Source organism: Pollicipes pollicipes, unplaced genomic scaffold (assembly GCF_011947565.3).
Source record: "Pollicipes pollicipes isolate AB1234 unplaced genomic scaffold, Ppol_2.1 Scaffold_4740;HRSCAF=5597_pilon_pilon_pilon, whole genome shotgun sequence".
NCBI lineage: Eukaryota > Metazoa > Arthropoda > Thecostraca > Pollicipedomorpha > Pollicipedidae > Pollicipes > Pollicipes pollicipes.
In genome coordinates, this window is record NW_023596545.1 from 28,972,829 (window position 1) to 29,041,476 (window position 68,648).

Consider the following 68,648-nt stretch of genomic DNA (forward strand, 5'->3'; position numbering starts at 1 on the left):
GGATGTACCGTGGAGAGGAGGGTGTTGTTATGTTTAACATGGACGTAAGGGAATGTTCCGCATCGCTCCCTGTTTGGATGTGGTCTTATAGCAATGTAACCACGCTACACCATACCTTTGCATCAGTTGGTTTTGTATTTCTACTGACCACAGGCCTTAGCTGGTTGACTGTTGTCTGGCCGTTAAAACGTAGACTCTGCCTTATCATATAACAAGTCTGCCACTGCCTATTTAGCTGTCGTGCTGGGCCTAGTTTATCTGTGTCTAACCTGTTAGTCTGTTAACCCACCAAGCATTAACCCTCTGCTTTCCTCGTGTTTTTCTCGTGCCTTTCCTAATCTGCTCTTCCTCTGGAACCTGTGCACCCTATGTCTGTTGCGTATATGTTAGACCTCCCATTAACGACGCATTGTACATATGCATATGGAGCGGGATCGGTATCGATTCCTTTCGAATTTCTAGGCGCGCTATATTGATGTCGGTGGTGGTTCGCCAATGGCCTTTGGTGACCGGTTGTTAGGCTTGTATATTCAACGCGATGATGGGGCTCTGTTCCCCAAAGACGCCTGTGACAACAGCATGTTTGGCTTCCGATACAATGTATCATTTGTACGTTGCTTTGACAATGTCAATTTAATGCGCATTGGGCGGAGGACATGCTGAACCCTATTCTGCTATTAGTCTGGCGTAAAAGTGCTACGGGGTTGTCAACGGTATGAACTCGGCGCTCTGCCGCGTGTCGCGTTTTTTCTTTTTTTATCTGCCGTCTGTTAGGCTCGGCACCAGTCGTGGGTGTCTTCACTGCGTTTTCTGCGTTGCGAGCGCCGGTCCGGTCCCCACCTGCCTCCCATCCCCCGCGCGTGCGCGGCTGGTGGTGAGGGCCGCCGCTGACGTCCGTCCGCGCTGACCCGGCAGGACACGCACGTGCCGAGCCACGACCAGATGCGGGTGGTGCGCATGCTGGTCAAGCACATGCACCTGTTCACGAACTCGCCCCACCACCTGGCGGGGCTGGAGGACTTCAAGAGGTGAGGCGCCGCCAGACCGATCGGCTGGGCCGTGTACGGTCGTGCGGTCACGGTCACGGTCACGGTCACGGTCACGTAGCGGTCACGGTCACGTGGCGGCCGCGGTCACGTGGCGGTCACGGTCACGTAGCAGTCACGGTCACGGTCACGGTCACGTGGCGGTCACGTGGCAGTCATCTCACAGGGGGTGGCTAATGTGATGGTTGCGGTGGGTTGGGTCTCTTGCGCCCGCGTTTTGTGAGGGGTGAGGTATGGTTTTTTGAGCCACAGTAACGGGCGAATCTCCTTGCTGTTCTCTCGCGACGCGTGTCTCGAGTACTGCACCTCCAGTCTGTGCACGATAGCCTGCGATATATCGATCTTAATTAACTGCAACATGGCCAAGAAGTTGTGTCAAGATACATCAACCCCTTTCCTTTGCAGTCATAGGAGAATTGGCTAGAACTTGCTGCCCCTTTGAGAGGCCATTTCAGTTACAAAATTTCCATTCTGCGGTCTAGCCTTGGGATTTGTGTCTTCAGGTAGACTCTAGGCGTAGGACTGGTGGCCCGGGGCCTTCAGCGGTGCCGCTCGCGTTATGCACCCGTCGCTCGGTGCATTCCCCCAGACGCCCGTGCGCTCACTCGGTACGCTCCCACGGTCGCCCTTGCACTCACTGGATACGCTCCCCCAGACGCCCGTGCGCTCACTCGGTACGCTCCCACGGTCGCCCGTGTGCTCACTCGGTGCGCTCATTGGCTGCTGGTTAGCTCTGGCCAGATAGGCCTGTTTTGCCTAGCGCGCCCTGCCTGCGCTGTTGTGCTGGACAGTCCCTATCCGCGGCGCCAGCCGTGCTCGCACGGCCGGCCAGGACGGCCCGCCAGACACCCTGTCAGCCACGATGCCTGACGCCGCCGGTCCCGCACCCGCGGCACAGGCAGGCGCAGGCGATGCTGCAGAAGAGGCTGTACGGCTTCCTGCGGCACGCGTTCAAGCACTGGCCGACGGACATGTCGCTGCGGCTGGTGCTGGAGACGTGGCTCAGCTACATCCAGCCGTGGCGCTACACCGACTACACCGTCAAGGGCAGGTGAGCGGCGGCGGCGGCGGCGTCTCGCTGGTGAAGTGACGCTCGCGGCACTCTGGTGCTCCGCGACCTTGTCCGTTCTGCCTGCCTCTTTTGGTCACGACGTCCCCCCGTCCTCCGCTCCGTCTGTCTGTCCGCCGTCCGCACTGTGGATGGGGCCCTCTCGGTCCCGGTCTGGCTGGGCAGCCTTTACCTCGCGCTGCGCAGTGGGGCTTACAGTTCTGGTAATGATGAGCGGGGACTTACGTCTCACGGACTGTCAATGCTATTTCGTGACGGATGTCTTCATCATGTGTCATGTATGATTCGGATGTGGCTTGGCAGGGCTCGAACCGACAGGTCCAGAGCTGAGCGTCCCAGCCGCTGGACGACCAGCGGCCAGTGTTCACAGTTCATTGCTGCTGCTAGCGGTTTTTTGCCGCTGCCGCGTCACATGTAGCACGCTCAGTCGCTGTCCCATGCGTCCTGCAATCGTCAGCATGTTTGCCGACAGGTCACCCGGCCAGAACCAGAAAGAGTCTGACAAGCATGTGGAGCCGGCGTGGGGTCGGTTCGTGGCTGATAACCTGCTCTTCTACTCGGCCATCTTCCGCCAGCTGCTGCCCCGGTTCCACCGAATGGACCTCACCGTGCCGCGATACGCCCACATGGTGCACCGGCTCGCCAGGGTGCGTGCCTTGGATTCGTTGTGGCGGGTGGTGTGGCGTGCGCAGAACATCTGCTGATGCGCTGCACCCGGGCTGCTTAACATCTCACAGCCGTCCGCACGCCAACGTTTCGTTCAGCTGTTACTGAGCGGCTCCTTGCAGCGCGCCGTCGTTGCGTACATGTATTTTTTAACTTCCACCGCGCGAGGCTGGTGGCTCATTCCCCTCCCCCAACGGGTTTTCCGAAACTGGGGAGAAAGTGAAAGCCGCGGCGTCATCGAGGTTGCCGCGACTGTCGACATTCAATGCGCATGTTTTGTACCTGTTGTCATTCACATGCACCCCCTAAAAGTTGCCACGAGTTACATTAGGCCATTGGTGTTAATTGTCATTTGTCAAAGCCAGTGGGCTGCGGCTGTTCGTGTCAAAGCGCGTTTTTCGTAGTTTCGTAGCATGAATGGTAATCTATGGGTGCGAAGTCTGGATAGAAGGATCATTCCAAGGTAAACGACTCACGTCCTTGGGCGTGTTGGTGTTCCTGTGCCGTGACAACCGCGGACTCGGCGGTTGCGCTGACCTCGTCCGACCGTAGGTCGATCTTGGGCCGTTATTTTACACCCATTATGGTCCGAAGGCGGTTTTGAGTTGAACATTTTCTGCTCCAAAAATGGCGTTTTGCTCGGCGAAGCTCCGAATGTTTCGGACTGTTTTGTTCACAGGCACAAAGGCTGATGTCGCATGGACAGTTACTGGTTAACCTCGAGAGGTCAGAGGGTATCGCGTTTTGTTGTGTGATATCAAACCGTCGCTCTCAGCTGTATGCTTGGCTGCACAGTGGACTGACGGCGGGGGGACGATTAACGCCGCTGGCGTGTTTCGGACGATGATCGCTGCCGCCGAGCGGGCGGCTCTGTTTGTCATTGCCGGTTCCGCATCATTGCTTGCTGTTGCGGAACGGACCCTTAATTTGCCCGCTAGATATTACCGTATGCTTGTGGGCCAAAGACAATGTGCAAAAGCAATATCGTTGTCCTTTGCAAATACTTCAAGACTGAGGGCTTTCTGCATTTTGCACAGCCGTATCCTGATGCGCGTGCATGCATCATATTCTCTTATGAGGGCCCCAGACGGGGACGCGCCGGAGCGTGTCACCGAGCCACTGTTCGCCCCGCTGCCCCAGGTGATGTGCCAGCCGGGCTTGAGCAAGCTCATCCACGAGGCCGAGGCCCTGCTCGGCGAGAACCGCTGGGCGTCACGGCACGCCGCCAACAGCGACGCGTCGCTGCTGTACGCCGCCTCGGTCGGTCAGCACATCATCGATCTGGAGGAGGCCGGCTTCGCCTACCAGCCCATGTTTGACGCCGCCTGCCGGCAGCAGGTATCTACCGGTGACGGCGGAGAGGGAGTCAGACGGACTGGCTTTCTATGTCAGGGGCATGGTGCGAAGTGCCCGGTGTAGGGACATTGCAATTTTCGTGAGGCATGGTGCGTTAAGGAATTGCAGCGGAAAAGTTGGGAGATATACTGATGAGATGGGCATGCTGCTTATATGGTGGGAGCTTGGAGATGATTTGTGTTTTTCTTTGATTTATGAGTACAGTATGCTATAGATGGAGCTAAACATGCTTTGGCCGGAGATAGCTGCACTTTGCGTCGTTCTAAAACACAGTAGCTGCTAATCACAGACCCAGTTATGAACCCTATGAACTCAAAGATGTTCGGCAGTGGAATTTCTCACCTACGATGGTTGCCGCTGTCTGTGCGGCGCCAGTCGCAAAGACCCCATGTGTGTTGTATTCTCAGGTGCAGTGCCTGTCACCAGGTGCCGACCCTGACCCCCAGCCGTGCCTTGCCAGGTGTAGACCCTGCTCTCGCTGCTGAGCGAGGCGCGGCGCGTGGAACAGCAGACCCTGATCCCCAGCCGTGCCTTGCCAGGTGTAGACCCTGCTCTCGCTGCTGAGCGAGGCGCGGCGCGTGGTGCAGCAGACCCTGACCCCCAGCCGTGCCTTGCCAGGTGTAGACCCTGCTCTCGCTGCTGAGCGAGGCGCGGCGCGTGGAGCAGCAGACCCTGACCCCCAGCCGTGCTTTGCCAGGTGCAGACCCTGCTCTCGCTGCTGAGCGAGGCCCGGCGCGTGGTGCAGCAGACGCTGACCTCGCTGCCGGCGTCGGCCGGCTCCTCCGGCTCGCTGTGGGCCAGCCTGCTGGGCGCGCTCGGCGCCCGCTCGGCCGAGCTCACGTGCGGCGAGTTCTCGCCGGACGACATGCGGCGCGGCGCCAACCACCTGGACGAGGCCATCCGCCAGCTGGCGGCGCTGTACGAGGTGCGCTGCAGAACCGGTGGCCGCGCTGGGCCGGCGCTGCGGTGCGGTGAATGGCGAGGGAGAGCGAGTGGCGGCAGGCAGTTAACTGTCCCGATTCAGTCACAGCGCGCATGGTTGTTTGTTCGTCGTTTTTTGTGCATCATCGTGTGATGCCGTATAAAGGTGGACACAGCGTGAACTACAGTTCAGCTAATTTCGAAGGAAGTTATGTGTCCTTGTGTATCCAGCGTGGCTATTTCGCCAGTCACTGATTCACCTCTGCTGCAACGCCGCAGTATCTGTGCAAAGTTTTCCCGCCAGCGTGGCCTTTATGGTCCAGTGTCAAGTCGAGTACCGCGTGCTGGTGCTGTCAATTGTGGTGGTGCTTTCGCCGTTATATTGCAACCTTAAACAGGACTGTGAAGGCAGCAATATTTCCTTTACTTTCAATCTGTTGACACTAAATGCCCGATTTACGTGACATTTTAAGCTCTTTGTAAAAAAAGTTTTGAACTACTTTTTCGTAGGTCCAATCCATTCAATTCAGCAACAGTAGAACCTTCGTGCAATAGTCCCCATCGGCGCACACCGAGCGCGCCTGTGCGGCCGCCGCGCGATCCGCCGGCGTCGCCCTCAGTCCGGCCCCCTCCCTCCGCAGCTGCCGGTGCCGGAGCCGGCAGCGGCCGACTCCCCATCGACGCCGGCCGGCCGGACGCCGCCGTACGCGGCCGGCACGCCGCTGGGCGCCGGCGTGCTGACGCCGTCGGCACTGCAGTCGCCGGCGGTGCGGCGCGCGCGCGGCGCCGACTACGAGCCGACGCCGGACGGGCCGCGGCTGACGAAGCTCGGCCGACAGCAGCTGATCAGCGGCCTGTGCCGGGCCGACGTGCAGTACCAGGGCGACCCGGAGCGGCGGCCCGTGCAGAGCACCGAGAGCGCCACCCTGCTGCGCGCGCTGCAGGCTCTGGCGGCGCACGTCAACCAGACGGTGAGCGGACGGGGAGGAAGGCTGGCTGAACGAGGCGAGCATCCGGCCGGAGGCGAGGGGCAGGTGGGCGGTGGCGGGGTGACAGGAGGGGGCGGGGTGGGAGATGGGGTTGTCGGCGTGGCGGGGAGGGGGCTGGCGGGTGAGAAAGCCTCGTGACCGGGTGCTGTGGATATGCGGCCCTTAGTGGGATGTGGAGGCGTATGGGTAGGCGGGACGCGTTAACTAGACGTGGTTACGAGTGGAGCCGGGGTCAAAGTGACCCTAACCTGACCTCTGGGAAAATGCTCGACTTTAGCGGCCTGTCGCGACCGGTGCACTTTTCAGATCCCCCTATCTGCAACCACTCATCGCAGCTTCATATGGTTTTTTTCGGTCAATCGCAATTCTGTTAAAATATGTACGGCACAAATTTGTATGCGATTGCCTGTAATGTGTCCGGTCCGATGATATATTTCGCGTAGCGTTATCATTGGAGCAAAATAGAACTATTCTCATTCGATAAGCATGGGGGCGTTAAGTTTCAAATTACCTAAGCGCGGAAGGATGCGGTCGAGACCTGGCCCAGATCTGGGCGATCCGTTGTGGGAGCGACACAATGCCATCCAATTCGGACAGGACAGAACGGGCAGTCATGCAGGCAAGTAGTGGCAGCTCACGTTGTGTGACCTCCCCGAACCTGCCCGCCATTCCCGTGACGGCCCCAGCTCGTCCTGCCCCCTTCCCCCCCCCCCCTCCCGGCCCCCTCTGACGGGCACCGCTCGCGTGCTGTTTCAGTATGGTCCAACGCTGGCGGCACTGTACGCCCGCGACGACTACGCTGGCTACCTGGCGCGCCAGGTGATCCAGCCGCCCGCCACCTTCTACCACTTCGTGCGCGTGAGCGACCGCTCGAGCGCGCGCCAAGCGGTGCACCGGCCGGCGGCGGTGAGCCTGCGGCGGCTGGCGGACCTGCGCTGCGTGGCGCTACTGGCCGCCGGCCTGCTGCTCGGCCTCGCCGTGGGCCTGAGCCCAGCTGGCGCGCTGCTGGCGCTGGTGCTGGTGCCGGCAGCGCTGGTGGCCGCGGCCGCGGCGCTCCGCATGGCGGCCGACCGATGGCGGGGAGCGACCGGCGGCGACGGCGGCTCGCCGCACCGGGCCGGGCTGAGGCCGCTCGCCGACGACCGGTAGCCGCGGGCGTACGGATGAGAGCCGCGCGCGGACGAATGGTAACGGCTCGCCGACGACCGGTAGCCGCGCGCGGACGAACGGTAGCCGCGCGCAGCCGGCTGCAGGACACCGGGGCAGGTGCCAATGTCCGGCTCGGCGGACGGGACGCTCCGAGCGTGGTGGGATGCGTTTGGAGAGGCGGCGGGTCTCGGCCCGGCTGACTCGTTTCGAGGCGAGGCTAGGTGACGAGAGGTTCCCGTGACGCAGCGGGTCCGCCGCCCCAGCTGGCCCGCTGCAGACACCACGTGAATCTGCCATGCGATTGTGATTGATCAGAGCGTAGTTTGCCGCAGGCGCGTCACGCACGCCGTTTGTGATCAACTGGGCGGCGTTTAGAAGCGTCATGGCGCTTCTCACAAACCTGGGAGAGGTGACATGGCGCTTCTCACAAACCTGGGAGAGGTGACATGGTCTGGGAAAGTGCCGAGTAGCAAGGAATGTGAACCGCTATCGGAGGGAAGCAGCCCCGAATGCGATAGTGGATGGGAGAACGGACGTGAGCCATTCAGTCTGCAATACGTGTGTGTTCGCGCGGACGAGTGCCTAGGTCGGAGAACTCCGTCCTTGTATCTTGTAAGCTCTGTCGTGCGGGGCCACCTCGCCTTAAACCACGTGGCGCCCTGCTTTCCTGGGGCTCTTTTAAATACCGCTAACGCCAATCCTGTGTCGGTAACCATCGGAGTTGTAGTGCTTATATGGTATGGGCCGCGGTTCTTGAAACAATAAACGCTCGGTGCGGTTCGGAACGATGTCGTGTGTGTTTCGCGTACGGGTGGCGCGTTAATTTGTGTTGGGACGGACCTGCTCTCCACGCCTGTCGTGTGCGGACACTGGACACTGTCCGCTGGCCACCGACAAGACGGGTGCGTGGGAACTAAAACGACCCGTGTGTCAGTTGATCACGTGCTAGCCACGAGCGGCCCTCGTACACGTCGCCAGCTTTAGAGCGATAATCGAAATCAATGTCCGACCTTCAAGCACCAGCAAATGGATGCAACATTGGTTTGACCCGTCAAGAGCCCTGAAACAACGTAGATCGCCTAACCTATGCTTACCTTTCTCAATATCCCCACCTGTTCTTACCTTATCCAATTATGCGCCTATCTTTGCTCACCTCATTCAGTTTGCCGGTCTTTCCTTACCTCACTCAGCATGCCTGTCTGCTTTCCTTATTCAGTTTGCCTTCTATGCTTACCTCACACAGCATGCATATTTATGCTTCTCACTCATTTTGTCTATATAAGCTTGACTCACTCGGTACGCCTGTATGTGCCCATGGGCTACCGGCTCACGATGAAAAAAATGCAGCTGTGTGCGGTGGAATCGAAGGTCAGCTCGCTGGTGCAAGGCCAGAAATCTACCGCGTGTTGTTTTCCGCAGCCGTTCACACACTGCTTCGCTGGGGGTTACAAAGCACGTTGAATGTCATGCACTGAAGTGTTTTAAATGACTTGTACTCAATACTCAGTCAATCTATTATGTTTTATTTCGGAGTTGGGGCAAGTCAGCATCAAGTTGTACATCACCAACGCATCAGACCTCAGCCCTGATTCCGAATTTCGGTTTGTGAACGACTGGCACTGAAATCCACCCATCGCAGAAGAGTTCGTGAGCGAACATTCTGCGACCAAACGGACTAGGAATCATGATCGGACGGGCAACTCCTGCCGTAGACGCAAAGTTACCGGAAACAAATGCGCTATTGGGCCCACGGCACAAAGGCCATCTCCTTACCAATACGAAACAGCAACAACAAATACCTGACACACCAAAGGGTGGAGAAAACCGTCGACTGATGATTAGTCGCCGCGTAATCCACGCCCGCTGCGACTGACGCTGTGTAATCCACGCACAAGATGCGGGTGGAGATAAATATATATATATAGTTATGACTGGAGAAGCAATGCAAACTTCACACCATTAAGGCGTGAACATCAGCACAATACACTTCTGACCAAGGTCCGAAGAGCACGAGACCCGCATGGATGCACGAATCAGAGTTGACTGACGGCTACTGAGATCAGCTTTGTCCGCGCACGCCACATGACGACGGGCAATGCTCCTAGCACGATGCGGCAGGAGAAACACTCCCAAAAGGGCATCATCGGCCTTCCTCGTTCCCACAAGAACACATAAGGCTTCCGCGCCGCGCCACTCCGTTCCCGCCCCACATACAGTTTCAGTTGGTCCGGCACGGGCGCTGCCACCTATATCACCGGGTGCGACGCGCGGAGCGCCGACAGGCGGCGGGCCCGCCGTCCGACGGAGACCGCCTCGCAGAGTCGGCAGACGGTGCCGCCGCGTCACCGTCGGCCGCCGCCGCGCCACCGTCGGCCGCCGCCGCGCCACCGCCGGCCCCCGCCGCGCCTGCTGCTGCAATGTCGGCCCCAGCGCGGTGCTCGGGGTCCGGATCGAGAACGCCTTCAGCCCCGACCGCCTCCGGGCGTGGGTTGTCCTCCCTTCGGGCGAGGCGGTCCGCCGGTGGATGACCGTCCTCAACAGGAGCACCATCGCCCACCGCAGCCGCGTTCTCCGCTCGGAGGTGGTCCTCCGCCACCGGTTCTGCATCGCGAAACCCTTCCTGATGAACGGGCTCAGGATCCTCGTTGTTCTGATCCTGATTCATGTGACCTCCGTCTTGATGCTGCGGATTCCCGGCAACCCCGTTCTCCTGCCTCGGAGGGTTCCCGACCGGTCCGTCCTCTTGACCCCGACCAGCTCCATCCTCTTGCCGCCGCTCCTCCTCCTCCGCTCGCCGGCGGCCACCGAACAGATCCACCACGATCACGCCCGGCTGGTTCTCCCAGTCGAGCTCCGGCTCCGGCTCGGGCTCCGGCTCGGACGCCTCCATGCCGTCCGAGTCATCCTCGGACCGGCCGGCGGCGGCGCAGGCCACACACTGGCAGACACGCGGCTGCTTCTGCGGTGGCGCGTCCGCCGGCGAGCCGGAGCGGCGCCGGCGCCGCGCCGTGCCGTGGCAGCCCACCTCGCAGTCGGGCAGCTGCTCGCGCAGCCAGGCCAGCCGGTCGGCCGAGACCGGCGCGCCCGTCACGTCTAGCTGGCGCAGCGCCGGCAGCAGCTCGGGCAGCCGGGCGGCGGCCGTGTCCGAGAGTCGGCAGCCGCGCAGCGCCAGCTGCCGCAACTGCTGGCCGCGGTGCTGGCCCAGCTGCCGGAGCGCGGCGTCGCCGTCCAGCTGGTCGCGCCGGCGCGGCTCCAGCAGCAGCGCACGCAGCCGAGGCAGCTGGCTGAAGCTGCTGACGTCCGAGTCGGCCGCCTGCGTCAGCCGCAGGTCCAGCTGCTCCAGCTGCCGGAAGCCGAGCAGGCAAGCGATGCTGCTGTAGGCCACCTCGCCGCCGAGGCGCACGCATCCGCGCAACCCCAGCCGCCGCAGCCGCTCCAGCTTGCTGAGCGGCAGCAGTGCGTGGCTGTCCACCCAGCCGCAGCCGGCCAGCTGCAACTCGGCCAGGCGCGGGCAGAGCTCGGCCAGCCGGTGGAAGTAGGAACGGCCGGCGGGCCGGTGCGTCACCTCGCAGCCGCGCAGGCTCAGCGACAGCAGCGTCGCCGGCAGCAGGTCCAGCGTCACCTGCGGCAGGGACCAGCACGCATCACAGACACGCTCCGCCCGCCACGAGGAAGCGGACGGGTACGCTAACGGTCGGCGGGGTTGCCATCGACACACGGGACTCGTTTGTCCCTGGTGGTGAGAGCAAGCGCAGCACAGGCATGCCTGCATAGTGACGAACGTCATCAAGTCGACGCGTGAGGTGACCCTACAGCGATGGACACCGCTCACACTGGGCCAGTGCGGCGCATGAGCGGCGTATCGGCTCTGTGGCCGGCTCAGGTGAAGCGGCTCTGCGTCCCACTCGCCACGGCACACGCGTGGGTAGCCTTACGAGCCCCTCCCCGTTACCGCTCACCTGCTCGGCGTTCAGCAGGCACTTCTCGAGCCGGAGCTCCACCAGGGCCTCACACCTGGTCCGAATGTCTGGAGCACGGCAGCGGCCCGTCAGCAGGCGAGTGGCCCCGAGTCCCCGCCCACCCGTCAGTCAACGACCGGCCCAGAACCACAGCCCAAGTCATTTAACTCACAGCTACAGTGTGCTTCATGACGTTAAATAGTTTTGGGGTTTAGTAATACATTCAACAACTAAGGTCACTAGGCGCTCAAATATATCAAACCGGTCTCCGCGGGGACGGGGAAACTCCCGGCCAGGGGCCAGGCTATGCCCCACAACTTCTCGCACACGCTCATGCCGCAAACATCATTCTAACTGAGCAATGCCATCTTCTTCCTCATGGCATTCGCTTTCAGTATGGTCCCGGCCAAAACACCATCTTAGTGACCACACGACGGCACCAAGGTGCACCTCGACCGGAACGAGTCACCCACGCGCCCGTCCTACCAGTGTAGCACACGGGTGAGACGGACGTGTGGGTGACTCGCTCCGTACGGGGCTTCAACACCGCAACGTCACACCCGCCAGCTGCGCGTCAAACTCGTCTCATCGTCGCCACGCGCATCCATCTCCCCGTGGGACACCCTGACAGCTGACCAGACAGCCATCCCTGGTGATGCAGCGGGTCACTCCCACATCGCCTGGCATGACCCCCACCAAGCCCCGAGCGCACACCAACCCGTACCTGTCAGCGCACGGGCGGTGACCAGCGGCGGCCGGTGGCGCAACGGCCGGCCGCGCGTCACGTGCCCGGCCAGACACACGCGGCGCGTGTCGGCGTGCAGGTGGCGCAGCAGACCAGCCAGCTGGCGCGCCCGCAGGCTGGAGCGGCGGAGGTCCACGTCCGTCCAGAGACTGCGGTCCGGCAGGAGGGCCGACAGGCGCCGGCACACTCTGGGGGTAAGGCAGGGTCTGGTCCACATCCTGGGGCAGGACAGGGTCTGGTCCACATCCTGGAGGCAGAGCAGGGTCTGGTCCACACCCTGTGGATGGGACATGAAAGATCCTGTATGATCTGCAAACAGTATATCCCTGGTGATGGGTGGAACAGGGCTGTGACAGGGTGACAGTGCTGATGTACACCTTAGACATCCATGGAGAGCTGGACGTCACTGTGGAGAAAGGGATAGGGGCTGGTGCATGCCCCAGGTACCAGAAAAAAACTGGCACATGTTTGGGGATGGTACTCTTGCTAACTCTACACATCAGGCTCAACCAACACCCAACAGGTGCACAGGGAGCTGATAAACTGGGGATAGCAGAGAAAAATAGTATAAGCAAAGACAAGTAACAAAAAATAGTATAAAATCTCTGGAGGTCTCTATGGCATGCATGAGACCTCATATCTCTAAATCCTAGCTCATTTAGTTGAGGAACAATAAAAAATATCAAAACACAGAACCTTAAACATCCTACCCACAAACCTTATGCCAACTTATACACTGGAAAGTGTTAAATTCTGACCTTGACAAGATGACAACTTCAGATGTTGTGAGGTAGCTCATCACCTGCAGGATGAGTTCATAAGGCAGAGCCAGGAATGCACTGCCCTCTGCCATCCTGAAAATTGTGACACAGGCTGTAACTGATGACAAAGAGCATGCACAATTTTTGGCTTTAGTTCAATGGTGGGAAGGGACCTTTGGCTAGCACATAACACTGATAAATGATGACTCAGCTCATGCTCAACAGATTTTTGGTTGGTGCCCTTGTGGTGGCCATAAATATAAAATGGATGGGACCTCCTCATGAAGACATGCCATGTATTTCATGATATGAGATGATAATGAATAAGTGAACTTGACATGAAAACTAAAACTTGGGGAAGGATAGTCCACTAGGAAAAGGCCAGGCTCAGCATAGCTAACTTAACCAATCAAGGCAAAAATATTTGCTGCCACATGGAACAAAGAGCAGTGTTGTAGGTTCAAAATAAAGTCCTCCATTCTCCAGGTCCTTGGAGAAAGACCAGGAGAATGAAGATATATTTGGGTTGATATTTCAGCAAAATGCCTTTATCAAAACAATAGCAGAAGTCTTCTTGTGCAGAGCTTAACATCCCTGTGTCTCAAACACATACTGGGCCAAAATGAGTTGAATATCCAAACTGTTTGCATTTCACCAATATGTTCAGAACAGTTACACTTCAGACACCATTACAACACCACAATTTATTAAAATTGATTCTACATGCACTGGCATTGGCAAAGAGCACACACCAAACCCAGTGGCCAAATTTTTGGCATACATACACTGAAATCATTGCTGCAGTATTGCCAATACGCAACCTTTTCAGCGTAACATACGTTTTTGCAGTCTGGTTCCCAGATAGCTGTATTGTTCGATGACAACAGGTCCCGATTTTAAAGGTTCAACTTACTCCCAATTTACAAATGTAGTAAATAATCTCAAAACTACACCCACAAGAATCGACAGAAATACCGGAGTGCAGCCAGTGTAGCAAACACAATGGACCTATGTTTAAACTCAAACGACCGACAATGCCATGCCCTGTCGTAGCAGTGATTATCTTCCACGATTTTATTAATAAAAACAATTGTATCCAACAAGACTTTTTGTGCAAGGAATGGCTAATATATGTGGACAGCTAACCACAAACAGGAATCAAGATATGACGTCATAAATATATAAAGTGGCTCTTTCGCTGGTAACGCAGATATTATACTGCTTGAAATACACTGAGTTATTTGTTTATTATAAAAAAATATCCAATAAAAGCGTATTCATGTTTCATAAAACCAGTTGTGATGCTACACGTATCTTGGGATTGCACATAATTGCAACATGTTTCAAAGCTAGTAATTCTGACGCGGCTATGACGTACTTGGTTGATGCGTATTCCGCGATTGATTCCGCGTGTATTTCGGCTGTGAATCTAAATAGCGCTTTGCTGTGTGGCCGTTCAGCTGGTGTCTGTGTAGGACTGTGGCCCATTTGCGTGTGTTTCATTTGACGTGCCCATGATGGGCAGATTACAGTGCGGCTAGGTCCCCGTGCGCAACCAGACATCTTCATCTGGTATTTATGCGGTGTATGCTATTTTACGTTACGATTAATTATCTTTCGCAATTTGATGGAGAATAGGCAGTTGCACAGCTGAGGTGCAGTTAGGTAGTCCTTCAAGTTGTGGGGTGCCAGCTGCTACAGAGATTTCACATCATTTAAGGAGTCACCACCTGCCAGTTTCAGTATGGAAGGTGAGACTTGAAGTGCTAAGTTGTTCTGTTGTTCCATGATCCTGAACATATTTTACAGCAGTCTGCTACAAAATTGCCAGCCCAATTGAGTTGCAGTCAAATATGTTTGATGTTGAAAGGGTGCCACAGGCTGCAATTTACAATGGAAAACAAGGCCTCTGCTTGTGTCATTCCACAATTACTCCTCAGATTGTGTGCAAGGTGTTGTTAAGGTTGGGGGAGGAAACCATCCTGTTAACCTCATTCAACTGTCTGGTAAATAGCAATAAGTTCTGTACTGGAGAAGGGATCCCAGTTAACAGTCTTAAAAGCATCCATGCACCATCACTATTGTTCACAGTTCAGTGTATCTGTCTTTGTAATGTACTTCAAGGATCCTTGTTACCTTGGCCCCATACATTTTTATGGTTCTTGATGCTGCTTGATGCGCAGTAATGTTGTGACCTCATGCAGTAATGGCGCCGGTGTCGCGGGCACTGTGTGTGTGCAGCACTCAGGAGCTCGCCATCGTAATTATAAAAAATTTGAAGGTAGGAGCATGAGTCTACCTGTTTTGTGATTATTTACGATATGTCCTGCCTTAAACACGACAAGTGGTGTACAATGATTTTTTCTAATGTTAGGTAGGAAAGTACATCCTGACCCAACCATGAGACCTAATGATGCCAGCCAGTTTTATATATCCCTTTCCACCAAGAACAAACCTTATCACTACAGCATGCCATTTTCCATCATGATGTAGTGAGTGGTAGTACTTTGAGGAGTAGCATGTCTACCAGGTTGATTAATGCCCATTTATCAGCTGAGCTTTCATTGTGTAAAGATGCCTATTTAGGGCTTCTTCTCTACCTCATGTTGTTGCCTTTTAGCAGGTGCATGGGCTTCTTGCTATCACTTGTTCCTAAAGAAATGCAACAGTCACCTCTTCAGACTCATTTCTCATTCTTGTAGACAATGGTCACTGGCTAGTGATCATATGCACACCATGGTTCAATATGTGGTTGCCATGGAAACTCCCTACCCCAGCTACAGTCATCCCTTCCCTGGCAGGATATCATTGGCTGCCTGAAGGCATAACTGCAGACATTTTAAATGTGTCTAGAGCACTGCATCTCCACAGGCTCACAAATGCCTGTGCCAGACACAAAGCTATCTGATCCAGGTTACAGAGCTTCCTGATCTGAGCACAGTCCCCAGCCCAAACACTGGGCTGCCTGATTCAAGCACAGGGTCACCAGGCTGGGTACATTCCTGGTTCGAGCACAGCACCCTTGTGACTGGACTGCCGCGCCGCCGCCCACCCGACGTTCACATGCTCCACCCGCCGTCGACTACCATGGCGGCGCCGGTGGTGAAGGCGCTCTCGTCGGAGGCCAGGTACACAACCAGCCAGCCGATCTCGTCCGTCGTGCCGACGCGGCCCATCGGCTGACGCGCCACGAACGCTGCGTGCGCCGCCTCCGGGTCGCCGCTGGCCGCCACGCGGCCGCGCCAGCTCGGCGAGTCGACCGTGCCCGGGCAGATGCAGTTGCAGCGGACGCCCTCGGTCACGTGGTCGGCGGCGATGCAGCGGGTCAGCCCCACCACGGCCGCCTTGCTGGCGCCGTAGGCGAGGCGGCGCGCCACGCCCTTCATCCCGGCCACAGACGACATGTTGATGATGCTGCCAGCGCGTCGACGCCGCATCGCCGGCAGGAAGGCGCGGCACATCCAGAACATGGCACGCACGTTGAGGTCGAAGGTGCGCTGCCAGTCGTCGTCGCTGGTCGCGGCCGCGTCACCCTCGGCCACCCAGCCGGCGCAGTTGAAGAGTACGTCGACGGTGTCGGCCAGCTCGGCAGCCAGCGCCTCCACCTGCTGCTTGTCCAGCACGTCCAGGCGACGCACCTGAACGGCCGGCGTCTCGGCCGCCAGCAGCTGCAGCGCCGGCTCGTTCACGTCGGTGGCGATGACGGTGGCGCCCTCCTGCGCGCAGAGCTGCGCCGAGCGGCGGCCGATGCCCTGCGCCGCCGCCGTGATCAGCACGGTCTTGCCGTCCAGGCGGCCCATGGTGACGACGTGGGGAGTGCGGCACGGCAGACGCGGGTGGCTGCCGACAGGGCGGGGCTGGGGTTAGTTTCGGCGTCGTCGTTGGCATGGCTTTCCTCATTGTCGTCACACGACGCGCTTGTTTTGAATTACGCTGGCAGCTGCCCTTTGGTGGAAAAACTGGGGCTCGGGGTGATTGACAAGAGACGAAACTTTGTTTAAATGAAGGAATGCTGTCGAAAGAAACTTTGCAGAGAGGAAACTTTGTTTGGATGTTGTGATGCAGTCTTGATTTATGTCGCGGATGCTGGGACATTCGCTTGACATTTTGACAGGATGGGGGCGACTCGCCAGGAAGCTTTGCTGCCTGTGCCTCGTATCTCGTGCCGGCCTACGAACATACCTACCTTTCACCGAGCCAAAACATTGCACTGGAGACGAATTTAATTACATTGTGAGACGAGTAGCCTGAAGACCTCCATGTAATTGTGATTCGTTGTAAGCACCTAATCATTTTGAGGAAACCCCTACGCATGCACCAGAAGTCAGCGCCCTTTTGAAAAGCGTATGTTAGAGTGGAGGTGACCAGTTTTAATGAATCGTGGGGTCATTTAGAGACTACCTTATGTCCAACAGGTCACAGTTTGTCTTCAAAGTGAAGACCATGATCATGCTTGGATGTTCTGAGGTACCATGTGAAAATGATCTGAAAGTCATTCGGTTGCTTCAAAGTTAGAGGCCATCTAGGCGGTTGTGTGTTTATATTTATCAGTGTTTGTCGCAAAGCGGCCTTCGGTGAGTGAGACTCATGGGACTATCGTGACCTTGAATTAGGCTACTTATTTATTTTGCCGTGAATATAAGGACTTAATGTCAGTTTATACGGGCTCTGAATTAGCCGTATACGGGAGCTACGAGGTGTGAACAACCTTTGCAATTTCGAGTTTGTTATGGCTGTACTTGTGGTCAATTCACAGACCGAATACCCACCTTTCGGAGAGGAGAGTTTTTTGTGATATCGTGCGTTGAACATTGCACTTTAACATTATCGGCCCCTTACCCCTGGCTCCAGCGATTCTGGGGCCGCTGTCATGTATTACTTCCATGGAAACTGACACCTTTCAATGCGCTCAACTCCGCTACAGGGACACCCACCGCCAGACTAGCGCGGTAGCCGGACCCCCAGGCTGTTGAGAACCCCTCCGACCTATTCTGCCCCCTAAAGCGTCCTCTCACCTTGGTCTCTGCGATAGCCGGTGGCGGCGGGTGCGGCGGACGGCGGCGGCGGTTGGTGTGGCGCCGGGACGGGGCGGTGCGGGGGGGAGTGGGGGGGGGGGGGGGGGGCAGCCAGCCTTGGGCGGTCAGGGTCGGCCGGCGGCCGCGGAGCACAAACAATCTCAGCGGGCCCCGGCGCCGCTGATAGGGAACAGAGCTGAGAGGCGGTGTGCGCGCACCGCGTCAGGAGTCGGCAGCGGCGACAGCGGAGCAAGCGGCCGCTGCGCTCCGGCGTGTTTCAGCTATCGGGGGGGGGGGGGGGGGGGACACGGCATACGCAGCTGAAAAAGGCTCGCTCAGGGGACTCGAACGAGGGCTCAAAAATGCATTGAAATATGGGGAGGCTGGGTGAGGAGGTGGTAATGTGCATACGAAGAGGTAACCCAATGATTATTTTTCGCATGCAGTCACGAAGTTGCCGGTCGACACGGACACCCGAGGCTCCACTTATGACGATCACATAAGTGGAGCCCCGTTTGTTTGTCGAATATGCCCCTCAGCCGTTACGCACAATTGTGTGGTGATAACATGATGCAACGCCGATGGAGTCGCATGTTCCAGCTAGGATCTGCACTCCTCGGTCGTTACGATCGTAACAGGCCCATAGCTTGCTTTCTTTGTCTGCTGTAAAGTGACTCCGTTATCGAACATGTGAACCCCCCCCCCCCCCATCTGCGCGCTGTCTCCTATGTTCCGAAGTGATGCGTCGTGACTTGGAGCATTTCCCGCCCAAAAGTGACCTAGAGTAGTCAATAATCACGTCTACTCCATGGGACCCAGTGTGCCGTGAACTTCCTGCTTGCTGTATCCGCATCGTGCCGTACAACCAATACCCACCCTGGCCTGCTGCCTAACCCCCACAGACACCTCACCTTCCGGACCCGTTCGCCTCCCCATCTTCTTCGTGACCTGACTTGACCGGCCCGGGCGCCGCTGCAGCGATGCCGCCACGGTCGTCGGTCTGGGGCGGCCGGCGGGCGACGCTGCTCGGCCTATGCACGGTGCTGGCGGGCGCCTCGCTGGCCACCTGGCTGCTGCGCCGCGCCCACCGCGCCGGCGCGCACCACCTGGCCGGCACGCTGCGCTCCAAGACGGTGGTGGTGGTGGAGACGGCGCGTCAGTGGGCCGACATCAGCGGACAGCTGAGGAGGTGAGCCGTGGGAGGAGGTCACGGCCGGTGGACAGGGAAGGAGCTGGAGAACAGCTGGCGGTGGCGGCGTCTCAAGGGAGGGGATTCGTCGATGGTGAGAGGTCAGGGGGTCGGTGATTAGCGCAGGAGGGGGAGGGAGTCTAGTCCAAGGGTCAGTGACCTGTTAGGAGTTGTGTTGTTTCAGGCAAAGATGGTCTTGTAACACTTGCCATTCTAGTACTCTTCGCTCGCAGTGATGCGCCGTTTGGAAAAGTACCCACAGATACCACCGGGGTCGAGTCGGCATGTTTTACCGATGCGGTCGCTTGCTGGTGTTGCTGTACGACGTGTGCAACCACATATCCTGTGCAACGTACCTATTTCTGGTCGCTGCCCCACCTCCAGCACCACCGGGCTACTGACAACCACAGTGCCTCCACCCCCCCCCCCCCACCCCTCTCCCCCGGTTTCTGACCGCCACACGGTCAGCCGGTACCTGACGCCCGCCGCCGCCGGCAGCCGCTGCGCCGCTGCTCCCGTCCTGGGGTTCGACTGTGAGTGGGTGACGCGCGGCAGCGAGCGCCGTCCGGTGGCGCTGCTGCAGCTGGCGACGCTGAATGGCCTCTGCGTGCTGGTGCGACTCTGCCGACTCGGCCCGCACGTGCCCGACGACCTGAAGGTGTGTGTGTGTGTGTGACGCCGCCGACTATTCGCCGCTGTTCGCGACTGAGAAGACATCGCCGGCACTGGGTCGGGCCATGGGGCACGCATTACATTAGACACACACGCACGCACGCACGCACGCACGCACGCACGCACATATATATATATATATATATATATATATATATATATAATATACACATGGTATTGTATGTATAATATATTCTCCTTGGTCGGGCTCAGGCGTGGGTGGGAATAGGTGTGACTACATCGCTCTGCATGCTGTTCACAAAATAGACGAAATGAACTCGAACTTTCTACAAAGAAGACATGGTGGACGCAAGTTAGTTTCGTTGAATTTAGACGTAGCAGCCAAAACCGTCGGGCCGTGCTGTGGCACGTCTGATCATGTGCTGTGGCGTTCCGTCGGGCCGTGCTGTGGCACGCATGATGATGTGCTGTGGCGTTCCGTCGGGCCGTGCTGTGGCACGCATGATGATGTGCTGTGGCGTTCCGTCGGGCCGTACTGTGGCACGCATGATGATGTGCTGTGGCGTTCCGTCGGGCCGTGCTGTGGCACGCATGATGATGTGCTGTGACGTTCCGTCGGGCCGTGCTGTGGCACGCATGATGATGTGCTGTGGCGTGCCGTCGGGCCGTGCTGTGGCACGCGTGATGATGTGCTGTGGCGTTCTGTCGGGCCGTGCTGTGGCACGTCTGATCATGCGCTGTGGCGATCTCTGGTGACGTGTTTGCCCTGGCAGGCCCGATGGGGACGCTGATGGCATGCTGGCTATCCCCTGAGCTCTGCTGCGGGACTTTGATGCGTCCTCCGCCCCGTCACGGCCTGTTGTCAGACCTCTGACGTGAGTCCCGCTCTCCTTGCCAGGCCCTGCTGCGCGACCGCTCCGTGCTGAAAGTGGGCGTGGCGTGTCTGGAGGACGGCGCCCTGCTGCTGGGGGACCACGGCTTGTCGGTGCGCGGCTGTCTGGACCTGCGCCACCTGGCCGGCCGGCACCCGGACAAGGCGCGGCTGCTGGCCCGGCCCGGTCTGGCCTCGATGGCCGCCCTCCTTCTGGACGTGCAGTTGAGCAAGAGCCGCCGGCTGCGCTGCAGCAACTGGGGGGCCGATCAGCTGACCGACGCGCAGCAGGTGCGGCTGCGGCTGGGGCTGGGGCTGGGGCTGGGGCTGGGGCTGGGGCTGGGGCTGGGGCTGGGGCTGGGGGGTGCGGCTGGGACTGGGACTGGGACTGGGACTGGGACTGGGACTGGGGCTGGGGCTGAGACTGAGACTGAGACTGAGGCTGAGACAGACTGAGACTGAAACTGAGGTTGAGGCTGGGGCTGAGGATGAGGCTGAGGCTGAAACTGCGGCTTAGACTGAGACCGAGACTGAGACTGGGAGAAACAGTTACAGCTCCCACATAGCTCGTGACCAGGCCAAGCCTTTCAGTGGTGCCCCGCCATGGCAGACGTCGCTGGACTAACGGCCGTCGCGCCGTGCCGGCAGGGCTACGCCGCCAACGACGCGCTGGTGGGAGCGCTGCTGTTCCAGGCGCTGCTGCAGCCGCGCGTGCCCGAGCTGAACGCCGAGAGCTGGCCGCGTGTCCTCGCCGCCTGCCAGGGGCTCGTCGACTGCAAGTACAAGCCGAGCCACAGTGTGAGTGGGGAGAGGGAGGGGAGACATGTGAAGCGACGGGTGTGTTGTGGAGGTGCGTCGAGTGCCAGTGGGACCAGGCGTGTCTAGCTGCGTGAACGCAGAGGCACGCGCACAGTTTTGCTGCCAAGAGATGACCCACCGCGATGTATGCATCGCAGCTCCATTGTGTTGATCACGCTTCCAGCTTGGAGCGTTAAATCCGGATGGTTAGCAGTGTGTGGCATGCAGAGACCTGGATCGTGCGTAGTGTTTAGATATCCTAGAAATTTTTGTCTTTTAGCTGCGCCCAGTTTTATCTTTTATAGTCATAATCACTTCCAGGTTTAACCCATGGCACTGCCCACGGCGACATAATTACCGCCGCGTCCACCTAACTCCGACTGTTTTCATATGTTTCCACACGCCCCATTTTTTCTTAAGATTGGATCCGAACTCTTTGAATGGATGGATTTCTGGGATCAGAGCTCACACTAAGCAGCGATTGTTGTGTGAGCCCTCACTCCTGCCATCGGATCGCGCAATTCCAGGCAACGGCGGAACTTAGTGGCGAAAGTTAAAGTGCCGCAATGTTCGGCACGGTCCGTCCCGCCCTCTGGCGTCAACTGACCTTTAGCGCGACCGCTGCCACCGGCCGCAGGCCACACCTGTCAAGGGCAAATAGTGAGCACCTAAAGCGGCTCCAACCCACCCCGCCACGGGTGGGTGAATCGGAGGGCAGGCACTCTAACCAACTGAACCACCGGGACGGACTTGGACAGCCATGACATGTGAACGCTTTTGACGTCCGTCTCTGCGGTATTTTGATGACGAATACATCAGCCATCTGCCGTGACCCTAGGCCATGCCTACCGTCCCCGCGACATTTGCCGCCATTAATAAACCAACAGGGACGTTCGGTGTCGAGACGACGGCTGGAAAGGAAGCTGTCGTACTCTCGTGTCCTGTGCTGTGGCCATGCTAGAAATTTGCCACGTGACATGCGTACCTGCGTGATGTTTTGTTCAGAGCTGCGGCGTACCTTGACATCCATTTCTCGCTCTCACAAAGCGCCAGCCGACGGCGTGCTGTGCTCCGTAGCGGCTGCCCCAGGCCTCGGCCCTGACCTCTTCACCTGTGCCTGGCAGCTGCGGGCCGGGGCCGACCTGACGGTGGAGCCGCCGCCGGCGACGGCGCGACCCGCCGGTCGGCCCGTGCCCACCTCCTACCAGCAGAGCAAGCAGGCGGACCGGGCGTACTCGCTGCGCAAGACCCAGCTGTACGACAACGCCCGGCTGGTGGCGCCCGACGACCAGCCGCTGAGCGTCGTCGAGAACACCAAGGCCAGGTCAGGCGCCGCCTGGGGAAGCAGGGAGGCAGGCAGGGAGGCAGGGAAATAGGGAAACAGGGAGGCAGGCAGAGAGGGAGGCAGGGAGGCAGGCAGAGAGGGAGACAGGGAAGTAGGGAAACAGGGAGGGAACCAGGGTCAGAGATGTGCCGAGGACGTTTTTTTCCTATTGACGTCAGGTGTGGTCTGGTTTGAAGAGATCGCTAGGACACCCACGTGCCGCCGTCGGGATGAATCCGTCTGTTTGGATCGCACACCTCGTCTGCGGAGAGTCGACCCGTCGCCTGGCCGCGACTGTCAGAGGTGGGCGACCCGCGCTCACCGGCGCCGTTGCAGATGGTACGTGCAGAAGGGTCTGGGTGACGTCATTCAGGAGGAGCCGCTGGTGGTGAAGCTGCGCTTCGAGCCAGCCGGTCGACCCCAGCTGGAGGGCGAGCATGGACACTACTACCTTCAGGTCAGCGGACAGTCCGGCCGCCGAATCGCCGCGTGAAGACGGCGCTCCCATACGAATGTGCTGCGCGGAGCGTTTTTTTATGCATTGTGAGTGGGATAACATGGCGAGAGAAAGCCAGCTCAGGTTTGGAAGCAGTCGTCATCGTAATATGACAGGGAGTTTGCTATCTGGATTACTAAGGAAGCTAGTTTCAAAGCTGGTTTCGCAGGTTTGAACGCGCGACTTCGAGTTTTCGACTCAGTCACCAGGCTTCGTTGCGATGTCTTCAGTATACCCGATCATCGGTTTAGGGTTTTGGGAGAAGACATCAGTTTAGGGATTTGCTATGAGACCCGCACCAGTGTTGTCAGCGCTGGTGTAGGCTCACGGATCAGTCCCCGATGTTGTCAGTGCTGGTGTAGGCTCACGGATCAGTCCCCGACGTTGTCAGCGCTGGCGTAGGCTCGCGGGTCAGTCCCCGGTGTTTTCAGCGGTCCCTGATGCCTGTTAGTGCGCTGTTGCTAAGGATCTGAGGTGCGATTGATGACGTCAGATCTGACTCATCTCTCCCCGCTGCTTAGGAGAAGGACAATTGCTGTGTCAAGTGCGGAGCGAGCGACGGGTACGTCAAGAAGAATATTGTGCCACAGGAATACCGCAAACACTTTCCAGGTAAGTATTAGAGACAGCGGAAAAAAACACGAAAGTGTTAGCTTAAATTTATAGCCGTGTAGAATGAGAATTGTACCCATTTCCCGTGTCTCATTGCCAGCTGAGAATGTTTTGTTTCAGGGTTCGTTGAAAACAGATCGTTAACGTGTTCACATCAGGAACAATGCCATACCTAAGTTGTTAAGTGCATTTGCGAGGAGCCTTATTCACATAGATGAGACAGTAGTGATAGCTTTTCGTCGGAGAAAAACCAGGAGAATGGAGATATAGATGCGCTGACATTTCGACAACATACTTGTATCGAAACAATAGCGCGAGAGTATTAGACGAATTCACTTCTGCTATTGTTTCGATAAAGGCGTGTAGCCGGAATATTAACGCATCTATAGCTCTACTCTCCTGGTTTTTCTCCGAGGTATGAGGCTATTAATACTGTCTTAACAATGTCATACCTGTCGTCAGCATGCAGGCAGCAATGTCATCTTGATGTGATTTTTGCTCATCATTCTTGATCAACACTTCATGGCATCGGGAGCCTGTACGCGTTGCATGTATGTGACATGGTGTCAAAGCTTAAATCCGTTTAATACTTCCAGCAAATGATCGGTGCATGTTTTAGAGCTGCTTAATTCTCCTGGTGTTTCTTTCGTTGTCTGAGATCTTCTGATAGTCTGTTTTCTTTGCATTGTCTCATGCCGTATAGAAAACATTTAACCCATGTTTCGCCGGCGGCCCGCGTGTCTTCGCTGTTACAGAGATCATGAAGTCGCACCAGTCACACGACGTGCTGCTGATGTGCCTGCCGTGTCATCAGCAGAGCAACTGCCTGGACCTGGCGCTGCGCCACCAGCTGGCGCTCGAGTGTGGCGCCCCCATCGGCACCGAGACGGACGTCAAGGTTCGTCGGCGTCTGACGCCAGCGCCGGCGAGCGCTGCTGGACTGTTCCGAACGCGCCGGTGTTAGGTTCTGTGCGTGCCGGGCGCGGTTCCGGACCGTTTTGACGGAGCTCGATAGCTGCGAGTGGTGTCGTACCGTGCCTGACGTAAGCCGCGCACCCGCCGGACGTTTTTTGTCAGCGCCCGCCGACGCGGCGCGTGACAGCGCCGGCCGTGTTCCGGCAGGTCCGCGAGGACAAGGACCTGCGCCGGGTGAAGTCGGCTGGCCGCGCCCTGCTCAAGAACCGCGACAAGCTGCCGCTGGAGCGGGCCGCCGAGCTGGAGCAGGTGATCTGCGGCTACTACGGCGTCGAAGACGTCACCGATGGCGTGCTGCAGCGGGCGGTGGACGTCAAGACCAAGTGAGTGCTGGCACCCCGAGCGACGGCGTGGCGAGTGGTGTGCGGGTCTCACGGGCGGCGGGAAGTATAGAGCTGTCGGGGCGCGTGGTATGAGGCTGAGAGAGCTCGGAGTGCGTGAGGGACTGGGAGGGAAGGGGACGCCAAGAGAACCTGAGACTGCGGCGGTGCCGAGGAGTGTGGGGCTGATGGTCAGTGGGACTCTGATTGCCACATCACAAAAGACTTGGACATCTCTGGCTACGACGAATCATGATGCTAGCCGTAGGAGTGAGTTTTCAGTCATATCTATTTTAAGACACGCCCTCAGGCTGTTTTTTTTTGTAGCTACTCCTTTGGACATCCGGTGCGTTCGGAACTCGTCAAACATACTGGGATTTTCCGTGGAGAAAGTGCTCCTACGCACACGAGGGGTTTCAAGAAAATTACCCTACGAAACCCACGGTTGTTTGGGGCCGCTTGTGACACTGAGACCTCGGCGTCCTGTGAACCATAATGCCTTTTGCTTAGAACCAAGGGTCCAGAGTGTCAGTAGTTTGTCCATGAGCATTTAGCAGAATGTTTCAGAAGAACGTGAGCATGCGTGGTGGATGGCAAGCAGTGATTTACTGGGTTCACCCGCAAGCACTGTCCAAAACGATCATGCTGAAGCGTCGCACAACCTGCGCCTGCGTTGGCACGCGTAGTGCCGTCGTCTCCATGACGGGGCGATCCTGATCCGCTGCAACGCTACGCTCCGCGAGACCACGCAACTGTTCTCGGCTACAGCGCTCCGGTCGTGATCCTGCGCGGGGTTCCGCTCGCCCTGCGCGGGGAGCGCGCGCTTCTGGCTCCGGTCGTGCTCGTGCGCGGGGTTCCGCTCGCCTCGCGCTGGGGAGCGCGCGCCCCTCGCTCTGGCCGTGTCTTTGCGCGGGGTTCCGCTCACTGCGCGAGGGAGCGCGCCCCTCCCTCTGACCTGACTCATCACCCGCCACCGACAGCCGCCTGAACGACGAGTACGTGCCGCACGGTGAGGCGGTGTACCGGCACTTCTGCAAGCTGGGCCTGGTGCAGCTGGAGCGGCGCTGGCGCCAGCACTTCCTCGACTCGATGCGGCCGGCGCACCTGCCGCGACTCTGGAGCGTCGACCACAACCACGCCAAGATCCGCTGGAAGATACGACGCGCCGACTGGCCGGCCGAGGTCAAGGCCGACGTCTGGCGACGGTGCATCGGCACGGCCTTCGAGAAGGGCGAAGCGGACGACGAGGGGCCGAGCGAGGGCGAGGCGTGATGGCGCGAAGGAACAGTGCCGGAGGAGGCAGAATGTAGCGCGAGCAGTGATAGGGCGGTGCAGAGGCGCAGCGTGAGAATCGCTGACGACGGTGGAAGCGCTGGCGGTGTTGGAAGCTGGTGGCCGGTGGGCGGTGCCGGGAAGCCGCTGGCCGGTGAGCGGTGTGGTCGCAGGATGTGTCGAGAGGGCTGGAGTGAGCGGGGCGTGGCCACGTGGTCCAGTGGTGCGAGACTGGACGCCTCCTGAAGATGGGGAGCAAGATGTGATGCAACAGCACTGGAGATGATCTGCCAGTTGACATGCGGGGACCGCTCGTCTGTGATTTGATCTGTGATGATCTCGGGGCCGCGATAAAAACTGCTCTTACGGAAGGTCCGTGGGCGAAGCACGCTCGTCAGTCCAACTGAAGAAAATTGTAGTGGCTAGGTGGACAACAAATAGCGGACGACCCTTACGCGCGAGCATTATTTCCGTAGACATTGTAGCTCTGCTTGAGTTTAATACAACACCATGGACACCACATCTGGACGTGTGAGTGGCACCAGGCATATCCATTCCATGTTTGCTCGCAGTCGGCTGTTTTGACAGACAAGCAGACATACGGCTGCCCATCTGGAGAAGCCTTGGTTTTTAACGATTTCGTTGGGTGTGCGACAATGAGACTTGTCGTCCACTTATAATCGCTGGATGGCGCCATCACTTCTTTGGTGGACACACATATTGTGTGTATCTGCGAGTAGCTTACCTGAAATACCCTTGATTGGGTAGATGAATATCTGTGTGTGTGTGCGCACACCACTGAATTGACTGACGATTTACTTAACCAGACTTGCTTTATCTTCCGGTCGAAGAAACGATCACTGGCCCTAGAATAGGCATGTTATGCCTCATGTTTGCTGGTTGCAGGAGAAATACCATTATTGGTTGCCTTCTGCCATGATAAATGCATCGCTATTTTCTGCCTTGAGTGTTGCCGACCACCTGGGTACCTGTTACCATCATATACGCGTATGCCATCACTTGACACTGCCGGGCTTCTGTGAGGATTTTGCCGCCATGGACAGCGATTGCGGCGAGCATGCCAGAAAACACATTCATAACGTAAGCGTGTAATGCTGGACAGCTGCGCCCCTTTGTCAGGGGTTCGCATGACAGGTGTCCGTGCCACCACTTATCATGACACGCTCGCTGTCACGGAGCTCGACAGAGCCAGCTGACGCCGACGGGCCCTCGAGCGTGGGCGGTCGTTGCGTGGACGGCACTGCGGTACGCTGACTCGACGCACCACCCCTGCGCGAGCGGGCGACGGCGGCGACGAGGGGCGGGGGTGATGACCATAGCCCACCAGCGCCGCCGCGGCGAGCACGAAGCGCCGTTTCCCCACTGTGTTGCGGAAGCTGCCAGCGCCGTTATGCACGGACGTTGCGAAAGGAGCGGGTCCGTGGCTCGACCTGACAAAGGAGGGCAGCGGGCGCCGTCATGGCGAACCAGGCGCGAGCATGGTGCCGAACGGATTAGGTCCGCCGAGACCCCGGTGAAAGTCGTCGGCGCAGCGTGGTTTGACGGAGTGTGAGTGTGTGTGTTTGTGTGTGTGCGGGGTCGCCGGAGGCAGTGTAGATGCGGGACGTTTCAGATTTCGTGAGGCGATGTTCAGAGGATGTTCGGAAGGCGCTGACTGGCGTTTCTCGGGCGGACGCTGTCTGGCGGTTTTCAGATAATGTCGGCTGAATGGAAGCTCGTTGACGATTCAACGAAGTTGGCAACAATAAGCTCGCACACGCGGTCAGGACAATGATTTAGGGCGAAGTAACAACTGGGGAGGAAGTGGGAAGTGTGGCCTAGTGGGAAGGTCGGCCACAGCTTGTTATGAGCGGGGCAGCAGGCTCAGCAAGTCTCAACGTCAACTGAGCGGTATTGTCAGCAGAGCTGGTCGGTCCACTTCAGTCAGCTTTCAACCAGCGCTCAGCCTGGCCCAGTCCGGACAGTCACGCTTTTGACAGGTTTATATCTTTCCAATCAGGATTGCAGCGACGTGAAGCTTTCAGCAACAAGTGATGCAACTTCAAAAGTTGTGTCACATTTTTACAAGGCACTTACCTGCAGGCTGCTAAATAATATGCCGCATTTTTGCGGTGTTGCAATATCACCGCTCTGTCACCTTTCTACTCGATTGGAAGGAGTGTCCCATCCTTGGCGAATATTTAAAAAAACACACTAGTAAAACATCAGAACCAATTACGTCTGGTGAAAACACTGGGTAGGGCCACTGCAGCACCGCCAAGACGCAGTAAGGAAATCAATTCTGATTATTTCGAGTCCACATTACGCTATCAACGCGCTGTAACAGCACCACGCTTCTTCTCTACAGTTTCAGTTCTCTTCTTCTTTACAGTTTCAGTTCTCTTCTTCTCTACAGTTTCAGTTTTCTTCTCCGCGATCGCCGACGTTATGACAACTGTCGTGGCCCCTCTACTGGTGCGAATAAAACAACGTTTGTGATTGACCATGCGGACGGAAAAGCCTGAAACCGAGAGGCGCGTTGGTTGAAATTTGGACCAGTGCACCATTATGGCTCATGCCATGCCCCCTATTCTCAAAGACAAGGCACGCTTCAAAAAGAGCCTAGTTGGTAAACGCCAAAGGGAATAACCATCAAAGCCATAGTATAACGTGTCGCATAATTCGCGGGATAATGGCTTCATGTTCGCATATTTTTTGTCTGAACAGCGTTTCAAGCCTTTATGAAGGCTTGAAGCAGTGACATCTTTTAAGCAAACATTTTTAAAATAATTTATGCGTTGCAAACATTGCAAAACACAAACTTTGGAAACAGCGATGCAAATGAGATGCATTATTTTCAAAGCGGTAACCAGAGATCGATGAAATTTCTTCCACGGCCACTTTAAATCGAAATTCTAAGCTTTTAGGAAGGATTTTGAGAAGACTGATACTACTGGCCAAATCACGCGCGTCCAATCTATCGTTTAGTGAAAACCACAGAAAGATGACATTCTTCCTTTAAATGCATGGCGTAAGCTGTTCAAACTGTGAGCACACCTCGGGAGCGCGCGCCGGCAACAGCTCCAGTTTCGCAGCCGGACGTCACAGCAAGGCTCACGCTGGCGTAGGAGAGAACGATCAGGCGTATCAGCAGGGTGTCAGCGAGCGCACATTCATGCATTAGCGTGCACAAACCAGGTATCGGCCTCGAAAAGCATCCTGAGGGCGTTTTTAAGCACGGATCTCAGATCTCGGCAATCAGGGCAGGTAGAGACGTAACACCAGCTGTACAGTGTAGATGACAGTACCGTCCAGAAGTCATCAGAGGTTCTGATAACTGTCCGGCCCATAGGAGCAGCGAAGCAGCCGATGGCACCGCTTCCAAAACCGGGCTCAAATAAGACATAGTTGCCGCCGCCATCGCAGGGATTGGGGATACAAGTTTCCCATGAGCATGATGAGCGCCCTTTGCTCGAACACCAGCTTGTGTGATGTCGGTCCTGATGGCTTCAGGCTGCTGAGAAGTCCTAATGGGTGATTCGCAGCCTTTTATAGGTTTGGGGCAATGTTCACCTACTTGCAGGTCCTTGTCTCTCCACGCTGGCCTGTTTGCTGAGTTAGGTTGGGTCTTCGTGTTGTCCCTGGAGTCTTGGTTGAGATGCTTGGTGATGCTCTGCTCCTCACTTACTCTTCGTCACGTTAGAATTATATAACGTCACGAATGACCAGTCGCGTAGGAAGTATTTTCGGAACCATCACTCAGTTTTATGTTCGTGAGTTCCAGGGACCGCTATATTTAAGCTTTACTCGATCGCTGCCTTTGGAACAGACAGATACACAATCGTTTAGCACGCGGTAGCCATTATTCCTCACTGCTCTGATATCCTCCAAATGGCGCGGATTCGACGGTCACCAATGCCAATCCTGTGAGGCAGGCTTACTCGCGCTTTACCGCACATGACGGTCTTATCTAGACCAAGTGCGATATGAGCCTTCCTCTTGCCATGGTGATTCAGTACGTGCTGCGCCTTAGGGGTCGACTAACGACGGTTCTCGAGTTATTAGAAGCCAAGGGATCGAGTTTCCAGTGTATCATAGATTACCTGCATAGGTTTCCGAAGCACGCACGCACGCACGCACGCACGTGCGTGCGTGCGTGCGTGCGTGCGTGCGTGCGTGTGTGTGTGTGTTTGTATATAAAATGTTTATGGTTCTTTTGGCACAAGGACCGTCGCCTTCGGAAACCTATGCAGGTAATCTATGATACACTGGAAACTCGATCCCTTGGCTTCTAATAACTCGAGAACCGTCGTTAGTCGACCCCTAAGGCGCAGCACGTACTGAATCACCATGGCAAGAGGAAGGCTCATATATATATATATATATATATATATATATATATATATATATATATATATATATATAGTATTGCACTCGGTGACACATTCACGCAGGCGCAAAATGACCCTAGAAGTCGACGCGCCCTAAAACCCCAACCATCATCATCGACACATTCACGCATAACTGTGGCCTTTAATGTGCCGTTGCGACGAGTGAGCTTGGTTCGAACCGCACGGACAGCGAGAGGGACGTCCAAGGGAAGAGGATGACGCCATGGTGTTGGCACCGCGCCCAACAAGGCGCATCTACGAGGTGAAAACAATCACGTCTGTTATCAGCTGATCATCTCGCCCGTCCCCCGTCCCACGCCGCAACAGACGTGTCGGTGGTAAGGTGAGCTACTTTTCCACTCCACGGCAGGCCTCAATCCTCTGAAAGCTGGTGCCCCATGGCGAAAACCGGCCGCGCCGACCACGCTGTAGTAAGTTCTTCTCAGAACGGGCGCGAGACGTGCCGGGGGTCAGCGCGGGAGGCCGGACGTCCAGCTGCAAGCTCTGCTTTCAAACGTCAGGCGAACGACGCGCCGCAGCCGTGAAGGAAGCATGGGCATCTACGGGACTGCCCTGGCCATTTACACCCTGCTTCCGTCTGTCGGCTCGTGACGGAGTCGCAGCGAAAAAGGCCAAATCCAGAGCGGCTTTGTATCGAACCTGCTCGCGTGAAAAATGCGGGGGCGACATACGTCACGTACGGCCGAGAGAGCGGCTAGAGCCGAGGCCCCCTCTCTCGGGGTCCGGACACCAGGGATTCCGCTGACCACCACCGCGGTCAGCGGAATCTGTGCTCGATCGTGATGATCCGAAGGTCGTGTGTGCAGCTGAAGGCTGGTTTCCCACGGCGAAAATATCGCGCCGCGACCGCATGCTGTAGTAAGCCATTCTCAGAGCGGGTGCGAGGCGTCCGAGGCACGGGTTTAGGTGGGGAGAGATGGGAGATGACGGGTGCTCCCTCCGCCACCGTCACCACAGGCACAGACACCGGCTTAGCTGGGGAGAGATGGGGGATGACGGATGCCCCCCACCGCCGTCATCACAGGCACAGACACCGAGCTAGGGGGGAGAGAGTAAGGGGGGTGGCGGGTGCCCTCCCCCCACCGTCACATCACAGGCACAGACACCGGCCTTAGCTGGGGAGAGACGGGGGATGACGGTTGGCCCCCTTCCGCCACCGTTCACCACAGGCAAAACACCGGCTCCGGTGGGGAGAGATGGGGCATGACGAGTTCCCCCTCCGCCACAGTCACCACAGGCACAGACACCGGCTTAGCTGTGGAAGAGATGGGGGATGACGGGTGCCCCTCCGCCCCGTCATAACAGGCACAAACCCGCTTAGTTGGGAGAGAGATGGGGGATGACGGGTGCCCCCTCCGCCACCGTCATCACAGGCACAGACACCGGCTTAGCTGGGGAGAGATGGGGGATGACGGGTGCCCCCTCCGCCACCGTCATCACAGGCACAGACACCGGCTTAGCTGGGGAGAGATGGGGGATGACGGGTGCCCCCTCCGCCACCGTCACCACAGGCACAAACACCGGCTCAGGTGGGGAGAGATGGGGGATGACGGGTGCCCCCCGCCACCTCGTCACAAGCACAGACACCGGCTTAGGTGGGGAGAGATGGGGGATGACGGGTACCCCCCACCACCGTCATCACAGGCACAGACACTGGCTTAGGTGGGGAGAAATGGGGGATGACGGGTGTCCCCCGCCACCGCCATCACAGGCACAGACACCGGCTTAGGTGGGGAGAGATGGGGATGACGGGTGCCTCCCACCACCGTCACCACAGGCACAGACACCGGCTTAGGTGGGGAGAGATGGGTGATGACGGGTGTCCCCCACCACCGTCATCACAGGCACAGAAACCGCCTTAGGCGGGGAGAGATGGGGGATGACGTGTGACCCCCACCACCGTCATCACAGGCACAGACACCGGCTTTCTCCTGGTATACCTATTGAAGGACGATGACTGTTAGGATGAGAACAAATAAATCATAACACCCGATGTGCTGTTCGCTCTAACAAAGGCTGAAGCCCGAATCAGGGAGGGCGTAGAATCAGCACGTGAGGTCAGCTGTCCGACATATTGTAGACTGGTCACAGGCAGAGACCACCAGCAAAGGACTCGTCCCCCATGTGGTGCTGTTTCCGCTGGAGGTGGTCTGTTGACGTTTCCAGCACGCTAACGATAATTTCTCCCAGCGTTTTTTGATGGACTCTCCGCTTTCCGAACACATAGATGCCTGTCAACAGAAGGACACAAGCCGTGTGTGTATTACGAGGCCAGGGTACTCAAATTCTGAACCGTACAGCTTTAAAATGAATTAAACCGAGTTTAGTCAGGCTTAGGTGATGATCGCCATGAAAGAACTCATGTCGAGTTGTTGGCACGATATCATGTCTCACGCAATCAGCGCAGCTCGTCACAATGATCTCAATGCTTGACCAAAACTAGCTTTTTAGACCCAATCATAGAATGTGAATACATTTTGGTGAACCCACCACTAACAGTTCACGTGCAGCTCCCTAGAGCCACCCTTCAGGATCCTGCAAGCATTCGAACGCAAATATGTTCATCTTTAAGAGCGTTCCCGGAGTCCGTCCGTGATCCCGGATCTTCTTCTGGGATACATGCACACATCTCCAGCCAACCAGCGCCAGAGGCGACACCCTAAACATATGGTCACCGCAATGGCCACTCACATTGCACCACACTCTTCTGCATAACCCATCAAAGGCTCTTGCTCACCGCACATTGCTCAACGGGAACACCGAACGTCACCGGGGGGGGGGGGGGGGGGGGGGGCGGATGCAGGCCGGCGGTTGAGCCCCAGTCGGCAACTGTCGATCAGCCCCCTACCGCCGCTAGACGCTGCCCCGGCCAGGCCCAGCAGAGGGCGCGACGGCTTGGCGGGCAGAACGTGGGCTCCTACCTTGCGTGCCCGCTTGACGCTCCAAAAAGTTGTGATGGGCGTTTTTGTTCTTGGCCTACTTCTTGTCACCATGGCGTCACGCGGTATCAAAAGGTTAAACTGCCGCTACCTTCGTGTAGTTGTGCAACAGCGGCTCCCGCCTGCCTCCTGATGTCCTCACACTGCCGCCGGCGGGGTGATCCCCATGATGAGCGGCGGCCGCAGACGACACGGCCAGGTCCGGCCTGGACCAGGCCCCCTGACCGGACGCGGCGACCGGGAGCGCGGAGCGCCCCCTCCCCCTCCCGGATGCGTGCCCGCCAAACAGCCTCGTCGCCTTTCTCTGACTCGCTCCGGTCGCGCGGACGCGGTCACTTTGCGGCAGAGGAGTCCACGGTCAAGGCTGGGGAAAGGCCTTCGCGAAGGCTGTTTGGTCTTCACTGGATCGTTGGCCCCCAGTCCATGAATCACCGGCGCTCTCGAAGAAAACAGCGTCCTCTGTATGGTCGCGATTTCCCTGGTCGGGAAAGTTGATAAATGAATCGACCCCGGCTTGTTAGTTTGGCATGATGTTTGCGCACCTTCGGCGAACGTCCACTGGGGCACGGTATGTTTGTGGAGAGGGAGGATTCACACGGGCCACCCATACTTGTGGCACACCTTCAGCCGTTAATAAATGACCCGTAATAGCCTCTCTGACAGACTGGACTGTCGAACGTCTGCGAGCTGCGATTGGAAGAACTGGTCAGGATGATGTCTTTGAGCGGAAAACGTTGAATAGAGCTCACTTAGAACGGATCACCGTCGCAGTGGTTTTAGTTTCGAGCTCTCTGCTATCCACAATCTCCCCCTGACTTGTGTGCGGTATCGCTGTATCAGGGACTATCTCCGAGATCCATTGTCTCATATCGACAGTTGCCCATTCATTCATTCATACACATGGTAAGCATCGCCTCTTCTGACTTGTGCCATGTTTTGGGTCATCGTGTCATTGTTTGTGTCTCCTCAGGGACTTTCCCCGATGTATCATGTGTTATATCATGCGAAAAGAAAGAAAACAGGCGTGAGAGAAAAAAGAAAACACCGAGAAGGAGAAGCATGGAGCAAGAAAGAGTGAGAGAGGGACAGTAACAGAGAGACTAAGGAAATCACACCGAAACACATTGTTTCCAGGAAAATGACACTGATGCGAACAGTGACCTCCAGAAGTGATGACCATTGTGTTCATTCTATAACTGTCGTAACATCATGACTATGACGTGATCCTGGTTTATTCTTCTGCCCATGTCATCTTCGTGGCTATCTGGGCTCCTTCGTGACTCGATCTTTTGCACTGCGCTTCTGCACTCCAGCCCACCTCCTGGCTCACGTCAGCTGAGTTTTCTGCATGACCTTTCCTGGCGTAGGAAAACAGACCCTTTAGGGTGCCGGTTTCAGCATCAAATGATCGCCTGAAAAACAACAGCTAGACTCCTGAAAAATTGACCCGGGGTCGCGCTCAGATTTCACGATTCTAGAAGCCCGCAACTCGGCTGAGGTCTGATAATCATTCGAATTCTAATCAGGGTTGAAAGGTGCATTTTATTTAAAGCAGCAACATTGGCATGGAAGAGGTGGTTTCAGTTCAGCAATAGTAACGATAATATGAATGGTATTATCGCCCTTGTATGGCTACGCTCGGTTAGGAGGTCAGGTTCGTTTCGGATGAATTGGCATGGGATCGGTTGGGTTTGATAGGGATGAGTCACATTGGAATAAGCTACGTAAAATTGGATAGCATTCGTTCATCAGCACTCATTAGAACATGTCATCGGCAACCAAATACGATCGGCGCAAGCCCACATTTTGACCTCAATGCTAATTCACCAAAAGGTCGTGTCAGACTGCTGGTCAGGTTAGCGAAAGGTTACGTTAGATTAGCTCTTAGTCTACACCTGGCTGCTTTTTTTCTCTGGGAGTCGCTGGGGTCTCGTGGAGTTGGACCCCGGCCGGTGCTCAGGTTTTTGGGCTAAGAAACTGTGTCGAATTTGCCTGGTATTCACATATTCATGGCAGGTGGATGTTGTATTTTAATTGGTGCCTACCTCGTGATTATTGAAGGTAGGAAACCCTCAGCATGAGAAATGAAACAGCTGGTGCTGGCCATGAGAGTCGGGTTGATACACAGTGGCCATGTCATGACATCACAAGGCACGCTTGGGTTTTCTGCCAAAATTGTCAGTTCAACTGGAATTTCCTCCGGGGTGAACAAGTCAGTGTCCACGTAGGAGCTTATACCTGGCAACAGCGCGTAATCCTGGAGTTATCCCCGCAAGAATTCTAACAAAAAACGACGCAAGTGCAGTCTTTTAGTGTCTTCCGTCGACATGCAGCTGCAGTTGCTCGTTTTCTAGACTGCTTTCGTGGACTGAGGCTCGTGGACACCAGTTTCGCACTAGCAGAAGGCCAAAGGATGAATTGTTTTCTTGCTATCTCCATTTAAAGACCGGCGTGAATTGCATACCATGATGGAAAATCCTAATCTCTCTCTAAAATCTACTTCCTTTACAAATGTATTCATTGAGTGGGACAATGCGAAGTGAAAGGTTGAGCACAATGCCCCTTTCAGCATTCATTGCGCCCGTATCGAATAAGCCTCAAAATGTAGTACCGATTAGACAAGGAATACCGGCTAGAACCCGTCGTTCCTGTGATCATATCCCCGTTGAACCGTTAGTACGGACATCTGTATCTATTTAAAGAATGCATATTATCTTTGTCAGGAGTGTAGGGTTTTCTTGGGAGATGATGCCTGCCCCGCTGCTTTTTTAAAGGCAGTGATCCACATTTATATGGGGGTTTGAACTCAAACGGCCATATTGAAGAATTTTCGGAGCTGTTCACAATCCTGCCCAACTTAAGACCTAACTGAGCTTGTCTAGTTTCTGGACAACACGCCCGCGAAAATGAGGAAAGGTGTGTCGGGGAGAACATTTCAAAGTCATCTTTGCATTCATTAGGTCATAATGACGTATTCCAAATCCTGCCATTCCGTAAGCTATGCGGCAATCAAGACCAGTAAGAATATAATTGTCGATGCGTTCATGTCTGGCGTTCGTGAACGCGATTTCTAGATATAACGATCGTCAACTGTCTCTCAATCAAGGTTGTTCAAGGTACGATGACGTAATCAAACCATGACACATTGATGGGCAAATGGACATATTTGCTAAACCGATTATTGTGCTTTTTGGAGAAGTTTTTGCACTTAAAAATATACCGATAGTTACAAGCGAGTTTGTTTCATCATGTCTGATGCTATCTCAATGTCTTCAAATGTGAAACATTCCTTTTAGACTGCACCTCCCGAACTGCTTGACATCACAGTGACACTCTGTCTGCCGGGGTTTCGAACCGTTTATATTTTGTCAATATATTCAAGCCCATGCAGTGTCAGGTAATTCACCTTTAAGCCGATTTTCAAAGAGCTGTTAGGAACAAATGTGACAGAATGGCGCCCAAAGACATATGCACTGTACCGTGCGCACCAAATTTCTTTGCTTAGCGATTCCGAAAATGTTATATGAACACATTATGACCTCATAAATGTTAACGGTCTCTCCCAATGTTATTCTTGGTCAAAATTAAGTTAAACCATGTCCTAGCCTTAAAATTGCGCCCAAAAGCCCTCCAACCTGCTCGCCATAAACGATGAGTTTCATTGGTGATATAACAACTGTTGAATGTCAAGATCACGAAAGGTCAAATCCTTTAACCGTACGAAATAGCGTTAGTGAACCTGTCGCATTGGGCAAATATCACTGTCGTACACACAGAGCATAAGTGCGAGAGAATCCCAGGCCAAGGTCATGTCATGTCCTGGAATGACTTCAGATGACCTGGCGAAGGATCATGACCAGACAATGACAGCATGACTTGAGCTGCATCATCTCGATTCCGCGGACATATGCTGGGCTACCCAAGAGCGGTAAAAACGTGATTCATCCCCGCTTGACTCAGCTTCACTGCTCAGTCATAAGACGTAAAATAAATGGAAGCCCTGAAAGCTGTAGATTGTTTAGGAAGCCAGCACTCGTTTTGTAGTCTTGCTCTAGCATATCAGACATGACATTGACAAAAGGATCGTACCAGCTAATGCTGCAAGGTGGCGGGACTGATGAATCCAGCGAGGGTCGGCTCGTAAATTTCACTTTTCATCATCATCTGTTCAAGTGACGTGAAGCCCTCTTTAGTCAGATAGTTTTGTTATGAGATGAGTGGAACACGACACCAGCTAGCCAAAAACATCGAATTGGGTCTGAGTGACAGAATGTCCAAAGAGTTTCAGCCGCGTGGCATTCCACAGCACTTAACCTTATTCAGCGCGTTTAACAAATGCCACCGATTTACATCCTGACACGCGGACTGGACGATTTCTAATGACACCTTTTATAGCTCCCAATCATTCTTAGTCCCACATGCCGGGCGAGGATTAATAAGTAATGGGCACTTCCATTCTACTGACAGAGAGCTAATGTGCGAGTGGATTTATGTACGGGGTTGTCCTGCATCTCGGCTCATCCGCGTCAAAAAACCCACGGAATTGTTAACGATTTAAAGGCCAGTCCGGCGGCTTGCTTAAACTGACAGCACGCGCAGATACAGATACTTTAATATGTGCGTGTGCAAGTAGGCATTCATGCTAAAAGGATTGAGACAATCAGTCTTGTGCGTTATCTGCGGATGACGTTGTGAACGCCACCTTTATCGAAAGTATCGCTGTTTGTCACTCGCCTCGTCTAGCGCCCTGCCCAGGCCAAAGCTTCGCGGAACAGTTGCAACACAGAGAGCAGCCTTTCGACGAAATGAAAGATCCAACATGATTCAGGGTGAGATGCAGGTACTGCATTGTACGCATTCACCACGAAAGGTAATTTCCCACAGGCCCAACTCTTCAAGGTACCATAACGGTCGACAGCCTTGCAATGGCGGCACGAGCGTCAGCCTGCACGTGCAGAGTGGCAGTGTCTGTCGCAGGAGGCGCACGGGCCGCCAGTCTGTATAAAGGCCCGACGCCTTTCCCTGCTGACCAGTGACCTGATTCGGGCGGGCGGCGGGCCGCCGCCGAGTCCGCCAGTCCGCAGCCGCAGCCGCGCCGCGCCGCACGCCCGCTCGCGCCACCAGCGGTCCACAAACCGGACGGGTGCGGCGGCTCTCAACTCGTGTCGTACGGCGTGGCGGATCCGGGCGACGACCGCTTGTTCCAGCGGACGGTGATGATGTCCGGCGCCGGTGCTTGTGACCTTAGCTGACCTCAGACATGCGAAGGCGGAAACACTGGACCTGAGACTCCCGAAGCATGATTCCAGCTTTGGATTTCACTTTAGGTGAGGTGCACGGGTGACGTAGTGGGCAGTCTTGTCCAACTCGCCACCAATCTGCGGAGGGTGTTGCAGCGAGTCCCCATCACCTTGCATTCCAGAGACGATAATGGTGACTCACGCCGGGCATCGATGTGGCGGCAGCACGCACGCGCGTGCGCTGTCTTGTTTGAGCCGCTTTTAGAGGCCATGCGTCGGCGTCTTTTCTACCGCCTCGGGCCGCCGCGCCTCGCCGCCTGAGCCTGCCACCAGGCCTGCTCGGCCGCTGCATCGGGGACACCGAACTGAGCGCTCGTCGCCCGCAGCAACTGACCGTGACACAGTGGACCGAGCGGACCCAGTTTCCCCCCAAAGCCGGCCGGCCGACCGCCCGTGAATGGCTATCTGTTCCAAATCCATTGTGACGCCCACCGCATGCATCTCAAGCCGCCGCATGCTCTCGGCACGGCGGACTGGGTTAAACGCGACACTGCGCCAGTTCTGTGGGAGCTTGCTGTCGCGCGCTGACGCATGGTGGTTCTGGTTGGAGTTGTGCTGGACCTTGTCATGTGGAAAAAGCGCGGCGGTGGTGTTTTTATACGTTATCACGTATATGGTAGCGAGTCGCTTCTAGTCGACTCTTTCCATGTCTCTCCCATTCGTCAGCCCGGGGGTTTGAGATTATACAGGGGTTATTACTTGAAATATCGATTCAAAAAAGTGCAAGTGACGACACTGGAAATAGATCAGGCCGCACGATCTGGCAAGAATTGTTGAAATTATTTACGTTGGCGTCTTTCACGCAATCAACGCGACTGGGAGCTAGAGGTGCAGGCCTTTGTCCCCGCAATCAGCGACTCGACACGCCGTTTGCAAGACACCGGAAGCTGTGGGTCCCGTTGATCTCTGTTGGTCCTGCAGGTGTGGGCTCATACTGGAATTTGGAGCGGTGCGTTCAGGGGCCGCCGTGGAGCCGTTTTGCTAAGCAATTCGCCTTTCTTGACTTTTGCTGCGACAGATTATGCGCTTGGTAAGTCGGTGCTGCCGGTTTTATGGACAGCTGAGGGTCTCACAAGCATATCGCACATTTGATTCCAGCGTAGACATCACTGAATGAGGCGAAGTCTTACTATGAATGGCTGAAATACACTACATTGAAAATTACCATCGTTTTATATATAGTTACCCAGGTTCCTGGGGTAAGTGATTTGGCAGGCCCAAGCCTTCTCGTTTATGGAACGCGTGACACTTGCTATTTCGTCTCAGATCTTTGCAGCAGGTAGTGCCACGCCAATCTGGTTATTGGCTGGGACACGTTTTACGGGCCCTGAATGAGTGTCACCTTAAAGACTTACTGATCCTCAACCACCGCAGCCAGTAGGTTCGCACGTGATCAGTGAAACTGCAGGTCCGCTCACGTGCCGTCTTCACCGGGCAAGTGCTGTCAGCAGCGAGGTGGCGCTCCAAGCCTGGCGTACAGATGGCTAATGGCGTCCCTAGCGCTCAATGGGTCGACCCCTGTCGCCCTTCACCCGATTGTCAGCAGTAAGATGACCCTTCAAGCCTGGTGTGCCGATGGCTAATGGCGCCCATCGCGTTCAGTGGGTCGACCCTTGTCGCCCTTCACCCGAGTGGCAGCAGCGAGATGGCCCTCCAAGCCTGCCGTACCGATGTCTAATGCCGCCCCTGGCGCTCAGTGGGTCGATCCCTTGTCGTCCTTTGCCCGGCTGAAAAACGAGCCCGTGCGCCAAAACCACAGCGCCGGAGCTCGCCACAGGTGCGTCACGGTGCCGGCTCGCTTGAGAGCTCCACCCAGTACGTGCTGTTGACGGCAAGGGTGAAACCCGCCGCCGGTTTTTGCACGGACAATGTGAAGGCAGAGAAAGCTCCGAACAGCTGCGTTTTGTGGCGGTCACTGTGATAACGCCCGGCTCGACAAAGGAAAATCAGAATCCGGCAATGTTTCTTGGCAATCAGCTAGGATTCCCGGTGCTCTTCCAGACGCTTTTCTTGATTGAGCTATGATCGTACTATCACAGCGCTTTACATTGTCTGGAATTCAGGTCCGACAGTTATGCTCCTTCATTCGTTCGCCAAAAAGAGGTTTTTGTAAATTGCCCCAGACGCTGATTTGGCTCACTGCCAACCGACGATATGTGAGTTTGTTCAGAAGCCACGTTCGGACACTAGAGCAATGTACACCTCTTTTGAGCCGTTTGCGTCCTGCGCTTGAAGGCTAACCCCGGGGAGTTTCGGTCTAAATCTCAGCCGAGGACGACTTGGCGGCGCACTCCGAAGTTTGCCAATAGGTCGCCTGAGTAAAACCAATCGGCCTTTTCCATAGCGCGCTATCTTAACAAGGTCGGCATCACCAGAAGATGACGGCGATCTAGCCCACGCCGAGTAATCTGCGGGACAGTTTTCTGCCAGTGACACAACAGTGCGCGAGCCAACATTTATCACGTTAATGGACACCAGCGTCATCCTTACAGCAGCGCAGAGTGATAGTGGAGCACTCACAGACGGCATGTTGACACACAAACACGGCCGCTGAGAAGCTCTCGAGAGCCCCGTCACGCTTTCGTGTCAGCTGGCGGCGGCTATGGCTCCGGACAGGGCGGCTCCCCACGCACAACACCGATCAGCGAGCCGGAACGGCCAGAGCCGGAGCCGGAGTCGGAGGGGGCCGCGCCGGACGCGCCGCCGTGACCAAGCAGTTAACGGCTTCAGGTTTGAATTTCTCTCCTGCGAGGGGAAGTGTCACACTTGAACCCTCACTCTCTCGTGCCGTTTTCCCGTTTTTTGTTCTCTCCTTCGCTTTCCGTGTTTTCTCCTTTGCTTCTTTTGCTTTTTTGCTAGCTCTCTTATAGTTATTCCTCGCTTTTGTTACCTTTCCGCCCCATCTTTTGCGTTGCTATTCCTTATCTCTCACGTTTTTCTTTTGTCTTTTTAATTGCACTTGTTCGTTCCCTTTGTTCGGTCCTTTCGGTTTCTATACAGATGTACGCTATGCCAATTCTGTTCCTCTCTTGCTTCTTCACTTCTTTATCATGTATTCTTTCTTCCCACTTTCCTTTCCCGTTCCTCTCCCACAGCCTGTCGACCACCACCCTTGAGCTAGTGTGTGTCTCTCGGTCCTCATGCACTGACACCGGTGCGGTGGGTTAGTGTGTCAGGAATGTGTGAGAAGTGTGCGAACTCCTCACACACTGCTCTCACTCGCCACACCGCCCCACACATCACACCTTCAACTTACCTCCTCCGTCGCCCCCGGCCAGCAGAAACACTGGCAGTAGCTCCCAGCATCGCAGCCACCTGTCTGATCGGGTTCTCCGATCCCCACTCGACGAAAAGTGAAATTCTCACCGAAGCCGGCAAGACTGCTTTCCCAGCTCGAGTCGAACCTGACCCCGACCTCACCGGGCGGGCGCCCTCACCGGCGTGCCTTCCAGTGACGGCCGGCCGCCTGCCTGGCGCGGCCGGCCGCCACCCCGCCCGGTGCGGCTCGGGCGCCCGCTGTTGCCAAACGCTGCATCCGTTGTGGGGTAACACAGAGGCGTGCTCTTACATATGCATGCACGCTGCTGGCGGCTGGGCCATTGTGACGCGCCCGACACCAGCTTTGAGGTCCAGCTAGCTGTTGCTTCATTTGGAGATGTTATCGGGTGTTTTGTAGTGGGCTAAGAGAACAGTAGGCGTTGACATATGTCCCGGGACTCGCTGCTTACGATTCTCGTAACATAATCTCTTGTGTTAAAATTGTGTGACGACTCTGCAGCCCTGTAACAGTCATGATAGCCGTGTAGCTAAGGAGCCGGCACTAAGTCTCATCCTCAGAAACACCGCATACAGTTTTACCGTAGGTCAGAATCAGGAATGTTCCAGGTTAGTTCAAGGACGTTTGCAGTCTATTTATATGACCTATGCACCGTTCCGATTCACGTGATCTGTTATGGTCTGTGATGAACAGGTTAGCAGACTTGAGTGGAAAATGTGTCAGTTACCGAACGATTTGTTTCAAATGGTGAGCAAAAGCTATTTGGGCTCCACATTTGACCTCGGGTGGTCTTTATGTTGACCTGATGTCAGCTGGTGCGACGTGATTGACTCCGATTACCGGGAAGTCAAACCAAGCATGAATAACAGGAAAGAAATCCAAAACAACAGAAGCAAAGCAAACGCAGCAAAGCATCTTCTTCTTGCTACCTGAATAAGCCCAATCATGCGAACCACCATTTATGATGCCAGATATCATATTTACGATGCCTGTTATCCGAACCAATTCCTTGTCATCCAAAATTGGTCGCTTTACAGATGTTACAGATTTGGCCAGTGCGCGTGTAATAGGTATTCTGAAGTTATTCCAGAAATGCAAAGGCAGTACTGTTCGCTGCGCAAGGGGTTACGTGTTAAAGAGACATCGAGTTTACCAAACTCGTTGCTGGTTAAATACGTGAACGTGACGCCGCACGGTCTTTTTTATTAAGTATCTCAATTTCGCTGTGGCTTTCCTTCTTTTTTTCTGCTGTGGGATGGTTGTGAAATGTTGGCCTTAATATCGATTGCATGAGAGAAGAGCAAACCTGTCTGCTAGCAACCCTTTCAGTGACCTTTGAGGCTGCTAAAAAGCAGCCTCAAAGAATTGAGGCTGCTAAAAACCAGTCTCAAATAATGAGCATATTATTTTGCTACAAGCAGCAGTTCCGCTCAAAGAAATTCTAAGCAGCCGAAAAATTGTCTCTTTTGCGTTTCATATACGGCCGTAACACCGTGAGCCGCCACCAAATACGCCACCAAATAAAAGTCACCAACGCCACCAAATAAAAGCTCTTTCATCGCGCTTTCCCTCCCATAAGTCCCATGTTCAAGCTTAAACTTGACAAATTTGTTACAGCGGAAATCAAATTTCTGGCAACAACGAAGTACACCGAATAAGTAAGGACAGCATGCTACTGCTCTCCAAGCAGTTAACTCGATGACAACTCTCGGTGGTCCAGCTCCCTGCTAGCATTCTTTTCTACGCTTATCTCCTCCTCCTTGTCGCGCTCGCTCGCGCCCACGTGTAAACGGGCATCAAGAAGCGCGTGTCGCCCGCTCGTTAATCCCCGTATTTCTTCTTCCACACAGTAGCCCCGCGCGGCCGGCAGGTGGCACAGTTCCCAGCAGCACGACGGGCTGGGCGGGCTGGCACGGTGCCAGCGGCCGGCGCCGGCGGCACTTCCGACCGAGGCTCGAGCCGCGCGCCGTGGCACAGTTCGGCCGACCGGTCCGGTCTCACTTTCGAGCGGAGGCGGCCGGCGCGCCGTTTCCGTTTCGCGCTGGCAGGGCGGGCCACGAGGAGACACGTTCGACGGGTGACGAGTGACATGAAAAGGGCGTGGCGCGGTGACGCCCTCTTTGGGGTTGGCAGACAAGCGACTCGGCGAGGGATGAGATTGGACAGTGCCCTTAGAACATTCTTAAGTGGAAAGGCTGAAGTGTCAAGGTGTTGGAAGGTCGACAGGTAGCCTGGCGGCGGTAGCGCTCTATAAATTTCTGAAATATCACTATCTACGCTTTCATCTTGTGGTATGTGTTTGCTACCCTCCACCTAATAACTGTTTTGACTGAACAAAGCATGTAGGTGAAGGGCACATTCATAAATACGCAACTGTTCTTTGCATTACTCCTTCGACATTCTCAACAAGGCACAATGAGTAATGAGCAGTTCGGAGCGATTGGCTGGTACACGTTACGTTTCTGACAAACCACGTCTCCAATCCTGGTGTTCTGATCAATGATGAAGACGTCACACTGAAAGCTAACTACCTTTTATAGTTGGCTGCTGCGAACACGGCCAGTCCCTCCTCCAGTTCAAGAAAGGTCGCGTTCATAATGCCTGACGGGACATGCTACTTCCCACGCACTGTCGCGGCGACAGGCCCGAGCGTCCCTCGTCATCGTCCAACAGCCGCCCAAACCGGGACACCGTCGCCCGGCCACTGTTGCCACCCCACCTGTGGACCCCGCCGCCTCCCGCTGGTGGAGCCGACGCTGGGTGGGGCCGCGGCCGGCCGGCGCCCGGCTGTCTGGCCGGCCTGACCGAGTCCCACACGCTGGGTTAGTAACACACGGCGGGCCGGCGGCGGCGGCGGCGGGCGGCGGCGGTCCGTCGCGCCGCGAACGGTGGGAGGGCGACCGGGACCCGTGCGCAGATAGACCCCTGCCACATACACAGGGCCCGGGCACAGACAGGCCCCGCGTACAGACAGGCCCCGAGTACAGGCAAGACCCGGGTGCACACCTGGCCTCCCTGTAGCGCGAGGTGCGATCAGACAAACAGGAGATGTGTTGCGCATCTTTCGCACGCAGTCGGGGTAGTTGGAATCTGCGGTGTCTGCATAACAACAGGGTTCCTGTATGCGCGCGGTTGTAAACGTATCTGCGGGATTATTTCCGTTTTGAGTCAATGTGAAACACACTGTCGTTCATGACATAAAATCAAGCGTCTGTTACTCTGCTGATGGTGGCACTTACACTTTAGGACACAGCACAACAATACGCTGTTCTATAAGATGGTTTGCGAATATAAAGTCAGTGCAGACGACCCCAACCCAGCCTGCAGCCAGCTCGACATGTTATTCCTGAAAAGCCAGTTAAGCGCCAGTCATTTTAATTAGCTGTTTTATAATCAAGCCGTCCACTTACACGCGGCCACAGGCACCTCTCTGCCCTGTCTCCCGCCTCTGATCTCAATACGTATCTTTTGTCTATAAAATTTGCAGTTACGCTTTCACGGTACGCATCTCCAGCTGGTGAATGTCTGCTTGAGCAGTGCTGGCTCAGCGGCACCCGGCACACTGTTCACAATAGTGCGAGGTCCAGATACACCTGCCAGGTCGCCTGCTAGGTGGCCTGGCTGGAATGCGTGCCCTTCTCACGCCGTAAGATATCTCTGCGGTACATGAGCTGCCTGGTATCTCAGAGCCTTCTTCTTCTTAGAATGGCCAGCCCCATACAGAGGATACCGCATTCATGTCAGTTGAAAGTGATGATATCAACTCCACCCAGGCATTACGCAGAGAGGACGGACACCCTCCCGCTTAGTGACCGGGGTAACCGGCTCAAAGGAAAGATTGATAATCTAACAGGTAGTAAACGTTTAAGTGTGTGATGCCACAAATACAAAAAACGTCTTGTGTGCTTCAAGTCCTACGCTACAACTTTTCCGCGAGTGCTGTCGGATGTCGCCCAACGCTCTGTTGCAGTTTCCACACAAAATGTGCTCCTGTCCATTTGCTGCAGTCTCCCAGCGAGGATTTCGCTACTTACTGCGGGATGGGAAGTAACTGCATATACCGCCGCAACAGCTTCTACGTTGACACAGGGTGTTCTTTTACAAGGGTGGCTTAACAGGTAGCAAAAATGCATGTAAATTATTTGCGTCATCACGCAATTGTCAAAATTCCATGCTAGACACAAACCACGAAACAACAACATAACTAAATTTATGAGCACTGCGATCAAAATTAGGAATGTTCGCACCACACAAAGCACGCAAACCCCTTTGCTATGTTGTCAGGTGTTTGCTATTTCCGAGTGAGCCATGCTTTCTCCAGCGTTGTTCACTCGTGCCCAGCTGGCAATGCGTCGTCTGATGGGAATGCTGTTTGCGCGAAATGCGTTCAAAAGCGAATGAATCGCAGCGAAGTACGAGCAAAAACCATATATATATATATATATATATATATATATGTGTGTGTGTGTGTGTGTGTGTGTGGTGTGTGTGTGTGTGTGTGTGTGTGTGTGTGTGTGTGTGTGTGTGTGCGTGTGTGTGTGTGTGTGTGTGTGTGTGTGTGTGTGTGTGTGTGTGTGTGTGTGTGTGTGTGTGTGTGTGTGTGTGTGTGTGTGTGTGTGTGTGTGTGTGTGTGTGTGTGTGTGTATGTACATGCATAACATGCTACGAGGTGTGCATGAGATGTAGCTGCACGGTTAGATTTTGCTGTTCTTTTGGTGTAACTAGCGTAACATTAACTTTCATGAACAAAAAAATGTTGTAAAAATTACGCTGCCACTGAGAATACTTAGCTTGTACCTTTTTCAATGTTTTAGTTGATAACTTGCAGCCTGTACGTGTTTGCATCCAACTTGCTCGGTAACTCACTCAAACACCTACCCACTCAATCATTAGATCTCTGTCCCCTCTCTCTCTCTCTCTCTCTCTCTCTCTCTCTCTCTCTCTCTCTCTCTCTCTCTTTCTTTACCTCTACCAGGCACGTGGTCTCTTCCCTCTGCACCCGCGAGGGAATGCATTGACCAGGCTGTGAATGTTAAATGCCTTTCCAATAAAAGTAGATCAGGTCAATACCTCCAGAAACTAGGACCGAAGGTTTGCAGCAGAAGGCTGGAGGCACAAGCTCTTAGACTAGTTCTGCATGGTCATGAAAATCTCATTAATGCAACTGTGCATAATTAAGTGTGTGCATAGTTAATGGCTCGACACTTTCTCTGTGCAAAAATGTTGTGTCCTTCGTACAAGGATGTAGGAGTAAACACTTCAGCTATCGCAGTTGAAAGAAAATATTGCTGTGCCCACTGGACAACTTCCAGTGCGGCTACTAAAGGAATTTTCTGTGGAACTGGCCGTACCACTTACTCACATTTCCAACCGGTCATTGCATGAAGGGTGCGTGCCATTGGTGTGGAAGAGAGCAACAATCACCCCTGTGCCAAAGAAAACATCGCCCAAGTTGCCAGAAAATCTGTGACCGCTGAGCCTCACACCGACTTTTAGCAAGGTTTTTGGAAAACATTATTTTTCCGCAAATTATGGCGGATATAAAACCAAGCATAGATAAGCGCCAATACGGAAATATGAAAGGTGCCTCAGCGTCACACTATTTCATTAGGTTGTTGCATGATTTGCCGACGGAGTTAGACGAAGCAGACAAATTATTTTCTGTGGTTATGAACGATTTTAAGGAGGGAGTTGACCTTATTGACCACACAGCAGTTATCCAGAACATGCTTGCAATGGGACTTCGCTCCGGGTATGCAAAGTGACTATGCTCATTATTGCAGGACCGACAGCAGCGGGTCAATATGCCAAATGGAACCATGAGTCGTTGGAGAACCATAACATGCGGCAATCCACAAGGCACCTTAGTTGGCCCGGTTGCTTTCCTCGCTGTGGTTAACGGTGCCGCTGCCGATATTGACAATCGACTGAAGTATGTAGACGACCTTACCATATACCAGGCGTGTCGAATTGACCAAGTAGATCGACGCAGCCAGTTGCAAGAGCACACTGGCAAGATAAATGATTGGGCAACGGCAAACAAGATAATATTGAGCACCGACAGGTGTCAAGTCATACATTTTTTTAACAGCCAAAAACCATTAGCACCATGAGACATCACGACTCAAGGAAAAAGCCTGCCAACTGCCATCAAAACTAAGCTTTTAGGTGTAACAATATCAAATGACATGTCATGGCAAGCACATGTGGATGAGATTGTAACCAAAGCATCGAAAGCTTTATATATGCTCTACATAATGAAGAAGCACCATCCACCACAGGAACCGCTTGTTCGTGTGTATGTTGCTTACATCCGACCATTGCTAGAATATTGTGCGCCGGTTTTTCATGCGGACTCACTGCCAAGCAGGCGTAACACTTTAGGAAAGCGCAGAAGAGAGCTTTGAAAGTCATCTTCGGCCACTCAGAAAAGTACTCGCACATCTTGCAACGCTTGGGCATGGAAACCTTTGCTGACAAAAGAGAAAAGCTATGCCTAAGGCCAGGATAGCAAGTGCAAGCGTCTCCCATGCATAGAGATCTGCTTCCGAAGCAGCGAGTGGCGATCCCCGGCAGAAATACCAGGAGCCCAAGCACACTCCAAACGTTTTGCTGTGGCATGACACTACGCAAGTCAAGTATTCCCCATATAACCACTCATATAAACATATATATATATATATATATATATATATATATATATATATATATATATATATTATCAACTAGGTAGTATCTTTCTTCATATGTATATTGTGCACACGCGGTATATGAGTTGATACTTTAAACCATGCTTTTCTCAATAAGCCATCTCTCTCCCTATCTCTCCCTCTCTTCCTGCCTTCACACCAAAGAGCGGACATTCACGTAGAGGCTATAAAGATAGCTTGCGATGTTTGTGAGTGACTTAGCGTGGATTATTTTGCAAAAGATGACAAAATGTTTCAATCAGCCAATCGATTAAACGAGCCGATCAGTTGATAGGTTTACTCCGCTTGAATATCACATGTTTGATTGTTTTCGTCAACGTACTCCTCATGAACGAAAACAGTTAATGGCCAATTGATGAAGAATGACTTACAATGTCTATGTGTCGGACCGTTTTGTATTTAGGTGCCTCTTCTCTCGCCATTGCGTGCGACGTCACAGTTGCAAAGTCACTGTTCATAAAGGCGAATGATTATGACTCTATGCTCGAAAAGGCATGCTGGGATCTAAAGACAATCGGCGCATTTCTTTCAGTCTAATTACAACGGTCAAGGTCAGTATCTCAGAAAAGGGCGCACGAAAACAGACGCTCTGTGATAAACTGCACTAACACACCTCGCTATTACGTGCCAACAAACGTGCCGATTCTCTCTCAACAATACGCGTATGCAGCTACTGCAGAGCTCATCATTACGGCCACACTCATGGACTCTTTGTAACTAGCCCAGCATTGTGCAGAATCTGCTCACAGCTACATTACAGGCATCGTAGCTGGTGCCTGCGCTGGTATCAGAAAAAAATACAAGGTTTGACGGGTGTGAAGTTTGAGTTTCTAATGACTTTAGCTACCAGAGCAAAGAAAATTGCTTCTCCTATCCTGCGCATAAGCTCCTGGTTTCTTTTCTGAACCGTACACATTCCTGCTCTACACGGGTGGAGTCCAGGGCTGTGCCCGCTGAAGGTATGGCATTACGTGATTCCGTCTTGTCTCGGGGCTTCCGGGCAGCCAAGTCATGCATATATTGTGTGTCGCCGGTTTCTAATTGTTCCCATTTCCTGCTTGGAATCTGGTCTACAGATAGGAACGTGCTTCAGACTCGCACGAGCATGGTAATTTTCTGGACATTAGTCAATACCCAGGCGTTAATGACCTCAGCCAACAATCCTGTTTGATGGATGGCGAACGGCGTTTACCACTGGAAATGCTGTGGTGATTGTTATGCACTGCTCACGTGAACACGCTCTTGCGAGTGGCGATGGCTTGCGGGTTATGGCCAAGAGTAGTTGTTATGTGCGATGAGATCCATCGGTAATGACTAATGCGTTTTGTAGAGCTCATTAACAAGGACTGTGATAGATGGCTAGAAACGCCGCTTACATTGAGCCAGCGCACAGCCAGCTCATGGTAATTGCTACATAGCTTTGTTTTAATGTCACGCTAAAAGTTGTTGTGATATTATCAATGCGACGCTAAGCAACGAATCCGAAAGCTATAATTTATTGGTGAAAACTTCGGTAGTGTTGCGATGGCTAACCCTTAATATCTGATTTCGGATTGTATTGAGATACCGCACCCCAAAACTGGGCACGGTTGTTAATATTGCGGCATTTTGGTTGTGTTGTATTGCATTCCACGGATGAGCACGATTCTTTTTTATAGACTGTATCGACCCAAATTAAAAAAAGCACTGTTCAAGTAAGCGCAAGTTTGGATGAAAGTTTTTGTTGAGTGCATTTATTTATACGCATATACATTTACACATACACATTTACACGCAGTCCTTAGATAGTGATAGTACCAAGGAACGTAAGACGGGGAAATGTTGGATGAGGGCCATGTCAGCATTGCCACGGCAAAGAAAACTTTGGGACGGTGAAGTTGCACCACAGCGTGGCGTTCTTTGATAACAAATATTTTTGCCTTTGGATCGCTTCCTGAAAGACTCCCAAGTTTCGCGGGTGTGAAGAGTTTCTACCATAATGTCCAAACACACAACCAAAACCATTAACTATTCTTTTCGTTTACAGGACCATGGAAGAGGAAATCGTGCCAGTCAGCAGAAGTGTCGTTGCTTTTATCCACGCTTCTGTTCCTTCACGTCTCTCTGGCGCAAGTCCGGCTACCTGGTGGATACTACTCCTATGACGTCACCAGAAGCGTGCCAGCGCAGAATCAACAGCTGAGCGCCGCCCAGCGAGACGGCCGAGCCATTCGTGAGTAAACATTGTGAGCGAGGCACACCTGCTAAGCGTCCTTCTCCTACCGGACGACAGGCGCCGCCGAGCTCATGTCATTTTCACAAGCTGGACGTTAGCATGACCTCCGGCAGAGTCAGCAATGGACATGGACGTCATGAACATTATTTTTGACATTCATGATTTTTGACATTTGACATTTTGACATTTGACATGAAAATTTGACACTCCGTGTTCGAAGAGGCTTGATATTTGCGTGGAGAAGCATCATCCTGACGCGCGTCTATGGGCGCTGCGAGCCGTAGGTAATGCCATGCGTGCTGCTCGCGACGGTTCATGCACGTGGAGGTATGCACGGTTCATGCACGTCATGCTGCCAGCAAATAACGACTGTGGATTGGTTAAATACCCCGGGATTACACATTCACTGTCATTACACGCCCATCAAGCCATCACAAAGAAGAGCTGATTTCAGCGGCCTGGCAATGCGTCAGAGAGTCTTTATTCCACACTGCGGGATGCAGCCAGTTCACACCACACATGTGTCGTGACAAACACGTCCATGATTGGCTCACCCCCCAGGGGAAGGTTTCACCACAAGCGGCTGCAGCGATTGTGGCCTGTCCCGCAAAAAGGAGCACCTGTTGGCGCGCGCGTCACGGACGGCGGCGCGCCGGCGGCCACGGTCTCGGCTCACGGTCACGGTTCTCGAGCCGTCCGTCAGCTGGCCGTTCCGCCTCGCCAGCTGAGCGTTCAGCCAGCTATCGGCTTTAGAAACTCGTTACCGCGCGCCGGTGGGTCTGGCCAGCTGTGGGTCAGCTGAGCGTTTAGCCAGCTGAGTGTTAAGCCAGCTGTCGGCACTGGAAACTCGTCACTGCTTGCCCGTGGACCTGGCCTCCGCGTCCAGCTGCGTGGGGCGGTTGGCGAGTGGTGGCGGCCGTATCCTGCTTCATCTGTTGTGTTGTGGTATGCCCGGTATTTACGGCAGCCGCATGCTAAAAGGTTCTGCGTATTAGCGTGTTACGCTGCCGTAACGCGTCATTAGCTCCGGCCTGAGACTTGTTTAATGTTTCGGTCCTCGGCGTTTACGATGGGGTTGTAGGGCTGGGCGTGACGTCCAAGGATAAAAAATCCACGAGAACCACGGTCAGCGCGTGCGGTATGAAAGGCGGGCAAAGGCACACTTAACGAGTTTGTTCCCACCTTGAAGAACAGGCAGGAGCCTATGCGTCTGTTGCGTGACGCATATAAAAAAACACACAATATCTTGAGCGCGGCCATACTCTGTGCCAGGTGCCCGGTCGTGTCTACCAGCGGTGACTCGCGCCGCTGTGGGGCTGGTGTCCCTGCCCTAGGGGAAGAGAGCTCCACTGATCCGTCGAATGACCTCGTTAGCGGTCGCGCTCCGAGCGGCGGTATCGGTTGAACACATCGCGGCCCACGGCTGCCCGACGCCGGCCAGCGCTGCTTTCCCGAAGCTCCGGGAATCAGATGAGATCGCCCTCGGACGAGCTGGGTTGTGGGCCGTTGTTTACGATGTGTGCTGATGGTGTTGATAGGGCTGATTTTATAACAGAGTATTTGACGTGCATTGTTTGATGCGTAACTAGACCTGAATAATCCTCCAGTGTGATGCAATTCAAGTTCATCACCGAAGTCTTCCTGAGTTAGCCACGATAATTCTTCATGTATGCATACAGAGATGGACAAGTAATTTTCAACGCTGATGAGTGCAGCATCACGGCTCCCTCAGGCCAGCTGGGCCATCCCTGACCAGCTGCCAGTCAGCTACCCTTCACCTGTCGGCCAACAGCTGAAGAGGTCCAGCGTCGGCAGCAGTCGCACAGGCCCACCCCGTCCAGTGTCCGGCGGGCCCCAGCCACCACATGTGGGTCGGGCGCGGCGGGGCGGCTGGCGCCCAGCCCGGTGATGTGTGTCGCGCCCCCCCCCCCCCCGCCCCGCAGAACGCGGCGGGGATTTCTCCCGCTCGGGCTCACGCGCCGCTCGCTGCCGGCTGAGAGCCGCCGCCGCTCCGTCTGCCCGCAGCTGAATGCTGACGTGGCCCGACTGGACGGCTAATGGCGCACCGTGGTTCTCGCCTCTCGCCGGTGAACGTGTCTGCCTCGTGGCGTGGTCAATCGTGACCAATTTCGGATGGGAGTTCGTGCCTTGCAGCGGTCGCGGCGGAATGTTGGTCAAGGGTCACGGTTGATATCGAGGTCAAACGGCGGCGAGATCATTGGACAATTGAAACCATTTTTTGTTAGATGCTCGTTTGATGCTTATATATATATATATATATATATATATATATATATATATATATATATATAACATCAAATGACCTTAAGAATGTGTGATGGTAGAAAAGATGCTAATGTTTCCTAAAAAATGTTAATAACGAACATAAAACAGCACTTAAGCTGTTCAAGATGATGGTCCTTCAGGATCAACACTGTCAAAGCTGCATGATGTATGAACAAAGCTGAAACTCGCCGTAAAAGAATATGAAATGGGTGAAACGCCGGACTAAACTTCTATAGAGGCACTTTTTGTTTAATGTAGCTGATTTCATCGCTGATTCTGTATAATTGTGCGTGTTAAAGACTTCAGAACTGTTTTTTATGTTCAATCCCCGTGTGACGCGTGGCAGCTTCCGGTGCGACTCTCCCCCTCCCACGTCCCCACCCCTCCCACGTGGCCGCCGGCTGACCTGCCACCTGTCCCGCCGCCGGCAGACTCAGGCCACCACATCCGGCCGAAGCCGTGCCATTCGGCCGGCCGGCGCGGCGTCTGCATGTTCGTCTGGGAGTGCTCCAAGAAGGGCGGCACCGCCGTCGGCATCTGCAGCGACCGCTTCATGTTCGGTGGCTGCTGCGAGCTGCCGGCGCCGACCTCGGCGGCGCCCGGCGGCGGCTGGACCTCGCTGCTGCAGGCCGGAAGCGGCTCCAGCTCCTCCCCGGCCGGCTGGGGCTCCACCGCGTCCTGGGGCGGCACCAGTCAGCGGCCGGACTCTTCCGGCACCGGCGCCACGGTCCGGCCGGCGGCGGGTACCGGCTCCGGTGTGTGGCCGGCGGGCCGGCGGCCGGCCCACCCTCGTGGCCAGTGCGCAGCAGAACGAGGTGTCGACGGGCCCTCGGCCGCACGAGAAGCCCTCGACCCTGTGGGAGAGGCCCACACGGCCCACGAGGCCGCCGTCGGTGGCGGCGGCCGCGGTGCGCCCCCACCACCGCTCGGCCAACCGCCACCACAACCAGGTGGCCAATCACCACCACAACCAGGCGGCCAACCACGACAACCACGCGGCCAACCACGACAACCACGCGGCCAACTACGACCACTCGGCCGAGCCCCGCCCCGGCCTCGCCAGCCAGCGTGTCCACACCGTGGCCGCGGCCCAGCCGACCCACGCGACCTCCGCGGCCGCCTGTCCCCGGCTCGACGGTGACGTCAAGCAGCGTCTCCTCCACTGCTCCGGTGGCCACCAGCCCGGGCCAGCCTGGGAGCAGCTCACCCGCCCCGCCGGCGCAGCTCAACGCTACCATTGCGGTCGGCGCCTCCGCCGATGGCGGCGCAGGTGAGCGCCGCCACGGGGATGTAGGGCGAGGGCATGTGGTCGCCACGGGGCAGTAGTTTTGGTGTGAGAAAGGAAACGTCGTCTTGGCAATACATGTCGGATATCGTGAACCAGCTCTTCAAAATTGTAAAATATGTGGTACGATTAGTGGTTTCCTTCAATGTTTTGTGTGTGATGTCTGACACAAGTTGCACATGCTGGACCGTTTTTAAGCGGTAAGATTTTGGGTTCCTTCGCGTGACCAGTGTCGCCCACTCCACTAGATTAGGGGGCGGGGTAATTCTGACGTCGTCCTCTTTACTAGATTCCCACCACACAGTTCCACCGTGTGGCGTTCTTCCGCCGTTCTCTCTATAGTGCTGCATATCACACCGTTCCACCGTGTGGCATTCTTCTGCCGCCCTCTCTATATAACTCTCCACGACACTGTCCCCCCGTGTCGCGACCCTCCGCCGTTCTCTCCCACGCCTCACCATCACCCGCTTGCAGAGTGCGGGGTACCGCCGCTGTTTCCGCTGGGCGCCGAGTCGCCGGCGGCGCGCATCGTCGGCGGTCGGACGGCGCCGTTCGGCGGCTTTCCGTGGCAGGTGTCCGTGCGCCGCACCTCTTTCTTCGGCCTGAGCACCAAGCACCGCTGCGGCGGCGCGCTGCTCAACGAACAGTGGGTCGCCACGGCCGGTCACTGCGTCGACGAGTGAGTGAGCACCGGGCACTGGGCGTCCCGGCCGCGGGTCTTCCTGGCAGAATGCGGACGGCGTTGTTTGATTGAGCCGTAGGCTGAGGTTGGTTGAGTTGGTAGCCACCACGTGTGTGGTGGTTAGAGGGCCATGCGATGGCTCGGCGTTAAAATAGTTGAGACACTTCCATGAACCGGGACTCGTATGTGAAAGCTTATCCGAGGACGTTAGACTGCGCGTAGCATCTGGTTAAAGGAGTTAATCTCACTCTTATGAATCTCTCTGCACTGGGTCATGACAACACGCTGTCTGCCTGCTACCATCTGCAAGGTAACAGTGGAGGCTGTGAAGAGATCAATTTAGTTCGTGAAACATGCATGCGCAATAATCTCAAAACCTTGAGACACTTTCTGTCATAAGGTATTCTCGAGTCTGCATCAGCCGCGCGTACGATGAGGCGTAAGTAAATACGACATGAAGCGTAAATGGGTATGGTCTCTTGCAAGACGTGGAATTACGTCTCTTCACGGTCCATGGCCCACCTCACCGTAGACTCACTCCTGTCCCCCTCACCTCACCGTAGACTCACCCCTGTCCATCCTGTCACAGTCTGCTGCTGAGTCAGATCCGGATCCGGGTCGGCGAGTACGACTTCGGATCCCTGCTCGAGCCGTATCCGTACCAGGAGCGCGCTGCCGTCAACAAGATCGTGCACCCCAAGTACAACTTCTACTCGTTCGAGTACGATCTGGCGCTGGTCAAGCTGGACAAGCCGGTGAAGCTGGCACCGAACGTGCACCCGGTCTGCCTGCCGGGCAACGACGACCTGATGGTGGGCGACAACGCCACCGTCACCGGCTGGGGCAGGCTCAGCGAAGGAGGTCAGCAGCCCAGCAAGCTGCAGCAGGTGAGCACGCTGTCGGAGCACGGAGGCGCAGTGAAGCCCGCTTTGAACGGGGATGGGATTGGCCCTCTGTGACAGCGAGTTAGATGGACGGAAGATAGGAAGACGTGGCGTAGGGCGGAGGGGGACCGCTTGGGCAGGGATGGGGAGGGGCAGGCACGGAGAGGGGACGCACGGACACGAACTGAGGGGATGGGGGAAGCGTACAAACAGAGGGAACGCAGCTGCAGGACGAGGTATTAAAAAGGAGAGAAGGGAATGTGGAGCGCCTGGTGGACGATCAGGCACGTACGTATGGAATGCGTCACACATGAATGCATGGCACACGTGCGTGCGCATTCTTAGCACGCCTGGCTGTAGACTTTACAATGCTAGTGACCTCCACGGCATTCTGCGGTATATGCAACGTAGGACATTAACGTAGGACATGAGCTTAATGGCGTTAATGGGTGCGCACACACACGTTTGGCTGCGTTCTCTCTCGCCGTATGCACTATCAGCTCACCTACTTACGCACAGCATAATCATCATAATCAGTTGCGCTACGTGCGCGCAGGCGCTGCCACAGTCTCACAGTATAGCGGATTTAGAGTTCGGATTTTTAGATGAGGATTGCGTGGCTGTTGCGTGTCGTGCTTGCCCCCACTACGCAATGTGCACCCAGTCATGCACGCGTGCGGCACTGGTGGCCGACGTACCGCGAGAGCGACGCTGCACCGTGACTCACGCCACCACATCCGCGTCCGTGACCGCGGTGACGAAACAGCCGGCTGGCGACAGATCTTGTTAGCGCTGGGCGTGATTCAGGCGGCGCGTCGGGCGCTGCGGCTCCGCTGACGGGCCGGCGGCGGCTGCGTGGTGGTCACGGGATGTGGAGCGGACCTGTGCTGGCAGTGAGGTATTGTCGGTCAGCGCCCATGGGCGGCAGTGCTGGAGACGAGGTGCATTGCATGACGGGGAGCTTCTAGCATATTATGCAATGCTGATGACGGCTGGTAGATTATTGATTACATCCAGACACACGGCGCGTCACCTGCGTCCCCGAGCGGCGGCGGCCGCGGCCGTGTCCGGACGAAGCCGGCGTCGTGCCGGCCACCCGCCCGCTCGCCTGTCAGGCGCCTTCAACCGCCTGACCTGGTTGGGGCGTTGTTCCAGGCCACTGTGCCCATCATCGAGAACAGCAAGTGCAAGCAGATGTTCAAGAAGGCCGGCCGGCAGGAGTACATCCCCGAGATCTTCCTCTGCGCCGGCTACGAGGGCGGAGGCACCGACGCCTGCCAGGTGAGTTTCTGTGCCATCATGCGTGACTATCCCTCGGGTGTGGGTGGCAGAAGGCGGCCCGTTTGTGAGCATGGCCAGGGTAATGGGAAGATAAATGAGATATGGAGGGAGGTGGGACGAGACAGAGAGACAGAGGGAGAAAGAGAAAGAGGGACTTAGGCAGTGAGAGTGTGAAAGAGAGAGGGAGAGAGAGAGAGAGAGAGGCCAGAGAGAGAGAGAGAGAGACAGAGAGAGACAGGGAGAGAAGAGGAGAGGAGAGAGAGGGAGAGAGAGAGAGAAGAGGGAGATAGAACAGGGAGGAAGAGAGAGAGAGAGAGAGAGGGAGAGGAGGAGAGAGAGAGAGAGAGAGAGAGAGAGAGGAGGGAGGGGAGAGAGAGAGAGGAGAGAGAGAGAGAGAGAGAGAGGGAGAGGAGAGAGATGGAGAGGGAGATAGAGCGGGGAGGAAAAGAGAGAGAAGGAGAGGTGAGGGAAGGCGAGAAATAAAATGGGAGGGCAAAGGACAAGGCAGAGAGACAAATGATGGCATCAGTTGATAGCACATTGATTGAGTCTGTGTTCGTTTTTGCGAGAGGCCATGTTCCAGAAGCCCTGCCAGGGCGCAAAGGAAGCATCGTACACACTTTTTTTCGTGGGCGCACAAACAGGGACCGACCGGGACATGCCTCTCACCTCTCGTTCATTTTAGCACTTATACAATGACGATGCATGGACAATATTTAATTCCAGTCCCCGTCCCTCCTACGCCCTATTGATCACACCACATAGCACGGTCTGTCGGCCCACCATCAGGACAGCACATTCCCGCCCAGGTTTGCATTCACCCTAGCGCCAAAGCGAACCTTGCGTCAGAACACTACGTCAGCCGCCACCCCGTCGCCGGACTGGAGCGCGGTCAGCCCTGGCCGTCGCGGGAGCCGGCGCCGCGCCGGCGGCCATGCGTCCCACCTTCCGCCGCCGCCGCCGCCGCCGCTATCGCCGCCGCCGCCGCTGCCGCCGCCGCCGCGCCGGGCGGCTGACCCAGTGGCGGCGGCGGCGCGCACTCTCGTTTTCAGCGCCCTCGTGCCGCGGCGCCGCCGCACGGCTGTGGGAGGGCGTGACGGCCCGTCGGACACGCCCGGGAACGCTTGGCGGTGTGCGCCGCTGGCAGGCCGGGCTAGGGCGGGCCGGTGATTGATGACCGGTCACCTTTTCCTTGGCTGGCTCTGGAATTGATATGTGGAACGTTGCATGGCGTCAATGGGTTTGGGTTATGTGATGGAATTCGGTAGCAATGTGGGTATTTGTAACTGAGTGTTACAATGTAGGTTTCGTATGCTACGACGCATCCATCGCGTGACCGGCGACGTTCGTCAATTGTAAACGTATACTGCCGAATTCATCAACGTGTTGGAGAAGTTCCCCAAACTACACATATATTACGTTCTGATGTGGGAATTCAAAAAGATACGTAAGGTCTTTACCGGCTTCCTCTGCGGCGTACATCATTACTTAACCGCTAGATGATCATATCGCAGTGTTTTCATGCACAAACATGCGCAATCGAGTGCGTTCCACGTTGACACAATCTCGGTATGTGGAATCTGGATGGGAACACGCTTCATTTGGATGATGATTCCATGCAGACTGGAGAGGTGCATCTGAAATAAGATTAAGTCCCCTCAAGGCAGCAACAACAGGAACATTTTACCATTTCTGTTCCATATCAGATGGCCCTAAGGCGTTAAATGCGACTGACTGAATTATAAACGGTATCACCAGTCTGGGTCATCTGGATCAGTGGGTCATTGCCACGGATCATGGCGCGATGGGTCTCCCAATGATGAATGCGGTCATGCCTAATCGCTTTATTCTTCAAAACAAGGATGGCCGCTTCTAAAGCACGGTGACACGGCCTTTACAGCAACAAGATGCAATTTTTCAGCCCGAGTGAAATGTCACAACCGCCGCCTATGATGCCACTTGTTATCACGTTGATGGCAGTCAAGCTAATAATGTTGCCGTTGTTCCAGCGGATGTAGCATGAGCCGCCCTGCCCTCTCCCTTCTTCCCTTCCCTTTTCTCCAGTGTACCGCTGTGAAGTGTCTGATTTCACGCGTTTTCCCTCTGTTTGTTGACAAGTTGCTCTCACGTAGCGGACTGCAGCACGGCACCACTTCCCAGAGGCTAGTAGTTACAACGGTCCCTGCCGTCGGGACCAGGGTCCACTAGGGGGGGGGGGGGGGGGTCCATTCCCGGACTGGACGTCCGCTGTCGGTACCCCGATAGTGATGACGACGGCGTGCCCCGACCGGAGTCGTGACCTGCTTGACCCTGTCCTTCGACACCGCGTGGCTTCCGCCAGGTGGGAACGCTGACCTGACCTATGCGCGGTGGAAGTGACCCAGTGCTGTGATCGCGGCTCCGTTCCCAGGGCGATGACCTCCCGAGTGATCCTATCCCCGCTGCAGCGGTGACCCGTGACCTTGACCTGGCGTGACCTTGCGTCGGCAGGGCGACTCCGGCGGGCCGCTGCAGGTGCGTGGCAAGGACGGCCGATGGTTCCTGGGCGGCATCATCAGCTGGGGCATCGGCTGCGCCGAGCCCAACCTGCCCGGCGTCTCCACCCGCATCTCCAAGTTCACCGGCTGGATCCTGGCGCAGGTGGCGGCCACGTGACCGGCCCGTGACGTCATGAGCAGCCCCTAGTGACGTCACTCGCCGGTCGGCGGCTCTCTCTCTCTCTCAGTGCCAACCACGAACGGACGGCGTGACCGCCGTGACCCCGCCGTGACGCGTGACGGCCCCTGACGCGTCCGCGGCGCGCTGGGGACCGCATGGAGCGCCGCGCGCCGGCTTTCCGCGCGCAGCAGCCGACGCGTTTTGACGCGCGCAAAAAGGGAAAGTGAAACGAGAAATCCGCGCGCTCCACAGGCGACGCGTGCAGGGGGCCTGCAGCCGTGAAACAGCTCGGCCAGGCTTTCGCCGGCGCTGGTGTTTGCCTGCGCTGACCCCTGCGCGGTGCGTGGGGGTGCCTCGCAGGGTACGACGGGGGCGCGCGAGACGCGACAAAGATGTCTCCTGGGACAGGTGTGGACGACGCTGACTGGCGCAGGTGTGACAACTGAGGGTGGTACTGTTCCGGAGTGTTAACCTGTACCACGTGGCTACGTGTGCATGCCTGTGGTGACGCCCGAGTTGAATGACGCCACGTGCGCCACGTGACGACCGCCTGGCGCGCGCGCGTGTGTGTTTGTGTGTCGGCCGTGGCGCGGCCCCGTGCCGGACACGGGAATACACGAGTCCGTACATACAGCGCGTGCGGTTGGCGTCGGCGGCGGCGGTGCGGTCACGAGACCCGCTGTGTCGTCGGCCGCTCCAGTTCCCCGCGGTGGGGAGCCGAGGCCGGACCGCGACGCCGGGATTGGGGCAGTGGCCGCCGCAGGCGCGGTGTCGGTCGAGCAACGCGGTCACGGGCGGCGGCGCGCGCCGCAGACCGGCCCGGCCGACCACGGCCGCCGCGCGCCGGGCTCACCCCTCCCCCCCCGCACATCCGCACGGTTGGATCGTTGTTTGGGGCGTCCATCGCCGTTTCATGTGGCGTACAGCCCGTCGCAAGCTGTTCTGGTTCACGTTTCGCCCTGTGTGAGGTGAAACACTCAGCTAGGATATCTTGAATCTCGCATCGGTAGATTGGTAGCCCCTACCACCGACGCGGAAACAAACGGAGTTAAGTGCTGTAAAATGGCACTATCACCATTAGATAAGACAATACTGTTAGCCTTATTCCTCGTAGAATAACCGGGAGAAAGGAGACATGCATTGGTATTTCGGCTACATGCCTTTACCAAAACGAATAAGAATAGTGGCTATGCGGCCATGTTTGCTACTGCAACTACTGATATTCGTTTCGATAAAGACATACAGCCGAAATATCAATGCCTCTCGCCCTCTCTCCTTTTTCGTGATTTATCTACGAGAAATAAGGCTAACAGTACTGTCCTATCTGTATGTGCAATGAACCTAAGAAATGCCCTTAACAGCCTTTATCATTAGCGTTTAAAGGTTACATTCGCTGCTGCCCTTCAGGTCATCAGTACTGCTAGCATTGTACGCTGGGTAGCTGCGAATGGAGGTTAGATGGTAAAACTTAACAGCTGCTAGATCGAGCTTGATACCAGTATGTCCGATGCTTGGCTCGAAGATGAAGCAAGTAGAAAGCAAGACTTGGAAAGGCAGTGCAGTGAAACCCGTCAGTGAGCGTGGGCTGATTAATTACCTGCAATCATGCATCCGGCATCGGGGTTTATGCATATATATCATAGCCAATTATGCATACATATCAAGCCAAATATCATGTCTCATTGCGCGCTGGTTGGCTGCGGACAGGTGGTTAAACCTAATAACTACTAGAGCGAGCAGAGCGAACATCTTAAACCCAATGCATAATCAAAAGTCTCGTAACCAGCACGGTCAGTAGAAAGGCGTAGCCCACGAGAGCAGAGGCCTTCCGTACAAGGGAGAAGATCTGCTTCGAGGCCACCATTAACTGAAAGGAGTAGCTGAATAGTGCAGGAAGATGTTGATGATGCTTTCCACCCAATACGATTTGTGTGTTTAATCTCATTTGGTTGCGTATCTTAGCCTGGCTTTGACCACAAACTTCCAGTTAATTCTGTCCCACTTAAGAAGCTCAGGGCTATGCATCAGACACAAATCATTCAATGATTCTACAGCATGTTTACATCCGGGGCTTGCGCCCATAGTTGCACATGGCATGCCCTTGCCAAATTTATGGCATGCGTTAATGCATATGTGACTAAATGTTGACGCTAAAAACTCCAGGTAGACGTAGAAATAAGAGGATCAAGAGGACATGGTATTGTTTTACGACTCGCAAGAAACTCGGCGCACCTGCCGCGCGCTTAGCTTGGTTTTCAGCTTGGGTATTAGATTTATCCACTCCCTCCCACCTTCTAAGATCCTGCCTACATTCCTGCTTGCGTGATCGATATGCTGGATGTGTACTTATTTTATCGACATGTTCACGTCGGATGCATGTATCTATGCCAATCCATTCAGTTGGCTGACACAGCATATTGGAACCAGTTTTTGAGCATGACGAGAAAAGCTCAAAATGTCTTTTTTGCCAAAGCGCAGCTAAAAAATTACGTGAAAACGGCCAATGGATGCGCTGTTTAAGCTTACCTCTCATGTCGTGCTAAGGGCCTGACAAATGTGAAAACTTCTGTTTCAATCAGGGAAGCGGAATACCAGCAGATTTACCAGCCATAGAATACCAGCAGTCCATGGTTTCGGCTTCGAAGCACCCGATTCGGTAACACTCCTTCCTGTAGCCCGTCAGCGATAGTCTAGTTTGCTTACTATATGCACGTAATATACCTGCTTTAATTGTATGCCGTCGACCCTCTATGGACTGAGGATGCATGAAAAAGACAGGCCAGCAAAATCACCGATGAGAAATGCTGATATGTGACGCGACTTTGACAGACTGGTCTGTGCCGATTGCAGTCAGACAGATGCTACCGGACAATATTAGGAGCCAAATATATCCTAATTATGATGCCTACCGAACAAATTGGAGCCTAATATATCCTAATTATGATGCTACCGAACAATATTGGAGCCAAATATATCCTAATTATGATGCTAGCCGAACAATATTATAGCCAAATATATTCCTTATTATGATCCCATCCGACTTCTTAAACGTAGGCTTGAGCATAAAGCACCGGACATATGCTTCTCGACCATTATGCTTCTTATCAGTCCCGCCCGTAAACGTCTGGTGGGTCCAAGGAGACTTCTCCTTTGAAACGATGGCGCATGAACTGTCACCATGCGTGCTGACATATTTTTGGTGGCTGTCAAGCAAGGCACTTCATACACGCTGTCAAGATGAATGATAGGAATTCAATGGCCACGAAAGGCCACGAAGGCCACGAGGCCACGAAACGACACATGCAAGGAATTAGTTAGCTGCCTGTGTTTCTATAAACAGTCATTTCGAAGTTTACTTTGTCGTCTTTTGATGTTTTGTGTAATATGTCAACTGCATTTACTTCGATATGAGTTTGGCGTCTCAGGCCAACGGCAATCAGCCTTCAGAAGCTCCGGAGGCACTGGTTAAGTTTCGTTATCAGGAAAACATTAGCTATATTGCTGAAACTCTATACACATACAACTCTTGCATACAAATACCTATAAAAAATGCAGTTAGTGCTTGCTTGATGACGTCACTTAAGCACCACCTCAATGCGTATAGAACGTCAATTATTGGTTAAAATAAGAGCTTCCAATCTCTTAGGCCGGGAACCCTTTCTTTTTACATTATGCATTGACTTCATGCAACCCAGGGATAATCGTAGGACGTGAGTACGACCTTACATCCAGTCCCGATCACAAGCCTTATCAGGTAAGCTTATAGGAAGTAAACTTAACTTATTGGCCTCGACCTTCGCCGACCTTGAACCTTAACGCCTAAGCACATGGCTTGTTCCTGGGAGGGAAGAATGTAACCTTTTATTTGGTGACAATTCAAAAATATGCGAACATTATTACGTACGGTTGCTACAGGACCCAGAGGCTCAGACTTTTCGAGGCTTTGTGCATTTTTTACACGACTTGCACCCCCGTCACATGGAAAGTAAGCGGCAACATTTTACACGTGAGAATGACCAAGGCTGTTGATTATTATTCCACCTGAGAATTAGACCCAGAGATCACTGCATAAGATACAAGCGCCCTCAACCCGTCGCGACTGACGAAATACTCCGGGCAGAACAGAGCTGCTGCCGTCTCCACGTGTGCAGACTGGGTTAACGCTTTACGGACGCCGCGGACGGCGCATCTACATTCTTCTCTTTCCGTTGGCGGGCTCACAGAAGAACCTAATGGTTCGTGACACGCTTCGGTCATCGTCCTCACCCTAGTTTTGCTGAGAGTCGAGGTGTGAAAGCCTGGGAAAAGTCGGATCAGATGAAAGATAGCGCGCTATCGTTCGATACCGATGCGGGTTTCGGAGCTCATTTCACGGCAGCGAAAGCGACTAGACACTAGTGGCTGGTGTGAAAAGATCTTGTCATTGCTCCAAGATACAGCTGCCCCCGAGGGAGGATAAATGAAGCGAAAGCACGCTCTCGATCCTCTATGTCAGGCACATTGCTGACGAGCAATATCACCGATATGATTCTTACAGTCGGAATATCATTAGTCGAGAGAGCGTCCCAAGCCATTACAAAAAGCGCGCTTACGAAAGTCGCATTGAAGGGCGCCGTACAGCGGTGTGCTCGGATTCATTGAAAGCACAGAATTTATTGTTTGCGGCAAAGGAAGTCAATGAGAGTCACACCAAGGTCAGGGCAGATTGCAAAAGTTCAACAAGTGCACAATTGCACTAGTTTGCTGAATTGTTCAACACGCATAATTCACGGCTCATCACCAATAAAGCGCATGTCTCTTCGCTGAGCTTCTCGTGAATGGTCACGAGACCAAATTCGCCGACGTATCAGGCCCGTTGGCAGCCAGCCCACCGCGCCGACAAAAGGGTGATAGCTCATTAACTTCTTCCAAGCAATGCAGGGATAATATGTTTACACTAATTAATTGAAGGAGGTCTAGTCTAGTACCAATGACAGCGTGATGACAGCTATAGCACACGCCTGAAGCATCGACAGGATGAATACTTTTGACTCTGTTGCCAGCTTAGGACAATATTCACCCGCTAGTCCTTTGAGAAAACATCGTTTGAAGCCAGACACACTGCAAGCAAGCGTTTTATGCACAAATGCGTTGTTCTTTGGGTTTGACTCATGGTATTGCCGGCCCTCAAGTAAGTTTTTGATTATAGGTCCCGCTCAACGGGACCATCTCAGAGGAGCAGTGCACAGAACGCACAAGTAAACGGCATGCTCAGTATTACATTGCGTTTATTTTTGTCCTACCTCACTTTTTCGCATTGTATGTCAGTTCCGCGGGTTCCACGGATATAAATTTCGAGGTCATACGGAAGACGTAGGAGTTGACTGAAAGAAGCTTAATCAAGCCACTCATTAATGCTTGAGCAGCGCTTTAACTTATGCCCTTCACAGCCATATGTATGAGCGTTAAATAGTCTTGGCTGCAAATGATGCCGGCGCAAATGCAAATTTATATCGGTTCGGAGACTTTTCAAAGCCAGCGTGTCGGGTAAAGTTGCAGTTGGTGATATGGGAGTGATGGATGAAGTCAACTTCACAGTTCAGCGCAAGGCCATCAGTGCATATAATGAAACGTCATTCTTTCTCGTACCTTATGCAGCAGTAACACGCTGGATCGCTCCCCGCTTCACATAAATTAATTACCAATAATTATAGTCACAATTTACAGCAAGAAATTACGGTTAGAAATTGCGGTTGGTGATCACAACTAAGATATTACCGCTTCAGCTTACCGACTGATGTGCGGTGACGGGACGGTTCCGCCTAGGTTTTGCTGCGTGATTATTAGCCTTTCATGGACCGAGAGAGATTGCGGAGGTGGAACAGGAGGGTCAGCCAAGGTCATTCCAGACGACGTGCATGTAAAGCAAAAGTAAATAGAAGCATTGCAAGTCGAGGCTTATTATGTTCAGTTATCCACATTCAGTATACCGGCGGGCACTGTTCAAAGAAATATGAAGAGCAAATATTGGTTATATTGGCGATACTCGACATTTCAGACTGTACTTATGATCATAGATAAGACAGTAGAATTGGTCTCATTCCGCGGAAAAAACCTGGAGAATGGAAATATAGTTGGGCTAATATTTCGGCAGCATGTCTTTATCGAAACAATAACAAAAGGTATTCCCATTTTCAGAAGCAAAAGCTATTGTTTTTTTATTATTGCAACTTCTGCTATCGTTTCGATAAAGACATGTTGCCGAAATATCAACCCAAGTATATCTTCATTCTCCGATTTTTTCCGAGGAATAAGGCTAACACTACTGTCCTGTCTATGTGAATAATATTCCTCGCTAATACACTGAACAACTTATGTGCCTATGAGCGCAAGATTCACGCTGTGCTTACGATTGTGATACAAGCTGCGCTAATGCTTGTGATTCAAACTGTGCCTATAATCATATGCTTAAGATCACTCGTGATCATTGGCGATTCTGAACTATCGGAAAGCCAAGAGCCGAAAGTTTTTCTTGCTTATCTTACACTGAGTAGCATACTCGGCCTGTGAGAGGAGCACACACCCATGCCAACCTGGCCCGACCCTTCGCATTCATTACTGTCCGGCCCGGAAGGGGTTACCTAGAAAGTATTGCAGAAGGCAGCCGGCTTAAATCACATGCCTGTCTATTTCACAACAAATGATACGGAGACACGACATGCACCTGTTTGTGTAACTCAATAGACAGGAGTTATATGACTGGTTCTGCCCCTACAAATGGCAGGGCTTCATGCCACCAATGGGGTGTTCTGCACGTTTGGTGGATGGATTCGTGATGAGGGGCACTGACTTCGCCCCACTTCCGTACGGCGAAACGCAATCACGTGTTCTCGGACGAGAGAAACGCCATCTAGGCACGTCGGATATATGGTAGCAGTGCCATCTATATACAAGTACAGCTCAGATTGATAATGATTGTGATAGGAGCTTAACGGCGCTCCAAAGGCCAATGTGATTTAACGCCCAACTACTGAGATAGATAAAAACCTGAATGACAGCACCATTTAGTTGCTTTGGCTTGGTATTAATCTAATATTCATGAGCATGTAAGATATCGCTCAGGTGGGTGATGGGAGAGTAAGGCCCTTTGAATGTAAATGGAGGAAGGATATATATATATATATATATATATATATATGGACATATACATATATACACACATATATATATATATACATATATATATATATATATATATATATATATATATATATATACACATAGCATATGCCTACACGACATGTGAGCAATGTTGGTGAATACTTCAGAATATTTGAGCAAATCTGGATCAAATTGTCGTACTTGGTCTTCAACAAATCAATACAGAGGGCTGACTTCGGACTCGTCCAGGCCGATCTAAGAAAATAAGACAGCTAGAGACACAAAATGGGCACGGTGACTAAATCTGCATGTGAACTCACTAGCATCAAAGTTTCAGGTCCGTTTGTTCTGATCTTGGAGTCAAATAAGGTCGAATAAGGCCAAACTCAGGATTGGTGTCTAAAGTGCCCCCACATGTCCTCATACAACCGCCTTGAACCCGGATGCTTGTTCTGAGCAAAAGTTCGCAGGTGTTTACTTTAGGTCAGTGACCTTGTTTGGCCTTAATAATGCAATGGTGGGGAAAAGTCTACGAAATTTTTTTATTTTTTATTCTGAATAAGTGTTGAAGATCACGCTACGTGACAGTTCATATGAACAATGGTTTGATCTGGATAATTTTAGGGTAGTGACCTCCTCTGACCCTTAAGAAGTCCATGGAAGGTGTCTGTTGCGGTCCCTGTTATTAAGAAATACGAAATGAACATCAGAAACAAGCGCATAAAGCGAGCCTTTCTGAAGAAAACAAATGTTGTTTTAACCTCGGCCTGACCTTCATACCCGACCCTAGGCCAATGGAATTGATTAAAATCCTAAATTCAGCTGCCTTATTACATAAGGAACTATATCAGAGATATATGGCTTCGTCTAACACCCCGTTGTCGCGCCATATTGCACAATGCCCTAGAAATAGCCTCCGCTGGCAGCCACCGCCTGACCTTGACCAGTCATAGGTCAGCGACCTGACCAAGTGCATCTAATTTTCGTGGACCACCAATTGCTGTTGATGTTTACAGCTACGCAAGTTTGGTGCGGCTACGTCCTGCCGTTAGAAAACTATTTTGTAAAAGCCTTTGGGGATGGGTTCTTCACTTCAATTGTCCCTATACCCTTAGCTGACCAACCACTTGTCTATCAACAAGGTTATGTTGAGAATATGCACGTAAATTGTCGTCACTGTAGCCGTTTTTACGATGGATAAGATTGCAAAATTTGAAGGAACTTTTTTTTGAAGCTTTCAACGTTTATTTTCTAACCACATGGGATTTTATAAGCTTTTTTGGCTACAAGTGTTTCACAGAAATTAAAAAAAACATGTTCGTAAAGGCGCATAAGTTGATAGAATTGCGGCCAACTGGCTATAATCAAGATCATGCTTTTATGAACAGGTGTTATGCCAGATCGCTTCGCATC

General features: G+C 54.3%; 4 protein-coding genes and 1 long non-coding RNA gene across 5 annotated transcripts in view; 3 read left to right on the forward strand and 2 right to left on the reverse strand.

Annotated features, from left to right (window-relative positions):
• LOC119098166 (sphingomyelin phosphodiesterase 4) overlaps positions 1-6,977 on the forward strand; it is a gene marked incomplete at its 3' end in the record, with an annotated part of 15,082 nt that extends 8,105 nt beyond the window's left edge. The window contains exons 10-16 of the mRNA XM_037221097.1: positions 916-1,028; positions 1,945-2,097; positions 2,588-2,762; positions 3,922-4,119; positions 4,835-5,062; positions 5,886-6,029; positions 6,804-6,977. Of these exons, the coding sequence (XP_037076992.1) occupies positions 916-1,028; positions 1,945-2,097; positions 2,588-2,762; positions 3,922-4,119; positions 4,835-5,062; positions 5,886-6,029; positions 6,804-6,977 (1,185 nt within the window). The remainder of the gene's footprint in view (positions 1-915; positions 1,029-1,944; positions 2,098-2,587; positions 2,763-3,921; positions 4,120-4,834; positions 5,063-5,885; positions 6,030-6,803) is intronic.
• A 4,976-nt stretch (positions 6,978-11,953) lies between these two features.
• Positions 11,954-13,765, reverse strand: LOC119099325 (uncharacterized). Its single transcript, XR_005094343.1, has 3 exons — positions 13,501-13,765; positions 12,659-12,754; positions 11,954-12,088 (listed from the first exon to the last, which is right to left on the reverse strand). It is a non-coding gene; the product is annotated as an uncharacterized LOC119099325 (long non-coding RNA).
• A 1,560-nt stretch (positions 13,766-15,325) lies between these two features.
• Positions 15,326-17,711, reverse strand: LOC119098787 (3-hydroxybutyrate dehydrogenase type 2). The gene is made up of 2 exons (XM_037221829.1): positions 17,677-17,711; positions 15,326-16,501 (listed from the first exon to the last, which is right to left on the reverse strand). Exon 2 carries the CDS (start codon positions 16,459-16,461, stop codon positions 15,721-15,723), a length of 741 nt encoding a protein of 246 aa, XP_037077724.1. The 5' UTR covers positions 16,462-16,501; positions 17,677-17,711; the 3' UTR covers positions 15,326-15,720.
• A 773-nt stretch (positions 17,712-18,484) lies between these two features.
• Positions 18,485-27,126, forward strand: Exd2 (Exonuclease 3'-5' domain-containing 2). Its single transcript, XM_037221098.1, has 11 exons — positions 18,485-18,501; positions 18,779-18,865; positions 19,364-19,523; positions 20,397-20,660; positions 21,018-21,167; positions 22,292-22,491; positions 22,828-22,948; positions 23,509-23,599; positions 24,355-24,497; positions 24,722-24,897; positions 25,875-27,126. The coding sequence occupies exons 1-11, from the start codon at positions 18,485-18,487 to the stop codon at positions 26,164-26,166; spliced, it is 1,701 nt and encodes a 566-aa protein (XP_037076993.1). The 3' UTR covers positions 26,167-27,126.
• Positions 27,127-38,587: 11,461 nt separating this feature from the next.
• Positions 38,588-60,726, forward strand: LOC119098168 (serine proteinase stubble). Its single transcript, XM_037221099.1, has 8 exons — positions 38,588-38,844; positions 50,831-51,016; positions 53,737-53,870; positions 53,903-54,575; positions 55,065-55,269; positions 55,862-56,159; positions 57,312-57,437; positions 59,928-60,726. The coding sequence occupies exons 1-8, from the start codon at positions 38,817-38,819 to the stop codon at positions 60,090-60,092; spliced, it is 1,815 nt and encodes a 604-aa protein (XP_037076994.1). The 5' UTR covers positions 38,588-38,816; the 3' UTR covers positions 60,093-60,726.
• The last annotated feature ends 7,922 nt before the right edge of the window (positions 60,727-68,648 follow it).

Excerpts from the sequence above, each read along its gene's own strand:
- LOC119098168 (XM_037221099.1), top strand. The coding sequence starts at position 38,817 with ATGATTCCAGCTTTGGATTTCACTTTAG. Across the intron at positions 38,845-50,830 it reads AGCTTTGGATTTCACTTTAG|GACCATGGAAGAGGAAATCG; the intron begins GTGAGGTGCACG and ends TTTCGTTTACAG. Across the intron at positions 54,576-55,064 it reads CTCCGCCGATGGCGGCGCAG|AGTGCGGGGTACCGCCGCTG; the intron begins GTGAGCGCCGCC and ends ACCCGCTTGCAG.
- Exd2 (XM_037221098.1), top strand. Across the intron at positions 18,866-19,363 it reads ATCAGCGGACAGCTGAGGAG|CCGCTGCGCCGCTGCTCCCG; the intron begins GTGAGCCGTGGG and ends CGCCGCCGGCAG. Across the intron at positions 19,524-20,396 it reads ACGTGCCCGACGACCTGAAG|GCCCTGCTGCGCGACCGCTC; the intron begins GTGTGTGTGTGT and ends TCTCCTTGCCAG.
- LOC119098787 (XM_037221829.1), bottom strand. The coding sequence starts at position 16,461 with ATGGGCCGCCTGGACGGCAAGACCGTGCTGATCACGGCGGCGGCGCAG.